Source organism: Trichosurus vulpecula, chromosome 8 (genome assembly GCF_011100635.1).
Source record: "Trichosurus vulpecula isolate mTriVul1 chromosome 8, mTriVul1.pri, whole genome shotgun sequence".
NCBI classification, from domain to species: Eukaryota; Metazoa; Chordata; class Mammalia; order Diprotodontia; family Phalangeridae; genus Trichosurus; species Trichosurus vulpecula.
Window position 1 is genome coordinate 47,677,450 of NC_050580.1, and position 60,948 is coordinate 47,738,397.

Here is a 60,948-nt window from a genome sequence, read left to right on the forward strand (position 1 = left end):
TATAAAAAAATGCAGTTTCTGATCACAAGCAGCTGATACTTTACTGGGGAATACAATGTATACTTGGATACATAAACACAATGTATATACAAAGTAGTACAAGGTCATTTTTAAAAGGGGTAGAGAGAGAAGTAATGCCTGAGGAGATCAGGAAAAGTCTTGTGTAAAGGGAAGGACCTGAGATGGGCTTTGAAGGAAAAGAGGTGTTCTAGTAGGAGAAAATGAGAAGGCAGTGCATTTGTGACATGAGTAATCACCTTGCAAAGGCTTGGAGGTGGGAGATGGAATATCATGTACAAGGAACTGCTAGTGGGCCAGTTTGATGAGAACAAATGAGAATGGAGAGTATGTGAACCTGAAGGCAACTTTAGACACGGCTTCAGGTAGCTTACTAATGAAAAGTGGTGGGCCATTACAAAAATAATTGGTACATGACAAAGGAAGGAGGCAGATCTATCATGAAATAGATCCTTTTTTTTGGACCAAGATTCTAAGGAACTGACAAGGGTTGCACCAGATTCCATGGTAATTCAATGGAGTTTTTTGATATTATGACATTTATTTGTCAGGTTCTTTTCCAGATAACCCACAAATTAGGAATCATGCTGAGCCTGTATCTTGGCATGGTGGACACCCCAATGCTTATGCTCTAAAGTGTTGCTGACTCAACTTGTCTCATCCTATTAGCATGGTTGTACAAATGCCTAATGCCAAGACTGAGTCTGTATCAACAGCCCTTCCCCACATAGATTTCTCTAAGTCAGGGGTTCTTAACCAGAGATTCATGAACTTTATTCAAAAATTTTTTGATAACTGTGTTTTATTATAAGTTGTTTCTTAATCCTACACATTTCATGTTATGCATTTAAAAACATTATTCTGAGAAGAGGTCTTTAAATTTCACCAGACTCCATGACATACAAAGGTTAAGAACCTCTGAACTAGATGGTTCAAATTAGGTTCATCAGGCATTTATTAAGCACCTGTTGTTGGTCAAGTGCTAGGCATACAAAGACAAAAATGAAAGCAATCCCTGCCCTAAAAGAAGCTTATGTTCAAATTAGAGGAAATGACATGCTCACAAATAAATACATAAAAAACATACTTTTAACCTGGGATGATCTGCCTTGTCCTCTTATCTCTTTGGATATTTTTTTCTTCTCAGCCCAAAGAAGAAAGTCATGGAGAAATTGGCAAAAATAATTTCAGAGATGATGGCCCAGGAAAAGCATTATTCTTTCTCACTCTGAAGTTATGGTGATTCTCTCCTTTGTGACAGGGAATTGGCCAGAAAGACATGCTAAAATGATGCTATCTGTATATTGTTCTCCTTTTCCCCTTCTCTCCTTCTCTGTATCATCTTGATTTCTCCCTCCAAGATGGCAGCATTGGGGAATGAGACAGAGGCAGCAGTGACTTGAGTAGTGAAGATGACCTAGATTAGAGCTGTCCAAAATGCAGCCCACAGGCCACAGTGTGATTTATGCACCCACCTATAAGCACAGAAATTTCTATAAATGCTTTAGTAAACAAAGCTGAGCTACCACAGAGCTCTCGCTAAAATGGCAAATCAAAATATATTGTCTATTGTTTCAATAAAAACCTAAGGTTAGACAGCCCTGGTTTAGAGCATTTTTTCATATGACTATATATAGTTTTCATTTCTTCTTCTGAAAACTGCCTTCTCCTATCCTTTGACCATTTAGCAATTGGGGAATAGCTCTTATTTTTATAAATTTGACTTAGTTCCCTATGGATTTGAGAAATGAGGCCTTTATTAGAGAAACTTGCTGTAAAAATGCTTAATGTTACTTCATTGTCTATATGGTACCTTTTAGCAAAATATAGTTTCCTTGATGATTTCTTTTTTAATCTATTTTTGCTTTTGCTTTGTCTGAGATAATAATTGTTACTCCTGCCTTTTTTACTTCAGCTGAAGCATAATAGACTCTCCTCCAGCCCTATATTGTAGCTCTATGAATCTTTCTTTTTCAAGTGTGTCTCTTGTAAACAACATATTTTTGGATTCTGGTTTCTATTCCATTCTGCTATCCTCTTCCATTTTATTTATTCCATTCACATTGACAATTACGATTACTAATTTTGTATTTCTGTCCATCCTATATTCTTCTGCTTATCCTTCTCTCTCTTTTTACCTCTTCCTCCCCAAAAGTCTGTTTTACTTCTGACCACTGCCTCCCTTCATCCACCCTCCCTTCTTCATTCCCCTGCCCCATCCATGTCTTATCCCCTTTCTCTTCCTACTTCCTTTTGGCTAAGATAAATTTCTATACTCAACTAAGTGTGTGTGTGTGTGTGTGTGTGTGTGTGTGTGTGTGTGTGTTCCCTCTTTGAACCAATTCTGATGACAGTGAGATTCAAGCATTGCCTCCCACCACCCCCTCCAATTTCCCCTCCACTATAAAACTGCTTCCTTGTGTGCCTCTTTTATGTGAGAAAATTTTCACCATCCTACTTCTCCCTTTCCCCTTCTCCCAATGCATCCCTCTTTCTCACTCCTTCATTATTTTTGGAGATCATTCCAATATAATTGACACACCAATACCCTCTGTCTATGTAAACTCCTTTTAACTGCCCTAATGATGATAAAATTCTTAGGAGTTACATGTATCATCTTCCGATATAGAAATGTAAACAGTTTAATTTTATTGACTCTCTATCTCTTTCATGTTTACTTTTTTATGCTTCCCTTGAGTAATCTGTTTGAATGTCAAATTTTCCATTCAACTCTGCTCTTTTTGTTAGGAATGCTTAAAAGTCCTCTGTTTCATTAAATATCTATTTTTCCCTTGAAGGATTATATTCAGTTTTTCTGGGCAAGTTATTCTTGATTGTGATCCTAGCTCCTTTGCCCTTTGGAATATAATATTCTAAGCTCTCCACTTCTTTAACACAGAAGCTGCTAAATCTTGTGTGAACCTGACTGTGGTTTCATGATATTTGAATTGCTTCTTTCTGACTGTTTGCAATATTTTCTCCTTGATCTCGGGGTTCTGGAATTTGGCTGTAATATTTCTAGGAGTTTTCATATTGGTATCTCTTTTAGGAGGTGATCAGTGGATTCTTTCAATTTCTATCTTACCTTCTGGATCTAAGATATCAAGGCAATTTTCCTTCATAATTTCTTGAAATATGTCTAGGTTCTTTCTTTGATCATGACTTTTAAGTACAATTCTTAAATTCTCTTTATTGGATCTATTTTCCAGGTCAGTTGTTTTTCCAATGAGATAGTTCATATTTTCTTCTATTTTTCATTCTTTTACTTCATCTCGTTGTTTCTTGATGTCTCATGGAGTCATTAGCTTCCATTTGCCCAATTATAATTTTTGTATATCTTTTTCCATTTGGCCAATTCTGCTTTTTAAGAAGTTCTTTTCTTCAGTGAATTTTTGTGTCTCTTTTAGCATTAGGCCAGTTCTGTTTTTTAAAGTATTATTTTCTTCAGTATTTTTTGGGTCTCTTTTACTAAGCTGTTAATTCTCTTTTCATAATTTCTTGCACAACAAATTTCTTTTCCCAGTTTTTCCTCTACTACTCCTATCTCTTTCTTTAACTCTTCTAGGAATTCTTGTTGGGCTTAGGTCCAATTAGCATTTTTATTCGAGGATTTGCTTATAGCATTTTCACCATATTGTCTTCTGAGCGTGTGTCCTTTTTTAATTTAATTTTTTTTATTTTCAGTTTACGACACTCTAGTTCCACAGGTTTTTGAGCTCCAAATTTTCTTTCCCTCCTTCCCCCTGGCCCTCCCCCCAAGACAGCATGGAATCCAACATATGTTCTACATATACCTTCGCATGAAACATGTTTACACAATAGTCAAGTCATAAAGAAAAACCATGATCAATGGAGTGAATCATGAGAAAGAAGAAACAAAACCCCTCAAAAAATATAGAAAAAAAAAAGAGAGAGCAGACAGTTTCTTTCAATCCGCATTCATACTCCATAGTCCTTTATCTGGATGTAGACAGTTCTTTCCATCATGAGACCCTTGGGGCCATCTTTGAACTCTGCATTGCTGAGAAGAGCCAAGTCTGTCAAAGTTAGTCATCAAAGAATCAATATGTCTGTGGTTGTGTACAATGTTCTCCTGGCTCTTCTCCTCTCACTCAACATCAGATCATGTAGCTCTTTCCAGATTATTATGAAGTCTGTATCTTCCCCATTTCTTACAGCACAATAATATTCCATCACATTCATATACCACAACTTGTTTAGCTATTCCCCAATTGATGGGCATACCCTTGATTTCCAATTCTTTGCTACCACAAAAAGAGATGTTATAAATATTTTTGTATATATGGGTCCCTTTCCCCCTTGTGTGATCTCTTTAGGATGCAACCCTAGAAGTGGTATTGCTGGGTCAAAGGGTATGCACATTTTTATAGCCCTTTGGGCATAGTTCCAAATTGCTCTTCAGCATGGCTGGATCTGTTCACAACTCCACCAACAATGTAACAGTGTTCCAATTTTCCCACATCCTCTCTAGCATTTATCATTTTCCTGTTTTGTCATTTTAGGCAATCTGACAGGAGAGATGTGGAACCTAAGAGTTGTTTTGATTTGCATTTCTCTGATCAATAGTGATTTAGAGCATTTTTTTCATATGCCTATAGATATCTTTAATTTCTTCCTCTGAAAACTCTGAGTATGTGTCTTGGTCTTCCCTGCCACTACAGTAGCTTTTATGATCAAGTTCTTTTTTTCAGATCTTTTTTTTATTGTTTGCACATTTTTCCAACCCATTTCTTGACTGTGAACTTCATGCTAAAGTTGGGCTTTGCTCGCATGGGGGTAGGAAGACAATGTCCCAAACTTCAGGTTTTTTTGCTGCTGTTTTCAGAGCAGTTCTAGGGGTCTGCAAGGTTTCAGTGTTTCCAAGGTGGTGTGACCCAGGGAGAGATGTAATCACTGTTCTGGTCTGCACTCTGGTCTTTTCCCAGATAGGGCCTTTGTTCCCCTGCAGCCACAAGCACTGGCACTCCTCTTGACCCTGGACATGTAACCAGGTCCCCTGCTCTCCTGCAGCTACAAGCTCTAGTGCTCTTTTCTGCCTTAAAACTGCAACCAGGACCCCTGCTCCCTTGTGACGAACCACAAGTTGTTTGGAGGGGAATATTGAGAGGGTTTCTCTGGGTTGCTGCCTTTACTCTGCCATCTTGGCTCCACCCCAGACCATATGACCTTAGTTTCTTCATCAATAAATCAATTAACAAACATTTATTGAGGGCTTACTATGTGCCAGGCACTGCACTAAGTGCTTTCAATACAAATAAAAGCAAAATCAGTCCCTGCCTTCAAGCAGCATACATTCAATTGATGGAGAGATAGATAGATGATAGATGGATAGATAGATAGATATGCACACATACATGTATGTAACATATATGCAAAGACATGTGGGATATACATATGTCTGTACATGCACGCATACATACATTGGTACACACAAGATAAATGCAGAGTATTGGGAGGTAGTTTGGTCTAGCTGACCTCCAGTATTTCTTCCAACCTTCTACTCCAGGCCTACACAACCTGTGGCCCACAGGCCATAAGCGGCCCTTGGGCACACCAAAGGATTTCTATTCTCTACATTTTTCGAGGCCCACCTGAAATCCTTTGATAGACTGCAGGGTGTGCAGACCTGCTCTACTCTATAATCCTGTGTTAGGACCCAAACAAAATATGTGCTGGCATGTTTGGGTATCACTGGTGTCTGTTGGAGCCAATTAAATAGCAACAGGATGAGCTGGTTGGCCTGGACTTTTCCCCAGTGACAGATGCCTTCACAACAGACAACCACATCCACCTCGATGCTTTCGGATCTCTGGTTTGCTTTATTATTTATACCTCTTCTAACCTAGGCCTTTTCGTGGAATGTGGCCTCAGAATGCTATGGCTGACTGAGCCTGCACAGTCCTTCCCCTCACTGACATAAACATAAGACTGAAAATACCAACTTGTCACAAGGTGAGGGGTTGTAAAGCCCATTTAGCACGCAGTACTGAAGGCACATCTGTAAGCAGACCCTGTGAAGCTTTATAAAAGGAAGAAAGGTCACCCCAATACTTCTCTGTCTATTAAGTTCAGACCAGCCCGAATGAAGCATTCCAGATGTACTGAGTTAAGATGTCCTTCCCTTTGACTGAAAAAAATGGCTGATAGCTAGTATGTAATAAGAATGCCACCAATAATGGATGTTTCTCCCAAGCTCCAGACTTTCAAAGGAGTTCTGCTCGCCTCAAAGGATTTTTGTCTTTTTCACATTCAACAGTGCCAGATGCCTCACCTGGCATATAAATAATAGCTCTAGTCACCTTCTGAAACATAGAATCATTTGAGATCAGCAAATCTTGGTCTCTACTGCCCATGTGAAGAGGAGGAAAGTCTTGCATAATGCAGGCTCATACACGCACACAAAATAATTTACCTGAATTTAACTCAATTCAATTCTACATATATTTATTAAGCACCTACTATGTGTTAGGCACTATGCGAGGAACTGAGGATTCAAAGACTAAAACAAAACAGTCCCTGCCTTCGGGGAGCTTGTATTCTGTTGGAGAGGGGGAAGTAATGTGTGTCCATAGAAAATCAATTACAAAATATTTAAAAATACACTCTAGGAGGGCAACAGCAATGAGGGAGAATTAGGATAGGCTTACTGGAGGAGGTATCACTTGACCTAAGCTGTGAATAGTAGCTAAGAAGTCTATGAAGTGGAGATGGAGACAAAGAACATTCCAGGTGTTGGGCATAATCAGAGCAAAGGCACAAGATGGCATGCCAGGTGCCAGAAAAAGCAAGCAGGCCTGTTTAATCAAATAAAGGAAGGTCTACTTTAAAGGGTAAAAAATAATCAGAGAAAAAAGGGAATAAGCATTTATTAAGTGCCTACTATATGCCAGCACTGTGCTGAGTACTTTACAATTATCTCATCTGATCCTCACAACAACCCTGGAAAACAGGTGCTTTTATTATCCTCATTTTACAGCTGGGAAAACTGAGGCAAACAAAGGTTAAATGACTTTTCCAAGGTCATACAGCAAGTAAGTATCTGAAGCTGGATTTGAACTCCAGTCTTCCTGACTGTAAGCCCAGTGCTCCATCCATTGGGCTGCCTAGCTGATAGGGGAAGATCGCTTAAGCCATAATTAACCAGGAGAAACTTAACGGATGTGGGATTTGAACTGAATTCTTTGGTAGATGTGTAGGAATCTGACAGGAGTAAGGAAGAGAAGACCACAAGGGAACGCATGGAGGTCAGAACAGGCACCTCTATTCTAGCAATTAACTGATAGTACTCTAAGGAGCCAAAGACGGCCCCAGGAATTAGGCCCAGTCAGAGAAACAACTCTTTGCTTATGCCAGTCCAGCCCTTTTCACATACCAAGCAGGACTCAGTACTGATAATACATGCTTTCTGCTATGGGAAATCATATTATAAAAAATGCAGCATAATAGCACCTCACATCCCATTCAATTTTGTTTAATTTTTTATCCCAATTAATACTAATAACAGTAATCGGTAATAAAGTCTCACTGATCTGGAAGGAGGCCTAGAAGTGGCAAAGCTTAGTCAACAGAGTGCTGGGCTTGGAGTCAGGAAGACCATCTGCCACAGGGAAATGTCCAGGCCAACCAGCTCACCCTGTTGCTATTTAATTGGCCCCAACAGATACCAGTGATACCCAAACTTTCCAGTACAAATTTTGTTTGGGTCCCAACATAGGATTATAGAGTAGAGCAGGAAGACCAGGAGGAGGAGGAAGAAGATGAGGATGAGGAGAAAGAAGAGGATGGGGAGGAAAAGGAGGAGGAGGAGAAAGAGGAGGAGGAAGAAGAAGAAGGTGAAGATGAGAAGAAAGAGGAAGAGGAGAAAGAGGAGAAACAACCCAACACCAGAATTCATATAGCTCAAAGCATACTCTCATTTGATCTTCAATAACTTGGTAAGGTGAACATTACAGATAATACCATCCCCACTTTTCAGGTCAGGAAAAGAAGGCTCAGAGAGATTAAGTGACCTAGCTAGTAAATGTCAGAAGCAGCAAAAAGGTAAAAGCTGACAGCTAATAACATGGATAGTGATTAATAATCAAGGCTGCCATCCATTCATTCCTATCCCCAAGAATATCCCTTAGATTAACACAGATAACTCTTCTTTTTTTCAGTCATGATTTGAAAATCCTCCCCCATCTCACCTCCTGCTGCCCCACCAGACCCCCTCTCCTGCCAGTAACAGCACTAACTAGCTAAAAACTCCCATGAGCAGCATGGGGCTGGACATGTTTACATACTTTTTAAGGAGCAGGTCACTGCTCTGAAGAGTCGCCCACCCCCATCCCCAGAAGAATTGTCTCATTGTTTTCCCTCTCGGTCTAAAGGTTACAGATGTTCCATTTGACAGAGCTCAAAAATGATGGGTCCCTTCCGACTCCAGCAATTCTTACCTAGGATAAATACCATAAATTAATAATGGGGAGGGCTGCAAAATAGACTTTTATCTAATGGGCCAAAAGTATCACAAGATACTTTTTTCCACAGATTCCTATTTCCTTTTGGCGACTCCAAAATATTCACCACGGAAAAACCTTGTGTGACTTAAAGTTGTTGTCCAGGATTCCTGCATCACTGAAAAGGATATAATGGGTGTCCTCCCCATGGCCACTTGAGGAGTAACTCCGGCCACGTGTACACAGTCTTCAAAGAAATCAGCCAATCAATAAATATTTACCAATGCCTATTAAGCATGCACAAGGAACCAGAGGCTGTCCGAGGCAAACACAAAGAGGAGATATTCTCTGACCTTGGAAAGTTTACAGACCAAATAGAGAAGCAGGATATGCATGCAGAAATGAATGGTCATTAACAAGAAAAAGGAGCACTTGTCTCAGTAGCAAAGACCTAGAAAGGACGTTGATGCCCTTGCATTAGGGAATGGCGAAACAAGTCGTGGTATGTGAAAATGACAGGATATGACTGTTCTATAAGAAATAGTAAAAAGGAAGAATACAAGAAAGCATCAGAAGACTCATGTGAACTGATGCAAAGTGAAGGAAGTAGAAGCAAAAAAAAACCAATACTTACAATGACTACAACAATGTAAATGGTAGAAAAACAACCAAACAACTGAGAGCCACAAAGTTACAAGGACCGAGCTTGGCCCTTCCTAAAGAAGAGATATAAAAAGACTCTTGCCCTGCTTCTTTGCAGAGGTGAGGGACTGTAGATATTCTGTTCTGCATATAATATCAGACATATATACGTGCGTGTATGTGTGTGTGTGTGTATGTGTGGGGGGGGCGGGGGACAGATAGAGAGAGAGAGAGAGAGAGAGAGAGAGAGAGATGATAGATATAGATATATCGCTTTTTTCACTTTGCATCAGTTCATGAGCTCTGCCTGGCCTTCTTACACACACACACACACACACACACACACACACGTATATGTGTGTATATATGTTTGTATATGTGTGTGCATATATACATTGTATACATATATACACATATGTGCCTACATATACACCTGTGTGTATATACACATGTATGTATATGTGTGTGCATGGAGATGTTTTATATATACATGTATATATTAGTTTTCCTAAACTTTTTTTTCTCCATTATCATTCCTTAAGAGATGGCTCTGTGGAATAGGAAATGGGGAGTGAGCAGTACACAGGAAAATGCAGAAATAAGATCTGTCAATAAAAATTCATTTATAAAAACAACATAAAAGTGTTATCATATCTTCAATTACATGGTTCAGACAAAAAGCTAAGAGCCAAGAAGAGGTCACCTCGGTCTAAGGTGATCAGGGAAGACTTCATAGAGATGTTGGGACTATACGAAAAGCATTTGGCAAACATTAAAGAGCTATGTAAATGCTAGCTATCACCATCATCATCATCATCATCATCATCATCATCATCATCATCATCATCATCTCTCTTTGCTACTTCCACCTATTATTCCTACTTCTACTCTCCAGGCTGAGTAGAACATATCTGACCCCTCTTGCACAAGTTTTTTGTCGTTTAGTCATTTCAGTCATGTCCAATTCTTCATGACCCCATTTGGGGTTTTCTTGGCAAAGATACTGGCATGGTTTGCCATTTCCTTCTCTTGCTCATTTTACATATGGGGAAACTGAGGCAAACAGGGTGAAGTGACTTGCCCAGGGTCATACAGCTAGTAAGTGTCTGAGGCCAGATTTGAACTTAAGAAGATGAGTCTTTCTGACTCCAGACTCAGAACTCTATCCATTGCACTAGCTACCTCTCCTACACATGACAACCCTTCAGATATTTGAAGAGTGATTGTACTCCTCCCTTCCCCCAACTCTAGTCTTTTCTTCTCCTAGCTACATTTTCCTAGTGCTTCCAACTAATATCCACATGGCAGGTCTCCAGGCCTTTTACCATCACAGCACCCACCTCTGGATAGTATACAGTTTATCAACATCCTTCCTAGAATATAGAACTGAACACAATACTCTAAATGTTGTTGACCAGTGCTGAGTACAGTGGTACTCTCATCCACCTCATTCTGGACACTTACCATTTCAATGCAACCTAAGGTTGCATTAGCAAATTTTGCTGCCATATTACACTATTTACTCAAATAGAGCTCACAATTGATTAAAATCTCAAGATCTTTTTCACATGAATTTCTATCCAAAATTGCCTTTTTTACTCTAAATGTAAGACCTTATAGTTTATCCCTGTTAAATGTCATTTTCTTATATTCACCCTACTATTCTAGCTGGAAGAGGTCTTTCTGGATTGTACTGTTAACTATCTTTCTTGCTTTCTGTCATTGACAAATTTGACAAACATTCCATTTATGCTTTCATCCAAGTCAGTGGTAAAAATTTTATTGAGGACAGATCCCTGGAGAACTCCACTAGAAACCATTTTCCAAGTTGAAATTGAATCATTAATAATTACTCTTCAGATCTCACCAACTAACTGATTTTGAATCTACCTCACTGTAGTAAAAGTTAGCCCATATTTCTCCAACTTCTCCACAAGAATAGTACGAGGGTTGTTGTCAAATATCTGGGGAAAGTGGACCAAAGTGGCTGACAGGAAGGGTTTATAATAAAACATAATATTGCAATGGAAGGTGGTGAATGTGAGGTTAAGAGTTCTGGACCGTTCTACAGAATAAGTAGTCAGTGAGATTGACAACACACTAACATTTTAGAAAGATTAATCTGGTGGTGGTGTGCAGGATGGCCAAATTAGCAGTGGATAGAAAAGGAAATAGACTCTGGCTATCGTGGAGCTAGCTACAACTAATAGCTGATACAATCAGGCCATTTGTCACAGCCAGTGGGGGTCAGAAGCAGCAGCAGGAGTAGTCAAGGAGAATGGCAAAAGACTATAATTTCACTTGAGAACCCTAACCCTTTCATGCCAAAGGATCTAGACCATGTGATTGCTACTCCATTATAAACTCCTTTAGGGTAAAGAAAATGTCTCATTTCATCTTTATGTTGCTAGTGCCAAGCAACATATCATTGTCAACAGGGAAATAGAATGAGACAATAACACCCAGAGGCCACATAAAAGCAGAAAGGAACAGTGCCCGAGTACACAGACCGATGACAACCAACTATAATCAACTGGAAGAAACTCTCCCTCAGAAGGGTGATTAATTATAAGTAGAGTATTTAATGCAAGGTCAAGTTGCAGTGAACTGTTGATTTTTTTTGAGACTGGCCAGTTATAATTGTGCTAGTCTGTGTAGTAAACAGTCTCAGACTTAATGTTATTGTAATAGTCTACTGTGGTATTGGGGAAGCCTGGATCCTGACTGTCACGTCTGAGCTTCATTTCTTGGTTTGGGACAGGTCATATAGAGGGTTGAAAGTCAGGCTAAGAATGTTAGGCACAGGTCACACCTCTTTTTACCTGTTCTTGCCTCTCTCTTCACTTTCTCACTTAGTGACTCATCAGCTATGATAGGTTTAATCATCACATTTATGCAGATGACTGAGTTCTATATATCTATCCCTACTCTCACACCTGACATTTCATCGAACATCAGCAACTTCTCATTAGACATTTCAAACTGGATGTCCTGAAAGCATCTCAAACTTAACATGTCCAAAGACAGAACTCATCATCTTTCACCCAAACCTACCCTTCTTCTGAGCTTCCCTATTTCTGTCAAGTGACTGCTATGCCTTTGGTCATCCAGGCTTATAATGTTGGTGTCTTCCTTGGTTCCTCATTCTCATTCATGCCATATATGTAATCAATTGCCAAATCTCATCTTAGTTCCATGATATCTCTCTCATATATCCCCTTTTTCTCTGATCACACAGCTACCACTATAGTTGAGGCCCCCATTACCTCTCATCTGAACTGTGGCAATAACCTCCTAACTGACTTCACTGCCTCAATTCTTCCTTATCCAATCCATCATCACATATACCAAAATGATTTTCCTAAAATATAATCTGACCCATTCACTCCCCTACTTAATGAATCCCAGTGATTATCTATTACCTCAAGCATCAGATCTAAGCTCTTCTGTTTGTCTTGTAAAGCCCTTTACATGTCCCTAACCTGCCTTTCCAGCTTCTTATTCACTATTCCCCTTCCCTCAACCAACAGCTGGGGCAGTTAGGTCACTCAATAGATAGCGGCCTGGAGTCAAGAAGAATCATTGTCCTGAGCTCAAATTTGGCTCAGACACTTACTAGCTGTGTGACCCTGGAAAAGTCATTTGACCCTGTTTCCATCAATTTCCTTACCTGTAAAATGAGCTGAAGAAGGAAATAACAAACCACTCCTGTATCTTTGCCAAGTCTTGAAGAGTCGAACACAATTGAAACTACAGAACAGCAATAACCAAGAGTCCAGTCAAACCAGCCTCCTTATTCTTCCTCACACAAAACACTCTCCACCTCCCAACTCTGTGCCCGCTGCCTAGAATGTACTCCCTCCTCCTCTCCACTTCCTGAGGATCATTGGATCTTCACAACAACTCTGGGAGACAGGTGCTAATATTATCTCCTTTTCACAGATGAGGAAACCAAAGCAGAGATTAAGCAATTTGCCCAGAGTCACATAACTTGTAAGTGTCTGAGGCCAAATTACTACGCAGATCTTCCTGACTCCAGGTCCAGTACTCTACTTACTCTGCCACTATCTGCCTTACCTTAAAAAAAATTACAAATATGAAAAATCACATTAATGCTTTGGGTTATACACACAGCAGAGGACAAAAGAAGCCATACAAAGAAGCAAAGAAAAGATGGACAGCTTTGAAAATAATGTATGGTGTTTATTATATAGATTTTTTGAAATGGAAATTTATTGCTTTATATTGAATCCTCTCTCATGTTCTGCTGTGTATATGGCAATGTTTTTTTTTCTTTTCTTATTTTGCATTTAAGTTTAAAATAAATTTAGATATAAAGAAAAAATATGAAAAATCAGAGAAGCACAGGAAAAGTTATCAGAACTGATTCAGAGTAAAGTAGAACTAGGAAGAAAATAACATATGCCAAGACTACAACAATGTAAGCATAAAGAAGAAGAAAAACCCTGAATGTGGCATGATTGTAATGACCAAACTTTTTCCAGAGGAAAAGTTGAGAAAATGAACCTTTCCCTACTCCTTCATTGAAGGGTAAAGTGATATGGATATGAAATACTGAGTAGACATATTGATTTGTTTTGCTAAGCTAATTTTTTTCTCTTTCTTTTTAATCTCTGTTACAAGGGATGGCTTGTTGGGTAGGGAAGGGTAGATAGATAGATAGATAATGTATATGTGTGTATATGAGTATAAAAATAATGTGATATTTAAAAGTATCAATAAAAACAAAATAAAATTTTAAAACCTCACAGAGCCTCAGTTTCTCCATTCATAGCATGTGGATAATAATACTTGCACTCCCTATCTTGTATGTGTATGAAGAAAGTGTTGTGCACACCTTAAAATGTTATAAATATGAATTGTTATTATATATGATACTGGTCTAGTTAAGAGGTGAATACTAAGTTTCAATGACCTCTACAATCTGAAAATTCTACTTAACCGGTGAAATATTTTAGTATTTTAACAGAACTTTGATTTCACCCACTATACCATGTTCATTGCTAACCCTCCTTTCCTTCCCATTCCATGTAATTCTTGTACATATTTTTCCTCAAATTCTCCATAGAAGATATGAGGTACTATAAACTTTCTTCTGCCTGGCCAACCTCTTTTTCCAAGCATCCATGTCTGCCATAGAAATTTTATGCTACTTCTCACATAAGAGTCATCATTGGTGACATATTACAGCTGCCTTAAACCCACCATGTGTTTTTCCATTGCCTTTTGGGTTGTTTTTTATTTTGATTCTTTTGAGTTCCTGATGTGAAAGATTTGCAGCCATATAGCATCACTGAGAGAATAAACAGTTAGGAATCACTGAAAACATTAACAGAGTTTCTCTACTGGAATGCAGTCCATTTTCTTCCTACTCAAATGTGGGTCCAGCTTATTCATGTAAAGTGATACTCAGTGTCTCACATAGCCAAGTTGCATACTGTCCAAGCTATACATACTGATGGGCTAACTGGATGCTTGCCCATCCAGCAGCATGTCATAATTTCATCCACTTACTTTTTCTTGTATAGATGATTAGATTGATCTTTCTCATTTCTGTTATTTCACTGAGGAGACTCACTACAATTAGTCCAAAGTCATCTACAAAATTGAAGCCTTTCAGGAACCAAGTAGTCAATAAGTAATCCTTCCTATGCTTAGACATTGCATAGGAAATATTTCAGTATACTGACAGACATCTTAGGTAAAGATGTCTCTCCATTTTACATGTGACATGATTTCAACTCTAAGCAGATCACCAAACACAATTATGTCCACATTTGCAATTGATCTAGATGGGGAAAATGTTTCTAGTGGAATTCTCCAGGGATCTGTGCTTGGTCCTGGGCTGCTTAATATTTTTTATCAATATCTTGCATTAAAATATAAATAGCATGCTTGTCAACTTTTCAGATGACACAAAAATGGGAGATATAGCTAATTACTAAGATGGTAATAATAGCAAGTATTTACATAACATAATACTTTAAGGTTAGAAAAGGGCTTACAAATGTTATCTCATATAAGCCTCACTACAATCCTGGAGGATAGGTACTATTATTATCCTCATTGTACAAATGAAGAAACTGAGGCAGGAGGAGGTAAATGACTTGCTCAGGGTCACACAACCAGTCAGAATCTGAGGCATGAATTGAACTTAGTTCTAGCATTATATACCATTAGTTACCACTATATAAAATGATAAAGCAAGGATCCAAAAAGATCTTGACAGGTTAGATTGGGCTGAATATACTTACATAAAATGTAATAGAGATGAAAGTAGTCTTACAAAATGTTCAAAAAGTCAGCTTCTAAAAACCCCTGAAAAAGGTCTAAGGATTTTAGCTTACTATGAATCAACAGTATGATATGGCTGGCACACACACACACACACACACACACACACACACACATACACACACCATACATATACACAAACGAATTCAATCTTAGGCTCCCTTCAAAAGGGCACAGACAGGATTCAAACCCAAGCCTCTCCTTACCACACTGTGCTGTCATTCAACTGATTGACCATTTGTAACACTGTTCTTTGGGGACTATCTCCTATAATGTCATTTCACCTAACAACATGTTTTAGTTTTAATAGCTTTAGATCAGGCATGCCTGTAATTTGATAAACCACCTTAATTGCTTCATTGTGTTCACAATAGAGACCTTAGTTCTAGATACCCTGGCCTTAGCTCTCATTACAAATATCCAATATCACTAGCTATTTTCATAAAAAAACCACAATTCGCAAAATTCGTCCAAAAAGGTTTACTAAGACCAGAAAATTTTCCAAGGTTGGTTTATTTCCAAAGGTGAAAAAGGCTGTGCTATGAGATTTCCCAACATTCAAAATTAAGTAAACGTAAAATTTGGAGAAGAGAGAGGTAAATCATGGAAATCTCTGAACTGAATGAATAGCTCCCAAGTGCATTAGTCTGTTTTAAATTAATAATCTTTTACTGTTATGTTTTTTAAAAAACTCATTTGTAGAAATCCCCTGGGTGTAGCACATAATGAGTAAGGTCAGAATATTATGGTTCATGTCACGTGCTTTGGGCTCTATTTACATTGCTCTTAATCTGATTTTAACTCTGCAGTATACAAGCCCATGAATCCATTGATAAAAGAGAGTGTTCACACAGGTGAATGAACCATTATTCAGAACCACTCTTTTGCATTATTTTGCTTAATCATTTTGGGAAGTACACTTCCATAATTCTTTGTGTGTTTATGCTTAACTTTGTTCAAACGAAATCTATCAGTAAAAAAAGAGTCTTTGAGAAAGCTTCTTTGTCCTTCCTACCTAGCACAAGACTAGATAGTGGGTACTGAACTTTAATCCTTCAAGTGCCTAATAATAAAAGCTCTTTATTTGCATAGCACATTATGATCTACCACAGCAGAAACAAACATGTATTAAGCACTGTTGTCTATGAAGCACTGTATTAGGTGCTAATAAGCTTCAGAGTTTAGATTAGACCTGTTCTTTGACATCAAGGACTTTACTGTTTGGTAGGGGGATTAGAAAGCAACAAATATTGCTACAATCAATTAAATTCAATAGGCATCTATTCAGTATCTACCACAAGTTAGGTACTAGGTCCTAAGGACACAGACAAAAATGAAATTGCACCTGCCTTCAACAGCTTACGTTCTACATATACTTACGTGTTCTTATCACATCAACAAAACACATGAGTATATATAAGCTAAATACAGGGTAATTTGGAAGAAGAACTAGAAATTAGGGGGATTAGGAAAGGCCTCCTATAGAAAGTTACCCTAGAACTGAGCCTTGACTCCAAAACCAACAATCTTTCCAGTGCATTGGGCTGAGTTCAAATCTAACCTCAGAAAATTACTAGTGTGGGCAAGTCATTTACCCTGGCTGACTCAGTTTCCTCAACTGTGAAATGGGGTAATATTTAACAGCCAGGATTGTTGTGAGAATCAAATGAGAGATCTGTAAAGCACTTAAAACAACGCCTGGCACAAAATAAGCACTTAAAGATCCTTGTTCTCTTTCTTTCCTCCTTCCTCTGAAAGGTACGACATAAAAAAAAGGATTTATCATTAGAGGAACTGAGTTTGACTGCAGGCTCTATCACCTGTGTGAACTAAGGTAAGAATTTTTGCCTCTATGTTACTTAATAAGTGCATTAGAGAATAATAAACCAAAATATTGTCCAAGTTCTGAGGGAGCAACATAAGTACCAGTTTGCAGGAGGAAAAGGGGAGATCAGGGAAGACTTCCTGAAAGAGGTAACAAACATTTGAGTTACACATTAAAGGATGACTAAAAAGACAACATGCAAGAAGATGGAAGGAGGGCATTTCAGGTAAAGAAAATATCCTGAACAGAATGAGTTAATGAATGAATGAAAAAGATTTATTGAGCACTTAACTATGCACAAAGTACAGTGTTAAGAACTGGGGAAACAAATTGAAAAGTACTATAGTTCCTGATTTCAAGGATTTCATTTCAATTCAATTAACAGTTTTTGTTCAGTTGTTTCAGTCATGTCTGACTCTCAGTCACCCCATTTTGGGGTTTTCTTTGCAAAGATAGTGGAAGGGTTTGCCATTTCCTTCTCCAGCTCATTTTACAGATGAGTAAACTGAGGCAAACAGGGTAAAGTGATTTGCCTAGGGTCACACAGCTAGGAAATTTCTGTGGCCAGATTTGTCATAGGGATTTCTACCTTGGATGCTGGCTGGAGGGCAGGAAGAATGGCCTAGAAGCTAAGGATATAGCTTGGGAAAGAAACAAGCTTTGGGGTACAGGGTACTGGATTGTTGCCAATTGAGTCTCAAGGGAGGTGGTAGTGAAGGTAGTAGGGGCATTTTGACCCACCTGTCACATGCCACCTCCTATCTCTCCCTCAGGAAACCTACACCTTATGCAAAAGTGAGAGAGTATGGGGAATGGCTGAACTAGTTGTGGTATCTGATTGTGATGGACTATTATTATACTATAAAAAATGATGAGGGTTTCAGAAAAACCTGGCAAAGTTTATTTGAATTGATACAAAGTGAAGTGAGCAGAACCAGGGAAACATTGTACACACTGTACATATTGTAATGATGATGAATTGTAAGTGACTTTGCTATTCTGATCAATACAATGATCTGAAAAGATTCCAAAAGACTCATGATGAAAAATGATATCCACCTCTAGAGAGAGAACTGATGGACTCCGAGTGCAGACTGAAGCATGTTATTTTTTGTTTTCTTTATTTTTCTTGCTTTTTTACAACATGGCTAATATAGAAATGTTTTGTATGACTTCACATGTATCATATTGCTTGCCTTCCCAATGAGTAGGGGAAGGGCTGGAGGGAAGAAGAGAATTTGGAACTCAAAATTTTAAAGTGAATGTTAAAATTAATTATTTTTTTAAAGTGGGAGAGTACAGTATATTCAGGTGACTGAGAATTGTCTGATTTGGCTAGAGAATGGGATACATAGAGTGAAGTAATGTGGAACAAGTCAATACTCAGGCTGTCAACAAGCATTTATTAAGCAGCGACAGTGCTCTATGCACCGGAAATACAAAGACAAAAGTACAATAATTGCTGCCCTCAAGAACCTTACATTTTAACAGGGCATCAACATGTATACATAAACATATATGTGTGACATATATGAAATGAATATGAGATGGTAATGGGAGGAGGGTACTAGTAGTCAGTGGGGTCAGGAAAAGCTTCATGTAGAATGTGGCCCTTGAGATGAGTCTTGAAGAAAACCAGAGGCAGATGTTAGGAGGGAGGACATTCCATATGCAAAATCAGAAAAGGCTTCTGGATGTAGAGTCTGAAAGAAAACTAGGAATCCAAGAGGGAGAGGTGAGGAGGGAGTGAATTCCAGTTATGGGGAGTGGAAATGGGAGATAGAGTATCATAACAGTGAGTAGGTCAGTATACCTAGGTTACAGAAGCTGAAAATGTATGGTGGCACCATACTATGGTACCAGGACAGCTTTGAAAATTAGAGAGAAAACTGTGAACTTCACATGTTAAGTAATGGAAGTTTTCTGAGCAGAGGATTAATATAATCCTGGCTAGACAAAAGAAAAAAATTTCTGGGAGAAATATGAATTATATAAGTGGGAAAGATGAGAAAGAAGCAAAAAAAATTTTGGAAGCAAATGTATTAGTCAAGGTATATGATGGCAAGGGGAATCAACAAGGAAGAGCTGTGAGAGATGCTGCAGTGATGGATCCAACAGTCTCTGGTAACTGATTGGATATAAGACATGAAAGAGAAGGAAGACTAAAAAATGGCCCCAAGGTTATAAACATGGTAGGTCAGGCAAATGTGAAAACAAGAGTAAAAAGATTCAGAAGGAAAAACAGCTTTCAGAGAAAAGGTAAGCAGTTTGGCTTTGGATATGTCAATAGGACTTCTAGGGAGGAGATGCCAGATCTTGTGCTCTGCAGGTATTGCCTTTGAAAACCTAGAACCTCATCCACACCACAAGGAGGCATCTGAGTGGGACTTGGGTGTAGGAGTTCAACATATATATAAAATTTCATTCACCTCAAGGTTTAGAGGATCGATAAGAAATGAATATTACTTTTCATATTCATCATCGTATGATCAAAATAACTATATCTCCTAGAAATTGCTTTATGCAGGCTCTAGTGAAGGAACAAGGGAAAGATGAACCACAGGACAGGGATTATTATCAAAGGAAGTAGTATACCTATAAAGAACTGGGTGAAAATTAAATGTTTGCAAAGCCCTATGAGTCTTTAGGTAAGAGGTCCTGTGCAACTTATACAAGGAATCCCTATTTAACAATAAAGCCCCATACCCACATAGAGCAGTGTTAACAACTTTCAGGAATGCACATACTAAATTCACCATGAACATGAATCAGAAGTGGGCAAAAATACAATAGCATTTTTCAACTTAATAAAAAATGACTAATTCCACCAAGCAAACGTGTGCTGATGTATCTTTCTGGAAAAGATTCTGTTTGATTTTCCCCTTAAGGTTTGTCAAAGATATTTATTTCACTTGCCCTAGGAACAGCAGTCCCATTAGAGTTCTGTACCATCAAACACTGCAAACCCCTCCTCTTTCCCTGACTCTCCCCCAACATTCTTGGCATGATAACACCAAATCAGCAGACTCTGCACTTGGACTGGACTGCTATAATGGCTTTCGCAAGTGTCAAGTCAATCAAACTGGTCTAGTTGATTTTAATACTAAGTCTAAGCTCCCAAACAGAAAGAGAAGAAAAGAGAAAACATAGAAGCATGAGATAAGTCACATAAAAAGAGTTTGTACAATGTCCAGAATAATATAAGAGGAACAACTTTGAACAACTTCAGAACTCTGGTCAATGAAATAGCAATCTTAATTTCAGGAGATGATGAAAGATGCTTCCCACCCTTTGGCAAAGTGGGGATGGACCAGAGATGCAGGATGAGACACATTTTTAGACACAGTCAATATGCAGACTTGTTTTGTTTGATTACACTTGGCAGCGTTCTATTTAAGAGATGATAGTGAATTAATGGTTAGGAATAGAGATGCAAAAAAATCAATAAAACAATAAAGAATACAGAGAAGAGAGCAAAAAAAAATTCAGAAGGGGGCATAAACAGGACATGTTAATAATATTAAAGTCAATATATGCTTTTTTAAAAGAAAAATGACTGAACATAACAGAAGTTCACAATTTCATAGACAGCTCCCCTTTGGGGATGTGTAATGGAGGGGCACTTCCCTACTCCACAGTAGGCATAGATATCCTCTTACTGCTTCTTGTGTACCATGAGGACATTTTTAATTAGCTGCTGAGCTGGAACTCCAAGTACTAAAGTGAAATTCCTTTGAACTACAAGTGATGCTTCTATCTCCAACATTTCATTCCTCTCTGTTTGATCTATGCATTTATCACATTCTAACTTACATATCTTTACAAGGAAAAAAATTGGCTGAGCATCCCATTGAGGCAGTCTATCATTAAACATATCTTAGACTGCAAAGGGACAATAATTTGGCCCATGAATTGGAGGAAGAGAGAGGTCTGGATTGTATTTGGGAAATTATGCAGCTCTTTCAATGATTTTAAGTTGCTCTATGATGGGGAAAAAATTCTTTTTAAAAAAAGGCATGATCTATCATGGTGAACCTTGGGACACAATGACCTCTAAAGAATCAAAATTATGGACAAGCCAAAGGACAATGGAGACATGGTAGCTTAAGTGATCTGGAGCTTATTATCAAAGTTGACCTGGGGCAAAAAGTGGCATCAAATATATTATCTAGAAAGTTCATGAGGATTAAGAAGTATATGAAAGATAATGGAGTAAGTCAATTCTCAGCCTAACTCCTGAATCTTACTACCTGGAATCAACCAGCAACACACTAGAAATATAATAATTAAAAGCGCAGCAAGAAGAGAAGATGGGAAACATTAACACAAAATGAAAAGCCTTCTGAAATAAAAGTAGGGAACTAAATGAAGAACCCACTATCATACCAGCTCATCCTATACTCCATAGAGCCAAACCACACAGACTTCTATTTCAGACTTTGGCTATGGTGGCTTCTATGGCTCACTGCCTCTCAGTATCAACCCAGTGTGAGTCCTCACACCAACCTCTAAACAGGGAGATTATTAAATTCATTCAGCCTCATAATCAGAAGGTTGAACAGCTATGTAGGGAGAGGAGATAAAGCAATGCAAAGTCAACCTTATGTGCTAAGGGAAGGAGATGTAGATATACACCTGGCTAGAGTTATCACCCCCTTCACTCACAACACACACACACACACACACACACACACACACACACACACACACTCTGGAGTTACCATATTGCAAAGAACCAGCAAGACACTGCCACACCTCAAAGGAAGTATTGGCATAGTAGAGAGGACATATTAGAATATAGGATGGAGAATCTCTTTAAATAATAGAGGCTATGAAAAAGGATAGGTTTAGCACTCAAAAATACATATGTGAAACAAAACAGTGAAAAGAAGAGTTAAAGAGAAGCAGCATTGGAAGACCATGTGTCTATGTAAGTTAAAGAACATATATTCTATTTAAAAATATGTTCTTTATGTAAAATATGTTCAAAGTTAAAACAATTGACCTAGAAGATTAGCATTCAAGGACAATTCAAGAATCTTTGGGCTCCCAGAAAAACATGATTAATTAAAATTCCTGAATACCATATTGAATAAAATAATAAACTAAAATTGGCCAGAAATATAAAAAGAGGACAAAATGTTTCATGATAGATCCAAAGTCACCAACAGACAGAAAACCTGAGCTTTAATAACCAATGAATATGGTGATTAGACTAAGAAACAATTTCAATCAACAAATATGGTAGGCAACCAAGAGAAAGGCCTTTGGTCATCAGTAGAAACTCATTCAACTGGTCTAGGACTAACTTTTTATCTACAAAAAAAACAATAAAATTGGAATATGAAATTCTGAAAGTAAAGGTGATATGAATACACTTCAGAATAACACACTCTAAAAACTTTAGATTATTTGTTGATGAAAAATTAACTTTCCACAACTAGGAGGTATTTTACTCAATCTTCCAAAAGAAGTCAGAAGTTTCAAATGAAAAAAACATGAGAAAGATAAATAAATATAATTAACAAGACTAAATAATGAAATCAAGGCTCTCAGGGTATCAGAGCAAGATAAAGGTTTTTTTTATTCTTACATTTTTGAGGAATCAAAGGTTAAAAAAGAGATTATAGTGAGACCAGAATATGAGAGAGACAGACAGAGATAGACAGAGAAAGATCTGAGAGATTTAAAATTTTAAGAGATTAAAAAAATCAAGTAGAGGGAAGGGAATATAACTGAATTAACATCTGATGGACTAAAAACCACATGTTCCCATAAGTGAATCAATATTTTTTTGTGGGATGGGGTGTAGGGATAATTTAGAGAGAAATAGCTGTGTCATGAAGAAGGGATATAAGCAATGGAAGAAAGCCAGAATGCACTCTGGATTTGAAAGGAGAAGGGAAAGCCATCTCTTTTGTATCTAGACTTGCCTGGAGGAAAGGAGGACAACAGCAGTGAATAAAGGCATACCCATGCTTCTCAAATTTGCAGATGACACAAAACTAGAAGGGATAACTAACAGTGGATGGCTGAGTCAAGATCACAGAAAGATCTTGACAGACTGGAACATTGACTGAATCTAATAAAAAAAATCCATCTTAAGTGAAATTTAATGGAGATAAAAGTAAATTCTTACATATGTGGGTTTTTTTTATCATTTTCACAGAGGGGACTGTGAAAACAGTTTGTCTGGAAACTATCAGGGAGTCTCCACTGACCATTTGTTCCAAAGGAGTCCCCAGTGTGATGGTGCAAACAAGAAAGTACATGCAATTTAAGTTTGCATTGACAGAAGCATAAGGTCCAGAACCAGGGAAACAAGCATCCTCACTACTCTATCCAGTTCAGACCACATTGCAGGTATTACGTTTATTTCTCAGCATGACATTTTAGGAAGAACATTGATATGCGATGAAGTATCCTGAGAAGAGCAACCAAGGTAGTGAAGGACCTAAATTTCTTGCTGTATTGTGATTGGTCGAAGGAACTTGGGATAATCAGCCTTAAAAAAGGGAAGATATTAGGCACATGATTCTGGCTTCAAGTATTTGAATAGTTATCATGAGGAAAAAGGACCTGATTTATTCTGCTTGTCCTCAGAGGGAAGAACAAAGAGCAATAGGTGAAAATTACAAAGATGAAAATTTATATATGATGTAATTTTATATTATATTATAACAAGGAGATCCATGTCAAAGTGGAATGGCTGTCTTAGTGGCTCATATGTTGAAACTCAGCAATAGAAGGGAACTTAGAAACCATTTAGTCCAAGTCTCTTACTTTACAGATGAGGAACCAAGTGGAGATCAGATGACTTTGCCATGTCACACAGATAGTATCTGAGGCCAAATTTGAACACAGGTCTTCTTGATGTCATGTCCAGACAGTTAACAAAGATATATTGGGCACTTACATGTGTCAGGCATTGTACTAAATGTTGGGGGTACAAATAGAAGCAGAAAGACAGTCCCTGCCCTCAAAGGGCTTACATTCTAATGGGGGAAGACGACATATAAAAGGAAACTGAAAAGTTGGGTGACAGAGAGAGAAGAGGAAGGTACCCAGCATGGGGACATAGTAGATAAAGTCTGTGTAGAGATGAGTCAGCAGTACAGCCTGAAGAGAGGATTGAAGACATCGTTGGTCCAGGCCTCCTCCTTAAATTGGAGCTCCTAGAAGAAACTGACCACTTAGAAGATGAGGACACAGGTGGAAAGTACTTCTAATGTGAAAAGGAATCCAGGGGTTGATTGAGTTTCCAGGATGAAGTGGTTTCCATTTCATGGTAGAGAAAGTCCTGTGGAAATTAGTCAGTAGGGCAGCCTTGAGAGTGATGAAACACTATATATTCCAGTATTATTGCTGTTATTGTTATTCGGTCGTTCTTCAATCATGTCTGACTCTTCATGACCCCACTTAGAGTTTTCTTGGCAAAGATACTGGAATGGTTTGCCATTTCCTTCTCCACCTCATTTACAGATGAGGAACTGAGGCAAACAGGGTCAAATGACTTGCCCAGGGTCACACAGCTAGTAAATGTCTGAGGCCACATTTGAACTGAGAAAGAAGAGTCTTCCTAACTCCAGGCTCTGCGCTCTATCTACTACTTCACCTAGCTACCCACATACTCCAGTATTTTGCCTCTCACAACAGAACAGGTTTTGAGAACGATTTTATAGTCCCACTGGAAGAGCCCTATATAAGCAGCTCCCTGTGGTCCTAAAGTCTCATATCTGGCAAAATACTACAAGAAAAGTGGTATATTTTAAATGTCTTACAAAGCTGAAACTATTTGTGTTGAGGTCTAGGGGTGCTGAGACTCTGAAATTCAAGGGCAAGCAATGCAGGTCCTGCCTCGAATGAATTCGATTCAAGCCTTCTTTCAGCCAGAGATAAGGTTTATTAGAACATCACTCAGGGTGGCAAGATTTTAAGAATTCATACCACTGGCCGGACTCTTAAGGAATCTATGCATTTGTGATGCTTGTATTGACAGATTGAATCTGAGCATTGGCCAGACTCTTATGGAATCTGAGTAATTTAATGGGAGGCAAAATGGACCTCACATACAGGAAGACTGTGGGAAGGATCTAGGAGTGGCCAAGCAGTCTGGGGTGACTAGGAGGTAACAGAGAAGGACCTGGAAGGACGGGGTGCCCCAGGCAAATGCCAGAGACCTGGGTCACATGGGAAAGTCCAGGGGCTTTTCCTTTTTGGAGTCCAGATCCCAAGACATGGTCTTTTCCTTTTAGCAGTCCAGATCCCCTACCTATCATTTGAACTTCCCTTGTTTGCTGCTGCTCTACAAAGAGACCATAGGAGCTGTATTTTAAACATCACTCTTTTCAATACTGTGTATGGGCAAATCAAGAATCAAATATTTGGAGGTGAAAGGGACCTTTTGAGTCATCTAATCCAATCCCCCTGTTTTATAAAGAAAGATGAAGTGACTAGTCTACATGGCAAAGTCGGAATTTGAATCCAGGCCTTCAGACCCCAAATCCCCATAGAAAGTTTGAGAGCACACTTGGACTTCTGCATCTTGAGAATGTCATCTCTGGGTAAGCCACAATTCAGCTTAGAAGCAGTGGTTTCTTAGAGATTAAGTATTCCCAGGCTCGTTTTCTGCCTTTGAGACACGTGGGATATTCCTGTTGGAAAAATTCCTTCTCTTTGCTTGGAGCTGATCTACAGTGAAAGGAAGCTGCCACTGAAGTGATTCATCATTTTAATTAGATACTGCTGCTGCTCACATGGCCTTCAGCAAATTGGACCTAATGAATTTTATTGTCGTGTCCAATTGTTTCATATCACCCAGATCAGTCACAGAGATGGTCTTGTTAAGGAAGATGTCCAACAATTAATAGCATCAATAAAGTATCAGGATAGAAAATAAACCCATAAATATTAGTAGCATTTTTATACAGCAGTAACAAAATCCCAAAGAAAATGGAAAGGGAAGTCCCAGCTAAGCCGCTGCATAGTGGATAGAGCACGAGGCCTGAAATCAGGAAAACCTGAGTTCAAATCTTAGCCTCAAACTTTTACAAGCTATGGGACAGCGGGCAAGTTACTTAACCTCTGTCTGCCTCCATTTCCCCAACTGTAAAACGGGATTAATAAGAGCATCTACCTCCCAAAATTATAAGGATAAAATAAGATATTTGTAAAGTACTTAGCAAAGAGCCTGGCATAGTGTAGGTACTTAAGAAATGCTTTTCTTCTTTTCTTTCCCATCCAAAATAATTATTTCAAGTGTCTAGAAGGGTTTAAAATGGGAAGCGCCAATTGCTCCATGTGAACACTGGGGACTTGGGCCACATGGGAAAGTCCAGGGGCTTTTCCTGTTTGGGGTCTAGATCTCAAAGACATGGTCTTTTCCTTTGGGGGGGGGGGTTCAGATCCCAGCCCTATTATTAGCAGGGTAGTGACCTGGGCTCACCTTAATCTAGAAAGACAATTTTAGGGAAAAATATAAGAGCCCTCCTATATTCTACTTAGCATAGCCCTTCTCTGAGAGGAGGGAAAGGGGCGAGGTTTCTAGCTTTTACTATGTGCAGCTACAAAGGTCACCCAGTTCCAGGCTGTTGCTAGGGCTTACCACAGGGGTTCTTAACTTTTTTGCATCATAGACCATTTAGGTAGTCTGGCAAAGCCAATGGGTCTTTTCTCCAAATGTTTTAAATCCACAAAATAAAATATATAGACATCTGTGGTTCTCTTATCTATGGACCTTCAGGTCACTCTCTCCCTGCTCCCCAATAAGTTCAGTTCTTGGTTCATAGTCTTCCTTTTCATTCCAAACCCTGCCCCCCCAAGGCCCCCTCACAAGGCATCCTAAACCTCCTCAATTCAAATGACCTCCAGAGCCAATCCACCTTAATTACATATGGGAGTGGTCACACCTTACTCACATCCCCCATCCACCTCAAACAAATTAACTCAAGTTCCAGAATTCCTAGATGGATCTCTGACTGCTGTGATAACTGCAGACAAATGCCTATTTGGTCCAATCTAAAATCAAAGTGGCAATGAAAAGTGAATTAGCTTGCCAGTGAATATATGATGCACTGAGGCCTACATGATAAGGCTAATGATTCACTTTAAAAGAAGAGACAGGCCACTTTCATAAGTGTATTCCAAGAAGAGATATGAGAACTGTAGCTATTAATACAATCTGATTGGTAGCTCAGAATCTGGCCTTTAAGATGCAATTCAAAAAAGTTCATTTAGCTATCATAATGGTTCTTCGTTTATAACTGTGGAGACATGGCCTAGTTATTACTCACTCTGAGTGACATGCTAAATCTAGGAAACCAACAAATTTGAACAGAAGTTGGGAGGTGTTCTTCTTCTTCACTTATTTATTTATTATTTTTTCCCCAAAACCTGTGACAATTTACATTTTGTCCTGCATAGTTTCATTTTTTCATTTCTTGAAATGTAGCTCTGAAAAAAACAGACTTTTAAAAGCTCATTGTGTTTTAAATGGAACTATTTGACTCCACTTTAAAACTCAAATAACTCTGATTTTCATTGAATGGACAATAATAACCCCAACCCAAGACTCTGTTGCCCATTGTTTAGGTTTTGATGGCTTAGAAGGAGTTTAAATAGCAAATGTTCTCTGTTTGGGACAAAAACTAAGGGTCTTCCCTTCCCAGATTGATATCTTTGTGATGATAAATTGGGCCATATTTTGTCTCAACTCTTATCCAATCCTTAGTCATTGAATGAACATGGCCTCAGACAAATCAAGACCTGGAAAAGACCTTAATTTAGAAAGTCCAAGGTCACCCCCTGCATTCTGGGCTACTGCCAGTCATCTTGACCTTTGCCTTGTAACTGGACTTTGATGATTCTGAAGGAGAAAGTGAGGCTGATAACTTTTCAAAGCTCTACCACACTCATATCCAATTCACTTGCAAGTCAAGACATCACCCTCATGATGTCATTGGTCCTCTTCCAGAAGGAAGGATAAGCAACTACAACTAAATCTATAGAACCAAATGATAATAGTTCTAGAGTTAGCAGGGATCTCAGAAGCCATCTGATCCAACTTTCACATTGTATACATATGGAAACTGAAGCCCAAGGATGTTAGGTGTCTTGCCCAAGGTCATACATGTAGTAAGACAGACAGGATTAGAATCCAAGTTCTCTGACTCTGATTTCTTCATCTCTTGCCTTCAGGATAAGGGGAGAAATGCCATTCCATTACATGTCTGGCCTCTTCATTCTACTCTGAAGATAGCTATATTCTAAGAAAAGAGGCATCAGTCAAGGCTTGAGTACTGTTAGAGGCAGGGTGATGAAATTAGAAGTGATGAGCTTATCCCGGGAGGGGCATCTTGTGCTGAGGAGTGGAAACCAGGCAGAGCAGCAGATGCAGAAGGGAGTGTCTCTATTTCTACAGAACGTAAATATAAATATCATGGAAAGTAGTTAAAGAGGGAGGGAACCAGTACTTTCAGGACTTAGGAGAAGCTTTGGGTGGAAAGTAGAGTTTGAGGTGACTCATGAAGAAAAAGAGGGATTCTATAAGGAGGTGGAGAGGTAATATATCACCAGGGCAAAGGCCTAAAAATGAGAGGTAGAGTGCTATGAGTGAGGAACTAGAGAAGGCTAGTTTGCCTGAATTGCAGAGTGCAAGGGGAGTAGTATAAATTAAGGCTGAAAAGATAGACTGGGGACAGGTTGTGAAGGACATTACAAGGTAAACATAGAGGTGGGTATTTTATCTTAGAGGCAATAGAGAGCCCCTGGAACTTACTGAGGAGGTAGAGTACATCTAATGAGTGAAAAGGATATATTATTGGGAGTTCAATATTGGTCATTTACACTCAATCAGAGAACATTATTGATGTTAATGATATTACCAAATTAGTCCTTATCCCAGAAGAGAAAGAATTACTTCGGCATCTTTGTGAAAACTAACCATGCCATCAAGTTTAACGTCTGGCCTCTTTCTCTGTAGTTGTAGAATCAATGACTGGGGGTCTTATTTCTCCTTCCCAACTCTTCTAGTCCTGAGGTTCTTAAGTGACAAAACTCAAGCAACATTCAACATAAAGTCCGATAGAATCCACCAGTGCAGGTGGAAAAATAAAAACCCTTAAATCTTTAGCTCCTTTTGGAACCCAGCTCTATCAACCCTTTAGAAGCTTGAGACGCTTGGGATTCATTTCTCTTCTCTACGACCAGAAGTAAAGGCCTCCAATATCAGTTAATTGTGCTAGGATTTAGGCTCAAAGGTCAGAGAGGATGAGAGAACTTAGATAAACATATAACGCTGGCACAGCACTGCCCTGAAGTGACAGCCCGTATTCCAGAACTTGTAATTTAATGCTAAAAAGACCAGGAGGCAAAAAGTCCAACCCTCTACGTGGAAGAAGCTGATGTTGGAGAAGTTTGCTTTGCTCATACTCTCTCCCAGACAGGTCTATTTTACCTTCATCTGCTCCCCACAAAATCTCTTCCTTGGGTCATTTTATATATTTTGTACTTTAGTAGTTTTTTTATTCATGTCCAACTCTTCATGACCCCATTTGGTATCTTCTTGGCAAAGATGCTGGAGTGATTTGCCATTTCCTTCTCCAGCTCATACGACAGATGATGAAACTGAGGCAACCAGGGTTAAGTGACTTGCCCAGGGTCACACAGCTAGTAAGTGTCTGAAGCCAGATTTGAACTCAGTAAGATGAGTCTTCCCGACTCCAGGCTTGGCTCTCTATCCACTGCATTACCTAGCTGCCTCATTTTATATGTAGCCTTCTAGTAATTAACCAAAACAAATCGCTCCTCTGTTCCTTTCAGCTTGATACTTAGGAGCAGATTATATATCAATGGAAATTGCTCATACCGAATAGATAGCTCTTTTCGGAGATGAGCCCTGGAACAGGGAATTGCTGCCTCTGCCATGGAAAATTGAAAACATTTGGGGCCGATGTGGAGCACGGAGGTTGATTTTCCCCCTCCCTGAGAAGAAAGGCTTAGATCGTGCCTGAGACACACTGCTGCTTGGCTAGGGACCAAGTGCAGATGTCTGAAATGGATGCTTATTACATCTCTTCCCAGTTTAATGGAGCCTCTTCTGTTACTGTTCCAAGACTGTTGCCTTCAGAGGTATTAGCAGCATCTTCAAAGGAAGCATGAGACAAAGGAAATTGGAAGTAATGCACTTTCCCCCAAAAGGAGTTATGATTATTAACCTAATAATAGTAGACATTTAGACAAAGGAATTCCAACATCAACTGATATTATCTTAATGATATTTTATACTACACTTTTCCCTAATGACTTTCATATGAAGATCTCAAAGCAAGGATCCATTAATGAATCTTTATCAGCTACAAATATTTATTGGCTGAATCAGGCCTCCCAGTCCTCACAGAGTAATAGTTAAACCTTGACCTTTCAATATAAAAATATGGCTATTGACTGACTGCTATGTGGCCTCTGGAGTGAGTATCGAGTTCACTTTTCCTTCTGAATTAGGTCAACAAACTCAGAAGTGGAAACTGAGGGACAAAAGAAGGAAAGCTATGATGACAGAATTATATAGAATGTGAGAGGCCAAACAAAAACTAGAAGACAATTTTCCTAATGTCACCTAATGCCACCATGAGTAGAATATTACTCTCTCTTCATCACTCCAATATGCCCCAATCCATCAGAGAGAGAAAGAGAGAGACAGAAACAGAGAGAGACAGAGACCGAGCTAGGTGAAATCAGGTTAAAATGAATGCTACTAAGGAAGGAAATAAGCATTTATTAATCTTTTCTTTTTTGGAGGGGGGAAGGCAGGGCAATTGGGGTTAAGTGACTTGCCCAAGGTCACACAGCTAGTAAGTGTGTCAAGTGTCTGAGGCTGGATTTGAACTCAAGTCCTCCTGATTCCAGGGCTGGCACTCTATTCACTGTGCCACCTAGCTGCCCCAAAAAGCATTTATCAAGCACTTACTATGTGCACCATGCTGTTTTTTATAAATATTTTCTTATTTGATCCTCACGACAATCCTAGGAAGTAGGCACTATTATTAGCATCATATTACAGCTAGGGAAACTGAGGGAGACAGAAACTAAGTGACTTGCTAAGGGTCACACAGCTACTGTCTGAGGCCAGATTTTAACTGAGATATTCCTGGCTCCAGATTCAGTGCTCAGTCCATTGCACAGCTGAAACCTGGAAAGACTTACACAAATTGATACAAAGTAAAGTGAGCCGAACCAGGAGAACAATGTAGATGGTAAGAGCAACATTGTGGAATTATCGACTGTGAATGACTCTGCTATTCTAAGCAATACAATGATCCAAGACAATCCCAAAGGACTCATGATGAAAAATGCCATCCACCTCCAGAGGAAGAACTGATGGAGTCTGAATGCAGATTGAAGCATGCTATTTTTACTTCCTTTTTTATGGGATGTTTTTTTTTGTTGTTGTTTGGGTTGCTTTTTTTTGGTCTGTGTCTTCTTTCATAGCATGACTAATATGGAAATTTTTAAAAATAGTTTTTTTGCTGGTCTCCAGAGCACCCTTCAATCTATCCCTACTTCAGTTTGTACTTCATGTAGCTGCCAAATTAATATTTTTAGTGTCTAGTTATGCTTATTCACTCTATTCGAAAGTCTTCAGTGGTTCTCTACTCTCTATGGAATAAACACAGAGTACTCTAAAGCTCCATTCCAATATAGTACATACACTACTCCCATCACGTAAAGTACTCAGCCAGGCATTTAAGGCCTTTCACAGTATAACTCCAACAGAGAGAGAGGCAGCATGGTGTAGTAGATAGGACGCTGGATCTGGAGTCAAGACAGACCCAAGTTTAAATCCTACTTCAGATACTTGTAAGATGTTCAACACTATACGAGTCACTTAAAATTTCTGTTCCTCATTTTACCTTTTTGTAAAATGAAGGGGTAGCTAGGTGGTTCCATGGATAGAGTCCTGATCCTAGAACCAGGAAGACCTAAGTTCAGTTCTGATCTCAGACCATTACTAGCTGTGTGGTCCTGGGCAAGTCACTTAACCCTGTTTGCCTCAGTTTTATCATCTGTACAATAAACTGGAAAAGGAAATGGCAAACCATGCCAGTAACTTTGCAAAAAAAAAATCCCAAAAGGAGGCATGAAGAGTTAGGCACAACTGAAAACGACTAAACAATGACAAAATGAGGGGGTACATTCTATACTCCAACCAGATTGGACTGACTGTTCTCTGAATGCATGCCAGTCTCTCCTGCCTCTCTGCATTCTTGCAGACCAAAACCCATGCCTGAAATATATCCATTCTCAATCTAGGCCTGTTGAAATCTCTCTCTTCAAGATTAGATGTCAGCAGACAATTAAATTAGCTAAAACCATGAAGTCTTTGATGACACCACAGTTATAGCCAAATCTAGGTAAGCCATTGGTACTCAGGAATTGTGGCTGCATAGTATAGGCATCCTGATATAGTCATTGTCTATGTGTGTTCTTACATTCATAACAAATAGAACTGTCCAAAGCAGAATGGCTTGCCTCAAGAGGGGATAGATTTCCTGTCCTTGAAGGTCTTTAAGCAGAGGCTGGACAACTACTTGTTTCAGTATGTTAAAGGGGAGAGTCCTTCATGTCTGAGTCTGCCAAGGTGGCCGCTGAGGTTCCTTCTCAAATCTATGATTATGTGATCTTAGTATTATATGGGAAGGGGGACGGAGCACTGTGCCTGAATTTCTTTTCTCTTTGCTGGATCTCAGTTTGCGGGCATAGTAACTTCTTGCTTGGGGTCAGCTTTCTATGAAAGGTCAGTTTGTTATTATAAAATTCCCCTAAGATAGTCTATGACAAGGTAGTTATCTCAAACTCCTCTTCAGCAATCAATCGACAAGCATTTATTAAGTGTCTACCATGTACCCGGCACTGCGTCTATCATTCTTAGGGTATCAGAGGCAGAAACCATTGTTGTCTTTCCTCCTTTAATTCCCAAACAATGTCTTATCCCCCACATGTAATTAATGGCTTCATGATACAGCCCAACTATGACTGGCTCCATTGTGATTGTAGTCCCTTGCTGTGGGGCTGATCAAGCCAGTTCTCACTGTTTTACTGCTGGGAACAGCCAATGTGCTGACACTCGGCTCTCAGGATACTATGCTGTCTTTCTTCTCCAACTATTCCTTCACTCTTCTTCCTGGTCCCAGTCCTCGGCACAGGCACTACCCAAAGAATCCTCTTGGCATCCTTATCTTTTCTTTTAATAGACTCTTCCTTAGAAATCTCATCTACTTCCAGGGCTTCAATTCTCTATGTATGTGCACAACTCCCAAATCTACATCCTGAACTCTGACCTGCATGATTTTCTCCCAGGCTCCACCTCAGCATTTCCAACTACCTAGTGGACATCTGGATATTCCAAGAGGACCTCAAGTTTAACATTTATGTCAAAAACTCCTGGCTTCCCACCTCTATTCTCCAGTCACTGTGCTCACAATTCTGCTTATTTTTAACTGCCCCTTCTCTTTCATCCCACACATCCAATCGTCAAGTCCTATCAATTACACCTTCTTATTATCTCTAACATCAATCCTTTCCTTATAATTCTCAATGCTTCCACTTTAATACAGTGTACTGCTCCAATTACCATTTGCCAGGTCTGTTGCTAAAGATTCATAGCCATTCTCCCTGACTCTAGTGTCACTCTCATCCAATCTACATACAAATACAAGATTAATCTTTCTGATGCATGGCTTAGATCATTTTATTCCTCTACTAGAAACCCTTAAACAGCTTCCCATTGCCTACCAAAGGACAAGCTCCCTAATCTGGCATTCAAGCCTGCTACAATATGGTTCCAGTTTACCTTTCTTGCCTTATGTCATGCTACTTCTGCTTATGTACCATTCCTAGAATATCTCCCATGTTTTCCATTTCAGCACCTCTGCTGAGGCTGTTCTATAGGCCTAGTATACCTACCCTGACCATTTCCATCTACTAACATCCTACCTAATATGGTGTGGTGAAAAGTGCAACGGATTTAGCATTGAGAAATACAGATTTAAATCCCACCTCTAACACTAACCGTGTGGCCATGGGAAATCACTTAATCTCTCTGAGCCTCAGTTTCTTCATATGCAAAATGGATATAAATAACATTTGTTGTACCTTCTTCACAAGGTTGCTGTAAGGATGAAAAGAGGTAGTGTGCACAAACTATAAACGTCAGACACTACCATTATAACCCACCTCAATAGCCACCCGCTCCATGAAACATTCCTTTCCTCCCCACTGTTAGAAGTAATTATTCCTTCCTCTGATCTAACAGCATTTTTATTCTTCTTATGCACTAAGTTTAGTTTGTATTATAGTTGTAACTCCAGCTCCCATGGAAACTGTTGATACCGTTATTGTATCTTTAAAAGGATACAAAATCTTTAAGAAGATCGAGAAGTCTGTGAGAGAAAGAGAATTTTAACTGTTATTTTGGAGAAATTACTAACTGTGATAGCTGTAGAGAGGCCATAGAAAAAAAGACTATGAGAACTTCCTGAAAGAACAGAGTTTAGTCTTTATTTTGCAAAGTAACGTAAGGAGAATTTTTGAGAAGAAATTACAATTGTTATGCCAAGAGAACCAATTGGTGGGACTATGTTTCCAGAATTGAGAAGTCAGACATTTTAGGGATAATTAAAGGTAACTTTGGCTGTGATCTTTCTCACAGATGATTTATTGTAAATAATTATTTATATTTGTTTTATTATTTGCTACACTTTTAATAAGTGTCATAGCCAATAACCTTGATGTTTACTAAAGCCTAGTAGATTTGTAGGCTTGACAATAGAGGAAGAAATTAGCATGGAAACGAAGTTTCTCTGGTTAAACAAATTATATTTTTTTTTAACTAGGGTAGAGGCTCAGAGATAATTGGTTAGGTCATGAGAGAACTGTTCAAATTTTGTAATTAACATAAAAATACCAGAACATACCTCTTGATTACCTTAGAACCAGATATAAGAATGAATAAGGAAAATTACTAAGTATGTAGAGAAAATACCCCTGCTACATGTGAGAGACAACACTAAAACTCTGCAATACTTTTAAGCAGATGTAGATTTAAGTAATATAATTACTAGAATTAAGCTCCCTATATCTTTATGAATCCTCCAATATGCAGGTCAGTGCATTCTACATATTATGCACTTAATAAATGATTGTTTTATGTATAATTAAATGATAACACATAAAAAGCATTCTTAAATTTTAATTCCTACACAATATAAGTTATTATTATTATAACATTATGCTATTAACACTAGAAAAACTCTGATCTGGAGTCATAAGGTCTAGTTTCTAGTCCCAGTTTTTTTTCCCTATGTTCCCTTGGATAAATTAACTTTGCTGAGCCTTAATTTCTCCATCTATTATATAGAGATAATAGCTCTTATTCCCATCTCTAACAGGAAGTTGTAAAGAGAAAATGAGAACCCTCTGAGTTATGTACATGTTGTTTCCACTCAAGCTACTGTTTTGTTTTGTAAGTAATACGGCTAAGCCATGCAAACCACAAGGCCAAGCAATGTAGCAGTGGAACAAAATGGGAAGTTTCCAGAAGAACTGTATCTTGGGATGATTGAATACTTGAAAAACCAGGAAAAATTTGTAAGAAGCTAATGATTTACTTCCAGTGTCCCTTAATGTATCAGGATAGCACAAGATCATAGAATTAAAAGCTAGAAAGACCTAAATATAAAAAGTAAAGGCTAAAATAATCAGACCCAGGAATAATAGAATTAATGGTGAAGAAACTCATTCTGGAGAAAGACAAGACCATTTGAAAAATTATTGCATTGAATCTGGGAGAAGGCAAACTCCAAGCCAAGAATACATTTGGCCCTCCCTCAGGTTCTAGAATGCATTTATAGGGTCTTTGTGGGAGGTAGAAGAAGGAAAGATCAGAGGATATCAAAAATTAAATAAAAAGAATGGTCCTAAGGTGATATCATTGCTATTGAGACAATGGTGTTAAATAGAGGAGATTCTGGACAAAATAGACACACAGAGTCAGAGGCAAGGTTAAGTTGCATGAGACAGATCTATAGCTATGGAATTGTTTTGAGGAAGAGTATTGAGACAATGGTGTTAAATAGAGGAGATTCTGGACAAAATAGACACACAGAGTCAGAGGCAAGGTTAAGTTGCATGAGACAGATCTATAGCTATGGAATTGTTTTGAGGAAGAGTAAAAGGATTACAAGTGTTATGACAGCTGCAGAGTTAAAGGCGGCTGAGTTGAAGGTGCCTGGGAAGGGAGACAATAGAGCTCTTTGTAGGAGATTGAAGGGAGATATGAGACTGACTTTCAGAGAGAAGCATACAAACCATTTTAACTGAGAGGAGAGGAAGGTCTTAGAAGCTTGGAAGAAAAGGAGAAACGTATGGAAAGGTACCAAATGTTTTAGCTTTACATAGGAATTTTACATTTAATAATCTCAAAACACTTGCCAGTCTTGGAAATATATTTTCATTTCATTAGTTACCATTAAATATGTATTAAGGGTAAGGAACATGTCTTAATTATTTTTATATTTCCCTCAAGGGTTTAGCATAGCTGTGCACAGAACAGGCACTTAATAAATAGTTATCGAATTAAATTACCAATTGATTAAGCCCCCCTGGGGGAAAAGTGTGATAGAAACGTGGTACCTACAACCATATAATCCAAAACAGAGGGCAGTAAATAGTAACGTAATGGTGGTGGTGGGAAGAGGAGGAATATCTATTGTTTATATAAGGCTCTGAGATTTGCAAAATATTTAGATACATTATGTCATTTGCATAAGACCTGGTGTAGACTGTGTTGGCCAAGATTTATATTTTGGAGATGGCAAAACTGAGAAAGAAAGATGCTGACTGAAGTGATCAGCCAATGCACACCCCTTATGATTGTACTCAAAACAAGGATGTTAGAGTTCAGTTTGAAGTCAAAGGAAACAAACTCCAGTTTCGAACCAAGAAGAAAACCACATAAGCTTTTCAGAAATGGTCTAATAATAAATAACCCTCTAGACAACCTTGCTAACAGACCTTAAACAAATACTTAAGAATATAGAAATTAAGGAATTAGAATTAATTTATTGTGTTCCTATACTGCCATCTCCTGTTCAAGGTCAGAGTTTGCATCACTTTTATTTCTGGTTTCTGGCCCTACTAAGAATGATGCATCTTGTATCTTTACCTTTCTAATTCCTTTTCTCAATGTTAGATATTACAAAGTTCTAATTCTGCATTGTAGGATGGTAATTTTTCTTCATGCTTCAGGAAGTGCTAAGTGAATTGTCCATGTGAGGTAGAGCTATATGTTTGAATATGGTGGTGTTGGTCACTTCCCATCACCCCCTACATAGGCATCATCAAACATTCCACAGGAATAAGAAAATCATAGAATTTGGGAGTTGAAAGTAATCTTTCAGGTTCTCTAGTCCAGTCTCCCCCGACTTCAAGATCTTTTTTTACAAGATCTGTGATTATACAACCTCTGCCTAGGCACATCTACTATTTGACTGTTAACTCTTTGAAGTCAGGGACTGTGTTTTGCCTTTCTTTGCATCTCAATGCTTAACATAGGGCCTGGAACATAGTAAGTGCTTCCTATTTGTTGACTAATGGGTTGATTAATTTGGGAAATTCTTCCTCTTTAGGAAGTTCATTACATTGTTGAATGCCTGGAGCTAGTCCCAGTTCTACTACCTCTATGAACCTCAACTTTCTTTCCTGTGAAATGAATATTTTAATAGATCTATTCACGAACACGGATTTTCCATCAATTGGTATGGATCACAACCCATCTACATTGTCTCATTCTGTACAATCCTTGTCCAAATTTTCCTATTCTCCAATAAGAGACTATCAGAGAGATGTATGACTGGTGGAAAAGAATATGGGTTAGCATGATACCAAGTGAGAAGAGTGATCAAAAGACAGGTGGTATGCTTCATTGTTAGCCTCTCAATGTCAAAAAGTAGAGGAAAGCCCAAGGTTGTCAGGTGGCCTACTATGGAGAATATATGAAAAGACATGTACAAGCAACATGAGGTGGCAGGTATGGTCCACATTGTTAGTGAGAGTACTCCCAGCAATTAAATCACAGATATATTCATGTGTTGATTTAAGTTTTCCCACTGAACCACCCAAGAAGATCTGCCCTGTAGTGAGGGCCTTCAACTAGGTCTTTTTTTATTTCCTAGGGACACTACTTATCCTGTCCATCAGGTATCCCTCAAGAGATGGAAGCAGGAACTAGTGATATAAGATGAATAGCAAGGTCTTGTAAGCATTTTGTCAGAAGTACTAAGACATAGAATGGGCTGAAGCCTCCAGGACAGTCAAAAGCAAAGGGAGTTTTATTTTTAGCCATATTGGAGTGGGAGGATCAATAAAATTATGGGAACACTTCTCCAGGTGGATGGGATGATTAAGGATGATAGAATACAGAGCTCTTTAAGTCTTATTTCTTGGTCAAGAAGGGTCTTTAAACTAGGAAAGACAGAAAAATAACTAAGATGGAATTGATATCCAAAGCACCTAGATGACTTTGATTAGTTCAAATCAGGAGGCCCAAATGAACTCATGTACTGGGGGAAAATCTAAGATGGGATTACTGAGCCACTGCTGGTAAACACTGAATGATTGTGGAGAAATAGGACAAATATCACTAAGTAAGAGAAGGACCAATGTCATCCTGAATTTCCAAAAATGGGAAGGGAGTAAAATGTCTCAGTAAGCTTAACTTGGATATCTGGAAAAATTCTAGAATATATTATTAAAAACATGGCTAGTAAATATTTGGAAGAGGTAATAATATTCCCAAGCCAGCATGTTTTTATTAAAAATAAGTAATGCCAGACTAACCTCTCATTTTCTTTTTGGACAGGATTATTAGACTGGACAACATGGAACAGGTTATCGAGAATTACTTAGATTTTAGCTTGCATTTTACAAAATTTCTCTCATTATTCTTGTGGAGAAAGCTGGAAAGACACCAGTAATGCAATTAGATGAATTTGGAATTGACTGAATGTCTGGACTCAACAGGCATTGTGTTGTTAAATTTTTATCAAAGATGGCAGGCTTATAAAATTCGAAGATGGCACAAAGCTGGATGGGGAAACAGAGTCAGGATCAAAAAGACCTTGATAGGCTAGAACACTGGGCCAAATCTAATAAGATAAAATGTAATAGGAATCAATGTCAAGTCTTATCCTTTGGTTCAACTTCCTATATACAAGATGAGATGACACAGGCGTGGCTAAGAGATCGTTTGTCTGAAAAAGGTCTGGGGGGTCCTAATGAACAGCAATCTCAACATCAATTGAATGTAACAGGGCAGCCAAAAAAGAATGTGTTTTAAGCCATGTTTAGGAGAAGCACAGTGACCAGGATCTGTATAGGTAAGGTAATGCCAGGAGCAGAACAGAGGTTGGTACACAACATTCATTGACCTGACCAAGGCTTTTGATGCTGTTAGTCATGAGGGCATGTGGAAACTTATGGTGAAATTTGGTTGCCCAAAGTTGATCAGTACACCAGTTCCATGATGGCATGCTTACACAGGTTCTGGATGAAGGAAGATGTTCTCAGGTTTTCCCAATTACTAACAGGGTGAAGCAGAGATGTGTACTTGCTCCCATGCTCTTTAGCATGATGTTTTCCATGATGTTGTCAGATGCCTTCAATGAAGACAAAAACAACATCAAAGTCAGCTGCCACACTGATGATAAACTATTTAACTTGAAAAGCCTACATGCCAAGACCAAAGTAGGGAGGTGGTGACTTTCTCTTTGCGGATGATTGTGCACTCAATGCAACCTCTGAAGTTGATATACAACAAAATATGGATTGATTCTCCGTTGCTTGTGCTAATTTTGGCCTGACAATAAACACCAAGAAAACAAAGATCCTCCACCAGTCAGTATTGCAACATCCATATGTGAAATCATTGATCACAGTAAATGGAGAAATTTTGAATGCTGTAGATAAATTCACTTGCCTTGGCTAACTTTCCAGGGCTGTCCACATAGATGGTGAGGTTGATGCACACATTGCCAAAGTTATCTCAGCATTTGGGAGGCGCCAAAAGAAAGTGCGAAATTGAAGAGGTATTAGGTTGTATACCAGACTGAAGGTCTATAGAGCTGTTGAGCTAACTTCACTGCTGTATGCCTGTGAATACTGGACAGTCCATCAGCACCATGCCAGAAAACTGAACTGCTGCCACTTAAATTGTCTTAAGAAGACCTTGAAGAGTACCTGACAAGATAAGGTACCAAATCAGTGATCCTCTCTCATGCTGAACTGCCAAGCATTCAAACTCTCTGCAAAGAGGTCAACTCCAATGAGCTGGCCACATAGCCAGACACATGGCCATAATGCCAAATTCATGCTTACCCAAAACACTATTTTAGGGCAAACTCACACAAGGTAAGCCCTCACATGGTGGTCAGAAGCAGTATAAGAACACCGTCAACATTTCTCTGAATAACTTTAGTATCAACTGTGAGACATGGGAGATGCTGGCACAGGACCACCCAGCATCACATACCCACGTCAAAGAAGGCGCTGTACTCCCATGACCATAGCAGAATCACAGAAGCACAAAGAAAATGTGAGCTGTCCAAATCCATAGACCTCCTTCATCCCAAATATTCTAAAGGATTACTTGTTCCTGATCTGTAGCAGAGCCTTCTGAACTCCTACTGGACTGATCAACCATATCTGAATACACTGTACCTTGCCCCCAATATCATGATGTCACTGGTCTTTGAAAATTAAGGATGAACAACAATGAGAAAGTAGGGTGATACTCATGGTGATATTCCACTTTCAACAATATTTGGAGTACTATGTTCAGTTCTAGAAACCACACTTTAGCAAAGATATTGTTCAGTGGGAGAACACCCAGAGGAGGGAAGATTGTGAAGAAGGTCAAGATCCTGCTATATGAGGATTGCTTAAAGAGTCTAGAATGTTTAGCCCAAAGAAAGGAAGAGTTGAGGTAGGATATGATAGCTGTGTTCAAGTATTTTAAAGATTGTCACATGGGAAAAATTGACTTGTTTGACTTGGAAAGAAAAGAAACAGTACCAATGGATAGAATTTACAAAAAGGCAAATTTAGATTTGATATCAGGAAAAATTTCATTTCTTCTTCATTAGATTGGCTCTTTGGGCAGAAGCTAGACGACCACTTGTCAGGTAAATTGTTGTGGTGGTTCTTTTTATGTATGAGTTGGACTGTCAACATCTTTTCCAATTCTGAAATTCTATGAGTCTATGATTCTGTGATTACACATATAATTGGTGATTACCAGCCACTAGAATAGTTCCTTGGACTTCCATATCTCATATCAAAGTGTCAAGGGTTAAGAGAAACTATGGTCTTTTATGCTCATCCCACTACTAGATCACTCTAATTTCCCCATCCCCACTAACTTCCAAGATAATCTGGAATCCGTTTGCCTCTCCTATTCCGACTTGCAGTCACCCAAAGCTAATAGGGAAGTCTAGGTTGCTTTTGATCCAAGCTGACCATGTCCTTCTGTAGCCCCTGCTATGGGCCAAGTTAATGAGACCAGAAACCAAGACTACTCTTCTGAACACAATCAGTAAACACTGAGTATGTTTGTTAGACTATTCTAAAGACACCTACTTCTCCCCTGTAGTCTGCCTACCTGGCAACTCCTGTTCTACAAGGTAAAGCAACTCCTATTTTACTTACATTTTCTTCACTGGAAAAGATAGAACAAATACTATTTTAAAAGGAGATATGGTATGAAAAAAAATGGTATCGAATTTGGAGACAGGCAACCTGGGTTCTGGTCTTGGTTCTGCCACTTATTAGTTTCATGACTATGGTCAAGTCAATTAATCTTTCTGAACTTCAGTTCCCTTATTTATAAAATGGGAAGAATAATGATATTTACATTATTTGCCTCATAGGGTTGTTGTGAGGAAATCACTTTAGGAACTATATAAATATTTCAAGGATCTGTGATTTTCTCACATTTTGAAAATTAAGAAATGCCTATGTCTGTCTTTCTGAGACACCAGTAGGGAGTTTCTCCCAGCCAGGAGCATTCTAAGTATGGGAAAAGTGCTTCATAAATGTGAGCTATTTATGATAAAGACAATTAGTATCTTTATCATTATGTGACCAGAATCTATAACAAAAATATATTCAGCACCAAAAAGATCATGGACAGTTATAGAACAATGCATAGTCAGAGGTGGTTTTGTAATGCCACCTTGTGGGAGCAATCTATAAGAGCAGAAGAGTTCCATTGAGAGAAATCATTTTTCTATTAGATAATAGCTTTTCCAACAACTTCAAAGCTCATTTCCCTTCATAACCTCTTTTCCCATGTTCAACTTGCTTTCTAGCAACATCTACAGATGGACTATTAGAGATTAAACACTTGAGATTACATTCAGAAACTTTTATACCGTTGATACAATATGTAATAAATTTAAATTGCAACGAAAGTGAAGTGAGCTAAGACTCAGTTATCCTGATCATTCTTCATGAAATGTCTTTGTTCACAGACTACAACAAAAGAACTTAACATTTTTTCTTATTTAAAGGAAGTATCTTCAGGAAATTGAATGACTATATTATTTATCTACCTACTACCCATTGTGATGTATTTTTCATAGAGTTACATAGAAGAGACCTAAGAAGCCACAGTCCAACTACCATCAAATACAAGAATTCCTCCTACAGCATCCTTAACAGATCTAGTCTTTGCTTGAATAATGCCAAAGTCAAGAAACTCATTATTTTGTGAGCCATCCTGTTCCATTGTTTGACTACTCTAGTTTAAAAAAACAACCTTTGCATCTCGTAATCTTCCCAAAATATTAGAATCTCAGAGTTGGAAGGGACTTTAGAGGCCATCTAATCCAATCCATATCTGACCAAAAATCCTTTTTTCAATATCCCCAATAAATGACCATCCAGCCTGTATTGGCAATGAAAATGGGCTCTTAGCGCTTAACTCAACCAAGTGCCCTTGAAGAGTTTGGCCTTTATTTCCCTGATTAAATTAGGAGTCCTTGGTGACCTCCTTGCCTTAAGGAAAAGCCTAATTGACATGGGTTTGAGTGACGTTTGTGACATCAGAGGATTTTACCCCATGTGGGGTTTAAGTCGCATTTTTTGTGATGATTTTAGGTCACGTGGGTGAGTCGCATGTGTGACTCACCCTTGACCCTGAAAAAGATATAAAACCAGGGGTTGGCTTTCTCTTTTTCAGAGCTCTGACCTGCTGCAGTAGTGATACATGACTCTGAGCCAGCCGTTATCAAGCTCCTGGCTGAACTCAGATGTTAGTAACTATGAATTGTATTTGGTCTGTTTGTAATTTGTTTGTATTTGCTTTGAAGCTCAGGGCTGGCTTTTTCCCCCGAACTAAGTGAATAATATTTGTATGCTGGATTAAAGTAAGATTGTTAACCCCTTAACGTTGTTTTCCTTAGTAAAGCAGGTCAAAACAACCTGGGTTTGCAGTGTTCTGTGAGCTGATTGTTGTTGGTTTTACACCCCCACAGCAGCTGCTAGTCGGATTGTTGAAACACAGCCTTTACTCAAGAATCTCTAGGAAGGGGAAAACCACTACCTCCTAAGGCAGACCATTCCACTTTTGAATAACATTACAAATTTTTCCTTAAATCAAGCCACATTCTGTCTCTCTGAAATTCTCACCCATTGGTCCTGGCTGTGCTCTCTAGAACCAAGCAGAACAAAAAAAATCCTTCTTCTAACTGAGGGCACTCGATATACTTGAAGAGAGCTGTGATGTCTCCCACAAATTTTCCCTTCCCTTCATCAGACTTAATATCACACTTATTTCAATTCTATCCTAATGAGGGCTTCGGACCATTAGTTTTGTTACTGAATCAACAGCTTACACTACGAAGGAAAATTTATTGTATAATTATCACAATTTCTCATCCTGAGTCCCTTTCCTTCATGTTTCACAGCAAGTGGAGTGTCCGTGACCTGACAGTACTTATCAATGTGAAAATTTAATATAGTGTTAAAAATTCTAGCTACAGGAATGACTAAAAAATCAAAGGAATGGGCAAACATAATTATTACTTCTTGCAGATTAAGATGATTTACTTAGAGAACCCTAGAAAGTCAACTAAAAATTAATTGAAAAAATAAATTCAGCAAAGTTATAGTATATTAAATAAAACTAAATGAATCAAAATCTCCCACCACTATTGAATGGCTTTATATCGCCTTATAGTTCAGTTAATTTTCCTTTATAAATCCATATGCTAAGGCATTTGGAGCATATAAGTTTAATATTGATATTAACTTGTTGTCTATTGTTCCTTTCAGCACAATGTATTTTCTTTGTTTAATTTTTTTTATGTTATGAATTTTTGTTTCTGTTTTTTCTAATAGCATGATTGCAATTCTTGCTTCTTTGGATTCACGTGATACATGGTAAATCTTTTCCTAGCCCCTCATTTTTATTCTGAGTATGTCTTTGATTTTTAGACATGTTTCTTATAAGCAACAGATTGTAGGGCTTTGTTTTATTATTCAATCTGTTACTCTTTTTCATTTTATTGAGTTGTTTAATTCATCCACATTTAAAGTTATAAGAATTAGGTTTATATTTTTCTCCATTTGTCTCTAATACTAGGGTGTTTTTTTTTCCAAATTGAGATTTTTTTCTCCTCTTCCTCCAAAAACACAACACTTTCTCTCTTCAGTTATTTAAGTTTAATGTACTTTAAGGAGGCCCTATTCCCACCAGCTCTCTTCCACTTACTCTCAAGCTCCAACCCCCTTCCCTAGTCTAGAAGTTTTGTTAAACTTATTAGCTTCTTTTTCCTTCTTCTTAAATTCTAGTTATTTAATTCTCCCCTTCTTTTTTCCCCCTCTTAATTAAGAAGTTAAGTAAAATTCCCCTTCCTCTCCTCCCCTTCATCCTGGTTTAAATCTTTTAAAGTACCTCTTTGGAGTTTCCTTTTCTAAAGAGTTTACATGTTATTGCCTTGTAGATCTTGCCCCACCCCAGCCCCCTTTTTCTGTGGTGCCTCACCCTTAAAATACCAATTATAGCATGCAATAGAAGGGATATTGCCCAATGGTAGGAATTTTCCTATGTCCCTGATTGGGTCATTCATTATTAGCTTTTGCCTGCCCCTTGCTCATTTTTTTCCCCATTTGCCATGAAATCTCCTCCCTGATCCACACCCTCCCACTCTTCTGGGTTTCAATTGCTGGAGTTTGCTAAACAGGGGAGTGACAAGGTCAGAACTGTGCTCCAAGTCATTTTGGCAGCAGCGTGAGGTAAAATAAAGTGGTAAAAGAGTGGAGGCACAGAGACCAAACAGGAGGCTGTTGCAATAGTGTCAACAAGAGGGAATGAGGGCCTGGGCTAAGGTGGTGGCTGTGTGAGAGGAGAAAAGGCTACTTTTTAGCCACCACCCTCACCTAGAAACCATCCCACCCAACTAGAAACCACCATCTCACCTAGAAAAAACTAGGCCAGATCCATATCAACCTGCATCACGGAAGATTCAGTCCCTCCCCAGCTGGCTAAGAAGTTACTAACAGAGTCGAAATTCTGAGATTATCAAGTAAAAGGGGGCAACATGTACCAGCATGCTTGTCCTTTTGTATGACTACAATACATTTGCCTCCCTCTAAACTATTTCTGCACACACTGGTCATTATGGAACATAGAATCACAGGGCAGATTTAGAGCATAAAGGAACCTCACAGGTGAGAAACCTGAGTCCCAGAATGATCAAGTTACTTACCCAAGGTCACACAGTTTTCTAAGTGGAAGAAGCAGGAGACTTTTATGTTTGATCCTGGAAGTAAGAGGTAGTCACTGGAGTTTGTTCAATAGGGACTGACATGGTCAAACATGTACTTTAGGGAGATCATTTTGGCAGCTAAGTGTAGGATAGACTAGAGAGAGGAGAGACTTGAGGCAAGGATCCCAACCAGCATGGGGTAGCATTGGTCTTGGTTGGTTAATACTTAGGGCTCTACCTAAGGTTATCATCTCACTAGCCCTAGGCATGGTGTCAGATTATCTATTGAGAATGTATTCATGTGTGCTGGGGGTCAGGAGAGGAGAGGGACAGAGAAAGGGTTGAGAGAGAGAAGTGATATGGTTTGTAAGAAGCAGCACGGGAGATGTTATATGTATATCAAGAAACATGCAAAAGAATTGAGCAGCAAGGGCCTAATTTGACAGACATATAATACAAATATATAAAATATTATATATATTATATAGTGTATATATAATATATAATCAGTGAGGTTTATACAATAGGGCTGCACTTGAACTGAGTATCATACAATCAATCACAGAATTTAAGAGTTGAAAGCAATCTCATAATCATCTAGTCCAGGGGTGGGGAACCTGTGGCCTCAAGGCCACATGTGGCCCTCTAGGTCCTCAAGTGTGGCCCTTTGACTGAATCCAAACTTTACAAAACAAATCCCTTTAATAAAAGGATTGGACTCTGTCAAAAGGCTGCACCCAAGGACCTAGAAGGCCACATGTAGCCTTGAGGCTACAGGTTCCCCACCCCTGATCCAATCTAACACATACCCAAAAGGATTACCCAGTAAAATACATTTGACAAGAAATCATCCAATCTCTGCCCAAAGACCTTAAATGAGGGTAGACGCTAGATTATGTTGAAGGAAGCTGGGAAGCATCCCTTCCAATGGATAGATAGATAGATAGATAGATAGATAGACAGATAGATATATGAGATAGAAAGAGATATAGACACGTGTATATATGTATATCTATGTATATGTGTCTATAGATATTATTTTATTTCCCCATTTACCAGGCTTTGAAATTTCCCTCTCTTCTGTGTAAATGCAAATTCAGATTAGTTGATTAATGGTGCATATTCAGAGCCACTCAGTCAGTTGGGCATTCATTTCTTAAGCATTTAATATGGGCCAGACACTGTGCTAAGTGAGCACTAGGAATACAGAGAAAGGCAAAAACATGGTCCCTACTAACTAGGGAGTCAACATACAAATAACCATGTAAACACAAAATGTATACAGTAGAAATGAAAGGTTAATGGAAAAACATGATGGTACAGACAAAAAAAAATTTTAGGATCATAGATTAAAAGCTGCAAGCGGTCACAGGAGTCATCAGATCCAATTTTTCCATTTTACAGATGGGGAATCTGAGGCCCATAGAGACTAAAGGACTTGGTCAAGGTCTCCCAGGATAGTAAGCATCAGGACTAAGATCCAAATCATTTTGCTCTGACTCCCAATCCAGCTCTAATTCCAAGGCACAACAGCACCTTACAATCAATGAGTCTCTCAACCTCCATGAGCATCATTTCTCCCCAAATGGGGGGGTTGGGTCAGATAGTTTCTGAGGTCTCTCTATAATTCCATGACCACATAACTGGCAGTCGAATAGACTACCCAACAAATGGAGACTGTCTTCCCCAATCCTTACACAGCACCCCCACACACACACATCTCTTAGCAGGGTAGCATTACTTGGACAGGAAGGCAAATCTACAAGGGGAGGGATTAATGCTGTTTGTTATTGGGAAGCCACTGATGGGGGAAGGAGAATGTAGAGGCCCTAGAGAAGCAAGGGCAAGAAAGGACCTGATGAAGGCTTGTAGAGAAGAGAGATAATGTAATACAAAATTAAGACTGAGGAAGCCAAAAGTTCTTGGGGGGAGGAAAGGGGATGAATTAAGGCAAAGAGATGGAAGGTAGAACTTAGGGGGTCTAGTTCAATCCAACCTCTCTCTCAGGTAGTGTTAGGACTATGAAGTAAGAACTTCCAAGTAGCAAGGTTGGGTAGCTGAACATCTGGGTTCCATCTGCTTAGCTAAAATGGCAGCTTCTCCCCAATCCAAGCAGAATTAGAAGACACAACCTACACACATGTCACAAACTCCAAATAAGTTCAGTAAGTTGTGGCAGAGATAGGGGAGGGGATGGAAGGAGTGTTGGCACAACACAGAATTCCATGGCAGTTGGAAGCTGCTGAGGGGACGCAATGGCCTTGATGTCAAAGATTCACTGTAGGATCTTGAGCTTCCATAATTCTTATGGTCCTAGAATAGTTTGCAATCCCACCAAGAGAGTGAGGGGGATATGTTGGGGAGTGGATGGGGCCAAGAATCTGCTTGGGATAGATTGGTGGTATAGAGTTTTGGCAGAGAATAGTCAAGCAGGGAATAGTCACAGTAAAGATATGTCTTTTATCATAAAGAAGGGATTGGCGTGACTCCAAATCAACTCTCTAATGAGAAGTGTTAATATAGAGGGGATGCTGAAGGTGTTCCCAGTTCTTCAGGATATAGGAGCTATATTTCTGGGGGAATCAGGGGAGAGACATTCAGTCAAGAAATAGCAGGTCCTACTTTTTTTCCCTTCTTCCTTCTCCCCCAGCTTCCTCCATAGCCAATACAACTGATCTGAGTACACCAGCTGCTTTCCATGTCAGGGCAGAAGCAACAAGTCTTGGATCAAACCAGACTGTACATTGGCGTTTTCTGCATCAGCCCACGTGGAACAAGCTTCCTCTGCTGCATCTCTCCTCTGGATACACTTAGTAAGGCTGAAGAACAGTGTCCATGAGTTCCGTGTAGGACTCTGGATATTATGCAACTATACTACATGCTGGGACCACCCTGGAAGTGCTCTCTCTGGATCTATGAGTCATTTTATTAATTGATGCCTGTTGTGTCCCCAAACCCCACCACTTGTTCCCTTCAGACAGGGGATTCTTAAGGGATTCAGACAGGATGGGTTCTTAGCCTTAGCGTCTGTGAGCCTTTAAAAAAAATTGATATTTCAACATAATTGGTTTACTTTGTAATCCTTTGTATTTTATATTACGTATTTTAAACATTATTCTTAGCAGGCTTCACGAGCCTGTCAAAGGAGTTGATTTCACACACACACACACACACACACACACACACACACACACACACGTTAAGAACTCCTCCTCAAACCGATATTTAGTATTTCCTTCAACCACGAATATAAGCAACAAACATTATTCTAAGAAAGGGTCCAGAGGTTTCATCAGACTGCTAAAGAGCCCATGCCACCAAAAAGGTCAATAATCCTTGGAAGATCTTCCTAACCTTTTTGTCTCACATTCAAGGTTTTGCCTTGGCAAAACTGTGCAGTCAACTACATTTTGCTTTGGTACTTTCAGTATCTGACTTCATTATAATTTTTTTACCTCAGTGGCACACAGTCTTTCTCTTCCTTCAGACACCTATCCCTTCCTCCCCTTTTTATTCTTAAAAGACTTTTAAAAAATATCTGAATAGACTATGGTATGAAACTAAGTCAATCTGTTATATTTCCCAGGGCCATTTGCCTTTTCCACCTTATTTTCATTGTGGAATCTCCAGCTAAAGGTATTTCAGGTACCATTATACATAAAAGGAAGGCATTGGAATTAGGGTGGGGTGGGATAGGCAGGCTTCCTGGTGGCTCTGAAGTTGTGACATGTAGGTGGCTTAAAGTTTATAAGTAATGCCAATCCTGCCTCCACCCTTCTCTGTCCCTTTATTCCCTGACCTCGACTGCCCACTTCCTTCCCCAGGGCTTACTGATTAGCTAAGCCTGGCTTCTCCTTTTCTCTTGAACTTCTCAGACAATATCCAAATCTCCAGGATCCTAGACCTCACCTCTGTTATCAGCATCATTACCATCATCTGGCTCTGTATCTCCTTCACTACAAATCTATGGAAAAGGCCTATTTGGATCTAGTTGTGACCACTATCTTCTTCATGTATGGTATCGATGCTCCCCAGCAAGGCCATTATTGGGCAAAATGGAAAAGTCAGACAAATTTCATGGTTTATTTTTCTAGCACCTTCCCGGTCTATGCTCTTTCCCCTCCTTTCAGTATCCTGTCTCATGCAGTTTCTTCCCTGCTCCCACCTGGTTGTCCACAACACTCCAGAAGCCTGTGTTCTCACCCCCAGAGATAAAGGAGGATCCTGAAGGGGGAGTCATCAATCCAAAGGACTGAATTTCTCTTTTTTTAATCATTATTATTATTAAATGAATTTCTAAAGGTTTCAGAACTTCAGTCCTCCTTGACTAGACTAGTAATAGATACACTACAGGGAAGAAAATTTTCCTGACAAATCACGAGTTGAGCTACTTCGACCACGTGCAGTGTTGGCCTTAGATGTCTCATAGCAGGGCTCTGGCCCTTCTTGATCTCCTATCTTAGTCCCCAGGTGACTCTTCCCAGTGGCACCCAGATAGGGCTGGGCTTCAAGAAAAGCAGGGGGACAGTTCCTGCAGAGAGAGGGATGTTAAGGTCATTCTGCAATGTCTCTGTCCCTGGTCCCAGGCACCTGCCTTCTCTTCTCTTGTTATGTTCCTGGTACACATTTTAATGTGTACACATACCTGTAGACCCAGCAGTTCACTTGAGGGTGGAGCTTCCTTTACCTGTTGGCTGGTGAGTTAGCCTTCTCTGCTGTGTAAAAGGGGGAAGGGAAAACCCAATTTGGGGAGACACAAAGTCTCAAGCCAGAGCTGGGATAGTGTTCTAGCTCTTGTACCTTCCTCTAATACAAAGTTTGGTGATTTGAAAACACTACAAATCACATCTATTCTTATGATTCTTGTCTTTGAAATAATTCCTATTAAAATTACCTCATCTGGGTCAGAGCTAAAGTTTTAGAGAAAAGCTGATGTCTAGCTCCTCCCTAGTTTTTTTGTCTTGCCAGAAAGGAGAAACTAACCTTTAACAACATCTATCCATTCACTTAAATTTTTTTACTATTATTGTCAATAATATCCAATATTTATATAGCATTTATGGTTCACAAGGCATTTTACATATATTACCTCATTTGATAATATCAATCACTTCCTGTGGGCAAGGCACCTGACAAAAAATTAAATGAGATGATCCCTATAATTCCCACCTGTGGATCAAACATCACCACCTCCTCTGCCAGTAGCAAACTTTAAACTCCCAAACCAGTCAACAAAAAAATTCATGAACATTGGAGCTAGGGAGAGAAAAGGGGTAGGAGTCCTATGTGCATAATACTTTATTCTTTTCCCTATTTGGCAACAAGCTCTTCTGTTACCTTATTTAAAAAAAATAAATATTTTGTTGATGCATTTTGCTTTTTTTCCTACTCATCAACCACTTTCCAATTATAAACCCCTCTCTTCTAGAAAAAAAGCAGTTAAGTAAAAACCATCCCAAATACTGAAAGAGACTGATATCAAAAGCAAGCCTTCACTTACTTCCCAATAGAAATGAGAAAAATCTATCTCAGCATCAGTCATCTGGAAGCACATTGGTCATTGCATTTCTCTTGACCTTTATTGTTCTTTATCTTTTAACATTGTCTTCATTTACATTATTATAGTTCTTATGTATATTAGTCTCCTGAATCTGACATGCATGTTTTTGTACCTGTTAATTTACTACAGGAAGTAGTAATTTACTGATGGCTCAGCAGGCAAAAAATGTGATTTCTACATTCCATCAAATCTGTGGTCTTATCTATGTGGTTATTATCTCCAAGAATGCAGGATTTGCCCATTGTGGATTGTCCATTCTGCGTAACTCCAAAAATAATGAATACAGTGATGATAACAATGATGATGACAGTAATAGGTAGCATTTATGCAGCATTTTAGGATTTGCAAGTTGCCTTACAAATATCATCTCCTTTTTTCCTCACAACAACCTCCTATCCATATACTCCCACAAGTTTGTCCATTGAACATTCCAGGAGCCTTCCATCAAGAAGCCTACCAGCAGGCACAAGGGCTATCCATCAGTTACTCCTCAATCTTGCCAAATGATTAGCCCATATTTTTCTTTTTCTTTTTTATTGAGAGAAATAATTATGTTTCAATTATATTAATAATGAATTATTAAATTAGAATTGAGGCTTTTCCTTTCCATTTCCTCATTCAGGAACCAGCCCTTGCAGGTCATTCAGTCAGTCTCTGAGGGACATTGCTGATAGATGAGATTGCCTAAATCCTCAGGGTACCTGCTTCTCAATCTTGGGCAGGACTCCATCCAACTAAATGACTTTACTGCTGTCTAAAGTGTAAACAGAATCCATCCTATGTGAGTTTTTGCCCTCAAGGAAATAAGCCCCTGTCCTTGAATCTTCCATTAGAATCTGGGGTCACTCAGATTATGAAAGAGAAAACCAACCAGAGCATTCTGGGTAGAGATGGGTTTCTTTGTCCAGATTGCTGGAGGCAGCTGAATCTCATGATCAAACCAAGTTCTCAGCAAGAGGAGCTGAAGACTTTTAGCCCACCTCCTTATTCAAAAGTCCTCCCCACCCCCGAATTAATTATTCAACAATCAAGGTCAATTTTCACCTGTCAGGGGCACCTCCTTTTCCAAAGGTATTTAAGCATTTAGGGATTGCCATGGTTTTGTCTTTGGTTACCCGGAGAGATCACTGACCATCAATAAATTGATTATTTACTAGCCTAGTTAATAAATTGATTATTAATTACCCCAAAACTCTGTCTCTTGAGTTTTTCAGTCATCTCATTACCCATCCTTTCTAATCAGATATTTCTTTGATGATATAATTTTAAAATGGCATTGTAATTATTACATTTCAATAAAATATCCCAAATATCCTGCAGTGTTTTCTTTAATAGAATTTCACTTTTAACCAATGTTGAATGCTATTCCATCTTATGAACCTCACCACAACTTCCCTTCTTTCCCTAGGGCTCACCTCTTTGCTCTACTACATCAGCTCACAATACCCTACACCTGAGCAAAATCTCATTAGGATTCCCCTAAGAAGACCAAAAGTGGATTCTGGGACATCCTTGGGGTTGGTTATCTCCAGGAAAAGTTCACCATTGCCCGTCTCATCCACGGGGCTGAGGTCAATGGGAGATTCATTATCATCATCAAGATCGGTTCAGGGTCAAGACTGGGGTTAGTGGAACTGACACTATGGAAGATCATCGATAGATAAATGCAAAGGAACCATCCCAAGGTAAGGGGGGTGGGGCAGGGCGGGATGGGCCAACGGGACAGGAGACAACGACAAGTGAAGAAAAAAGAGAGCTGACTTTAGAGGCCAGATCCTGCTCTTCGTAACTGAGAGTAGGTTACAGGGGATATATATATCAGAAGTAATTCTAAATTCATCAACGTATCATTTCTGTGTGTTACTTCAAAAGCGACAATTTATCAATGACAGAGAAAGTTATAAAAAATGCATTAAAAGAAAAGTTTCCTAAAAGAAAATGTCAGTTTAAAGGCCATGAATGATGAGAGCAGCGAAGGTTAGGAAGTCTTGGAGGCCTGTGATCACACAGATTCGATGAAATGCGGAAAATGAAATTTCAGCAAGAAATCATTTTCTGGTTGCTCCCCAGTGCCAATCGCTCCTCCTAACTCTCTGTGCGACTTGAAGCAAACAGATTAAACTTTCTTTTCCTTAGGCTTAGAGTATGAAAATAGAAATTATTTCACATCCATCCCTACCTACCCCAGGAGGATTTATTCATCAATTTAATTCAATAAAACATTACGGGGGATCTGTTTTTTGCAAGGCTAGGTGCGCTGAATTATTTTCATCCAATAATCAGTTCAACGTCCGGCTGATGTGAATTTTGATGGGAAGTGAGGGTGGATAACTTCGAATGAGTTAGAAGACTCTCAATTACCAAGAAGACCACAATAAGCTATTGGAGGTTTGAAGTTCAATTCAACAATTTTTTTAAGTGCCTACTATGCGCAAGGAAACGGCCTAGGCACCAAGGCGATACCTTCCTTCCCTCCCCCCTAAAAAAAGTACGTAAATAAATATGACAAGTATTACCACTCCAGCTTGCAAATGGGGAAACTGGGATTCCGCTTAAGTGCCTTGCCTAAGGTCACACAGTTAGAAGCCAGTTCTGCGCTTCAAGGTATTATAGTGATCAGGCTGGGCCCTAAAGAAAATATGAGAAAATACCAGTTTCTCCCTTCTTTGCAAAGGTGGTATACCATGGGTGTGGAACATTACATACACTACACTGTTGGAATCCAGTGTGTTTACTTAGCTGTGTGAAATTGCTTTCATTTTTCCTCTCCTTCATTATATGGTATGGCCTTCTGGAAAGGGGAGGAGACATGGAAGGATGTGGGAATAATAGTGTTGTAAAAACAAAAAGAACCCATTAAAAATAAAATTTTATATTTTGAAAGCATCTGAAGGAGACAGATATAAATTCTGCCTATTTTGAATTGTGTTTAGGGTCCTGATATCAGCCTATCTGCCACCAATAACCATTCATTTGAGTGACTGCAGACCTCAGCTTTCCTCAATACATTCCAGTCTCTCCACTGTAGCCCAATATTTCCTAGTTCCATCTGTCCCCTATTCTGTTGGGAGAAGAAGAAGGAGATGCAGTCTGGCAAAGTGATAAGTATAATGTGAGCCAAGGAACCTGAGTTCAAATCCGGACTCTGATATTCACCTGTATACCTTGGACAATTCATTCCAGCTCTGTGGAATTTAAGCTTTGGGACCCACGAAAGGAGTATAACATGCCTATAATGATTACCTCACAGGATTGTCACAAGAAAAGGACTTTTGCAAACTTTAAAGCACCTCATAAATCAGAGGGAGAGCGAGAGGGAGAGGGAGAGAGGGAGAGAGAGAGGCATGCCTCATTTTACTGCATTTTGCAGATACTGGGGAGTTTTGGGTTGTTTTATTTTCCCCACAAATTGAATGTTTGTGGCAACCCCATATGGAACAAGTCTATCAGTACCCTTTTTCCAACAGTATGCTTTCACATTGTGTCTCTGCATCCCATTTTGGTAATTCTCACAATTCTCCAAGCTTTTTTCATTATTATTACATTTGTTATGGTGATCTGTGATCAATGACCTTTGATGTTATTATTGTGATTGTTTTGGGGGTGCCATTGAGTCCATATAAGACAGCAAACTTAATCAATAAAATTTGTGTGTGTTCTGACTGCTCCACCAACCAGCTGTTCCCCATCTCTCTCCTTCTTCTTGGGCCTTTCTATTCCCTGAGACACAATACTTTTGAAATTAGGCCAATTAATAACCTTACAATGGCCTCTAAGTGCTCAAGTGAAAGGACGAGTTAATTGATGGGGCAAATTTCAATGCTGTCTTGTTTTAAGAAATTAACACAGCCGTCCCAACCTTCAGCAACCACCACCCTGATCAGTCAGCAGCCATCAGCATTGAGGCAAGACCCTCCACCAGCAAAAAAAAAAAAAAAATTAGGACTTACTGAAAGCTCAGACGATGGTTAGCAATTTTTAGCAATAAAGTATTTTTAAATTAAGGTATGTATTTTTTTAGACACAATACAATCACACACGTAACAGACTATAATATAGTATAAACATAACTTTTATATGTACTGGGAAACTAAAAATTCATGTGACTGGCTTCACTGCAATGTTCGCTTTATTGAGGTGTTCCAGAACCAAGCATGCAAAATCTCCTAGGTATGCCTGCACCTATACACCCGCTATTATTAGTACTGCTTTAGAGCGGTTTTCTTACTCATGACATTGTTAGAATGTATCCCCCACAAAAGCATAGCATCTCATTCAACCAATCACCAGGTGTCCTTGCTAGCCACTATCCTGGTCTTACTCAAAAAGTAAGGGTTTATTACGTGACTACTCTATGCTAGGCACTGCATTAAATGCTTTACAAACATCATCTCATTGGATCCTTACAACAACCCTAGGAGGTAGAAACTATTGCTACTCTCATCTTACAGTTGAGGAAACTGAGGCACAAAGCAGTTAAGTGACTTTCCCAGGATCCCACAGCTAGGAAGTGTCTGAGTTCATACATATTTGAACTCAGGTCTTCCTGACTCCAGACCCAGCATTCTATCCACCATGCCACCTAGGCTACTCCTAGAAAGATCAGGCATTGGATGAATCCCACACAAGCCCCATCTTGGCAGTTATTTACTCCATCTGATAAGGGGAAGTGTTTGGGACATGTCAAATTCTCCATGGTTCTAATAGAGTAAAGACCTTCTAATCCCCAACTCTAATCTCACTGAGTTAGCACATCATCTCATTAGCCTAAGGGGGGTGGTTAGTACAGAGTTATATAATCATAAACATCTATAAGCCGCCTACTGGATAATTCTACCTCTTTCACCCCAGGAACCTTGGTGTAATGGGATCAGCCTCCACTCCTACCCCCCAGGGACAGATAGAATGTACTCAACTGTGTATAGCAGTTTATTCCGCATTGAATCTAATAAACACAAAATAAACTACATACCACACTGATGTGCCCTCATCCCCTGGCCACTGCTCCTAACAGCAGGCAAAAAAAAAGACTATGGGAAACACACCTCAGTTGCCAACCAGCGATGGTCACCTCATCCATCAAGTGATTAGATGAAGGATTCAGGAACTCAATCCTTGCATCTCTGCTTCTTGTGACAAGATGCATGGACTAAGAGAAGCAGAAACTCCCATAGCCAATGTTTTTCCCTTCAGTGTTCTATCACTAGAAGAGGCCTCCATCTCCTTTTTGCCATGGCCAGCTCATCATGGAGCATAGGCAAAGGCAAGCCAGATTCCGGGAGAAATCTCCTCGCTACTCAGTACTTCGCTACCTATTTTCTTTCTATCCTCTTAAACATGAGACCTCTGTTTTAAATTTCAAGATGTGTATCCCATCTTTTCCCTCCCCTCACCTCAGCTTTTTGGTTTACTGATGAAGCCAGTCTAAGGCACAGAACAGAGGATGTCAGATGAGAATATACATTTAGTTCACTGCTGCATCGACCTAAGATATGAGGAAGACTAAGACATTGATAGCTGAATGACTCCCTTTCATTCAGTGTTTAGGACAATTTTCAGCAGCTTACCTGTATGAGGACTACCAAAGTGAATTCATTAAGAGCGGAATCCTTCCTTCTCTTCTCAGCAGCACATTCCCTCCTCCAAGTTTGAAAACACTTGTAACAGAAGCATTAGCAGGACCAAGCACAGCTATCTGGAACCTCTGTGTTTTATTGCGGGTTGGATGAAACGTTGGTCTGTTTGCATTTGCCATCCCTCCTTTCCATTCCTCCACTTTCCTTTATTCATTTCATTACCCTTCTCAATTCCACAAATTTTTTTTCTCATCAATCTTTACAGAAAAAGAAAAAATATCTTTTTTCCCAGAACTTTTGACTGAAAACCCCAACACTTTTGTTAGTGTTTGTGTACATGTGTGTATGTAGATCTTTAAAAATATAAGTTTATTATTTCAACAATTTCTTGTTTCATGTCTGCTATGAACTGTCAGCAGTATCGGTCCTGACAACTCTCCCATACACACAAGTTAAACTTCATCTACACTAGAGCCCAGTTGGGAGCAGGAACAGACATGAACAGCTGGCGAAGGACTCAAACCATTTGTCTACTGGATAACTATGAGAATAGAGCACCTACCACAGGGAAGGTGTTCATTTGGGAACCAATTCAGTAAAGCCAAAGATGATGCAGGACATATAATCAGAGGCCAGAAGAGAAAGACCTCCTTTACAGACAACCAAAGCAAGACTGTACCAAGACAGTCAAGGAATGTCAGGGGGTGGGGGGGCACAGGGAGTCGGAGATCTATCTAGCCAGAGATAGAAAAACCCAATACTGGATTAGGAAGCCAATAAATCAGGGATAACTTATAGGGAACAGAGAACTTGGATGAGATTTTCATTTACTCTCTCCTTCCTTTTAAAATGGTGGAATATCCACACACACACCCCTGCTAAATTGCAGCAAGTCAAAGGGTCTTGAGAAACTGTATGACAGGCCCTGCTCTCTAGGAGTTTATAATATAGGGTGGAGGGGACATGCATACCAATAACTTTAGTATAAAGTATCAAGTGGCATAAGAATCATACCGATATTAAAAGCATTATCTTGGAAGAGAGATCATGTCTGACTGGTGTCATCAGGAGGAGCTTCATAAAGGAGGTGGCCCTGGAAGGAAGAGTCAGATCCTGATGGATGGGGAGAGAGTGAGGAGAAGAATAATATGAACCAAGGATGGAGGGGTCAAAAAAGGGCAAGGCACATGAAGGGGAAAGCAAGGTAGATCTTAGAGTAAAGAGCTTGAGTAGCACAGTAGTGGGAGGAAAAGCTAAAATATATGCTGTCCCAAACTATGGATGGACCCAAACACTGGCCTAAGAAGCCTGGGCTTCATTTATGTGAAAAATGGTAAACCACATAGGCTGAAGAGTAACACAAAGTAGAAATTAAGGAAGGTTGGATTGGAAAGGGGAAAGATACCCACACCTTCACTTTGTATCTGTTTCTAAAGAGTAGCAGATGTACCAACCCAGAGACAGATGCCACAAAACACACCTTGGATCTTGAAGAGTTCACCTAATGTGATGACCCCTAAAATTGCCCTTTAGATTTTGTTTCCCTTCTCTCAGAGCCCTTTCCTCCATATTTCTGTATCTCAGTGGTACCAGAAATCCAGAAAATTCAGGGCAAGACAAACACACATGGAGGAAATAAGAAACATCATTTTCATAGGATATTTGGTTATTTTGTACCTATGACAAAAAGCCTCAAAAAGACCACCATGAAAATAATTGTAGCTTACGTATCAACATCTCTTGCAATGGATGAAAAGTTAGAGAAATATAACAAACTGTGGGGGTATTATCCCAACTTTTACTTGTACTGGCAAGCTTCCATAGCATGGCTGACTGCATCTCCCACTCTAAGTTCTATGGGTACCCCTGAAGAGTTTGGGATGTCCTTCTAACGCATTTGGCTTGAGATCTAGTATCAATCATCAATTACAGTTATATTCCCTATATTGTGGACTGATGCAGTCAATAGCACCCAATAGCATTTAACCAATTAACTTCAATTAACTCTTACAAATGGATGTAGAAAGAAAAAATCTCCTGAATATGCCCCCACACTCTCCTGCCATATTACCTTAGTCCATGGGGAAAGTAGTTTCACACTTAAAGTGGTTGCTATAAAGCATTCACCCCATAGAGTTTACTTCCAAATGTGTCATAGCCATTGGAGGTAACACTTCTTTGCTTCAGGACACGCTGGGCTTTCTCAAGTTAATTGCTTGCTCCTCAGAGCTATATTGGCACGCTAGGCTTGGCTGCTAGCAAACTATGATATTCTTGGATCTCTTGCAACTTGTTCTTCTGACTGCTTAAAAACTCACAAGTTTTGTAGCTTTGTCCATTCCATCTCCAATACCCTCTTACCTAAGGCCAGAAAAGAACAGAAACAACAAAGAATAGAAGCATAACTAGGGCCATACACTCACAGGCCATATTGGTAGAGGCCCTGGTGGGAAGACAAAGGCCCAAGACCTCTTTCTCTACCCAAAGGTTTACAGCACTTTCGTCCTCTTCATTCAAAACCAAGGAGAGAAAAAGGCTTGTACGGTTAATACTTTTTGTGGGCACATTCAGTTCCATCCCAGCAGTCAATCAAAAGACTTTTCTTCATAGCACAGTAAGCAGACTGGAAACAGCTACAGAAAACTTGGGAATATTCTAAATTATAATAACTGAGGTGATATCCTCAATTCCACATGATGAACTTCCAAAGAAGACTCAGCCTCGATGTGGCGGTCACCAGGCAAAGCACATGGTGGCATTCTCTGAGGGACCCATTACAGAAATTTCGTGATTCTCCAAATTAAATCAAAGCAAAGGTGACCATAGAGAAGGGCAGCAAAATTTATGTCAGAAAATATTTCAGGAGTAAGTAATGAGCCATAGACTTACAGATATATGAAAACCCCATAACCATGCATTATAAAAATGTCCTTCAAAAAAGGACTGGGAAGGTTCTGGCCATGTTGTATCCTGAATAATTCCCCTCAAATGAAACTGAGTATATTTTAACAGACAAGTAACAACTCAATACTGATGTGGGAACTATTCTTGAATCCCCTGCCTGAGGACCATCAGACCACAGGCTTGTTTGAGCTAAGACCAAAAGTAACACAAAGACTGGAGAATAAAAATGAGAAGATGTGGCTTGCAAGTTGTTGTTTGTCCTTTGTTTTTGAAGAGGACCAATAACATCACAGGTGGCGTCTTGACTCATGGATAAATTGGAGTTAAGTGAGGCTGACTTGCACAAAGACATCAGCCTCACTCTCTCTTCCAGAGTTATCAGAGTCCAGTGGCAAGAAAGAGTCAAGATGACTAGTAATGACCTTGGCATCTTCGATCTCTGACCAAGCTCTAAGCACTCCACAGCACCTGCTTCAACCACCTTTATGGTCATTGGAACAAAATGTTCTCATCCACACATTCTACCAGGGGAAGTCTTCCCATGCATGGGGTAGACACTCCCCTAAATCACCAATGGGTTTGAAGCCTGTCAGTTCCTCTCAACCTGGTTTAGCCCATCTGCTGAGACGGAGATGGTTTACTGGGGTGTGGACACTGTGCATGCTACAGCTTTGGCAGGCAAGTAAAGCAACATCAGAATGACCTATTTAAACAAGTTACTGATGTCGAAGAATGAGAAATGGACTAATCAATCGATAACTATTTACTAAGCAACCACAAATATGCCAAGGCTCTGCCAGGTGCTGGAGGTACAAAGACAAAAACC

The 60,948-nt window shown here is 39.2% G+C and overlaps 1 pseudogene; it reads left to right on the forward strand.

The window, feature by feature from the left end:
• Positions 1-48,307: 48,307 nt before the first annotated feature.
• LOC118829502 lies at positions 48,308-53,271 on the forward strand (annotated as a pseudogene).
• Positions 53,272-60,948: the final 7,677 nt, after the last annotated feature.